General features: G+C 39.9%; 1 protein-coding gene across 3 annotated transcripts; it reads left to right on the top strand.

Annotated features, from left to right (window-relative positions):
* Positions 1–24518: 24518 nt before the first annotated feature.
* C1galt1 (core 1 synthase, glycoprotein-N-acetylgalactosamine 3-beta-galactosyltransferase 1) lies at positions 24519–64514 on the top strand. Of its 3 annotated transcripts, none has more exons than XM_027389898.2 (4): positions 24519–24709; positions 51722–51958; positions 55873–56540; positions 60392–64514. In XM_027389898.2, the coding sequence occupies exons 1-4, from the start codon at positions 24703–24705 to the stop codon at positions 60593–60595; spliced, it is 1116 nt and encodes a 371-aa protein (XP_027245699.1). In that variant the 5' UTR covers positions 24519–24702; the 3' UTR covers positions 60596–64514. The 3 variants fall into 3 exon arrangements, with proteins under 3 accessions (XP_027245699.1, XP_027245700.1, XP_035306432.1); XM_027389899.2 differs by lacking the exon at positions 24519–24709 and adding an exon at positions 24985–25131; XM_035450541.1 differs by lacking the exon at positions 24519–24709 and adding an exon at positions 51315–51336.
* The last annotated feature ends 7575 nt before the right edge of the window (positions 64515–72089 follow it).

Genomic DNA, 72089 nt, shown 5'->3' with positions numbered 1-72089 from the left:
GAGCATCTTCTTAAATTTACAGTGGCATTAAAGAAGAAATCATACTCTAGGTTTCAGAAGATTCGTTGAAGGTCACAGTGGCAAGAGTCTAGATCAGCATCGAGCATCATAAACCACCATGTCCCCATTTCTTTGGACCTAGAGATTTGCTGTTTGAGCAAGTGCTCTCCGACCTGCTTCTCCTGGGTCCATTGTCCCAGCACCTGCTATTCTGGGCAGCAGTTCACATACCAGCTGTAGTTCCCACGGGGCTCATAGAATCTCTACCACTGCTGAGCTGGGACGGCATACCATTTGCTCAATTAAAATTGTGAAGCTTTTCTCCTTTCCTCTAATCATACTCACCACTGGTTTTGCTTAGCTCCTTGGGCATTTGGATTTTCTATGACAAACACTTTCATGCCAGTATGATTCTCCCTGAGTGTCTCACATGAGAAATGTTCAAATTTCATTATGTATTTAGATTGAAGCAATATTGATATCAGATGGGTGTATTTCACTCATAGTCCTGATCTGGCCTGTAACATGTACATGGTTCAATGCCAAAGTAGGGGTTGAATGTCAGGGTCCTGAGGGTAAGAACTTTGTTCACCCAAATGCCATCTACTCAGTCTTTAGTAAGTCTCTACACTTATAACACAGGCTTCCACTGCAAACCCCCAATTTACAACTTCCACTATGTACCTACCAAATATCTTACACTGCATATTTAATAGACACCTCAACTTAACATACCATTAAAAAAATCCAATGTGTGATATTCCCCAGGGCATGTTTTTCCCTTAGTTCCACAATCTACTTGTAAATAAAACCTTATCTTCCCAGTCGCTTAGGTGGAAAGCCTTGGCATTACCTTTAACGCCCTCTGCTTCCACAACATCCAATCAGCAGCCAACATTGCTGCTTCTGGCTTCAAGATAGAGACGGAAGTTTTAGAAAGGAAAGGATTTTTTCAAAAGTCTAATTACAAGCCAAGAACTTCACATATGCTGACTACTCAATAAACCTGGGCCGTGTGACTGCTAAGTAATCCGTGGCTCCCGGCGAACCTGAGTCTCCAGGGGTGTTTGCTATTGAGCACACGAAGATGGTCACTCACTATTCTAGAGACCATGGATTCCAAGGAAAACACACACAGGCAGTTTAAGACTTCACAAAGATCCCTCATGCAGTGCGAGGGAGCCTGCCTTGTGGGACACCCTGACACTCACAGCACGGTCCCAGGAGTCCAGGCCTGGATGGGCCTCTCCCTCAGACCACCACATGGGTGTTAAAGCAATAGTCACAGGAGTTCTCCTAGATTCACACTGAGCGGACACTTCTGGTTTCACACTAGGCCCCCATTCCCATCTCCTTTCGACCTTAGGACACAAGAAGCTTCCTGTTTCTCTGAAAACAGAACTCAATACCTTTGAAAAAGGGCCCAGAATTTAGAAAAGCCAGTTTGTACTCCCCGGGGGATGAAAGGGCCCAGAATTTAGAAAGGACAAAGACCTTCTTTTACTCTTTCTCAGTGTGTGTGTGTGTGTGTGTGTGTGTGTGTGTGTGTGTGTGTACGAGAGCCACAGAGTCAGAAAGAGAATGATCACACTCACGTGTATGCCCCCTATACAATTCCTCTCCTAGAGTCATTTGCTCATCTTTTCTTCAATGGGCAATGACTTTATTAATCTTATATTGTTGTTTGAATATTGGGGGAGATTGAAAGATTTTTAGAAGTCAAAGTGATATGTATAGTAGAGCACATTTGAAAATATAAACCATATGAGAGATGTGAACCATATAAACCGTAATGAGAGATTGGGCATTTGGCCAAGAGCCTAAGGGGTTTAATTAATTGTAACCTATACAGCTCTGTGGTAGGAGTGGATGGAGCAGACAGAGGCTTGTAGCCACAAGTGAAGCATGGTAGTTTCTGACAACTATGGGGTGAATGAGCTCCTTATTCACTGAAAAATGTATTTTCCATTTTAAAGATATATATATATTTGTCATGATTGTAATGCTCATTCCAATGAAATAGTTTATAATTGGCATTTCTTCTAAGATGGCTATGAGAGCAGAGGTACCACATTTATTTGTAAAAGGCAAAACTAGCAGACTCAATTGTCACTATTAGCAAAGGAGAAACTTGGCCTACCAGGAAACAAGGGTATTTCCATGTTCAGGTGCCAATTCAACTTAATTAAAGGCAATCAAACAAGCTAATGGTTATGTTAAGTAATAAAATTAGAAAATAAGGCAAGGTCAAATACATAGAAACAAATTATTCCAAGGAAAGCAATTGCCTAAGGAGTAGTAAAAAAAAATGAGGTATAAGTGTGTTACCTACATAAGCCAGAGAGACACCTCTTCATTCAAAGGTGCCAGGAAAATGAATTTGTTCTGCACATCTTTTTTTTTTCTTTTCTTTTTTTATGCCATTTTTTTTATCGAGCTATACATTTTTCCCACTCCCTTTTCCTCTTCTCCCCTCCCCTTCCACCTTCCACCTTGCCCCCCCACTCCTAATTTACTCAGAAGATTTTGAATTTTTTCCCCTTCCTAGGTGGATCCATGTATGACTCTCTTAGTGTCTTCTTTGTTACTTAGGTTCTCTGAGATTATGGCCTGTAGGCTGGTTGTCCTTTGCTTTATGTCTAATATCCACTTATGAGTGAGTATATATTATGTTTGGCTTTCTGGGTCTGGGTTACCTAACTCAGGATTTTTTTTCTTGTTTCATCCATTTTCCTGCAAATTTCAAGATGTCATTGTTTTTTACCACTTAGTACTCCATTGTGTAAATGTACCACATTTTCCTTATCCATTCTTTGATTGAGGGGCATATAGGTTGATTCCAGGTTCTGGTTATTACGAATAATGCTGCAATGAACATAGTTGGACAGATGTCCTTGTTGCATGAATGTGCATCCTTTGGATATCTAAAAGTGGTACTGTTGGGACTTGAGGTAGATTGATTCCCAATTTTCTGAGAAACTGCCACACTGATTTTCCAGGTAGCTGTACAAGTTTGCACTCCACCATCAATAGAAGAGTGTTCCCCTGACTCCACATCCTCTCCAACACAAGCTGCTATCCGAATTCTGATCTTGGCCCTTCTGAGAGTTGTAAGATGGAATCTCAAAGTTGTTTTGATCTGCATTTCCCTGATGACTAAGAATGTTGATCATTTCCTTAAGTGTCTTTCGACCATTTGAGATTACTTCGTTGAGAATTCTCTTTTTAGATCTGTGCCCCATTTCTTTTATTGGATTATTTGGGTTTTTTGATGTTTAGTTTCTTGAGTTCTTTGTATATTTTGGAGATGAGTCCTCTGTTAGATGTGGGCGAAGATCTTTCCCCATTTTGTAGGCTGCCATTTTGTCTTGTTGACCATCTCCTTTGATTTATAGACGCTTCTCAGTTTCAGGAGGTCCCATTTATTCATTGTTGCTCTCAGTAAAAAAAAAAAAAAAGTTTGTTTGTTAGTTTTTTTTTTTTTTTTTTTTTTTTTTTGAGACAGAGTTTCTCTGTGTAGCTTTGGAGGCTGTCCTGGAACTCACTCTGTAGACCAGGCTGGCCTCAAACTCACAGAGACCCGCCTGCTTCTGACTCCTGAGTGCTAGGATTAAAGGCGTGTGCCACCACCTCTCAGCTGCTCTGTACATCTTAATGCAAGCCTGAAGCTAGAATAGTAAAAGAAAGAAAAGTAAAGGTATAAAGTAAGACCAATGCATATTTAAATATATAAAGTCTAAGTGAAAACGAACAACTTAAGGAATTTACTTTAGTCCAAGCATATCAACTGCCCTCTTTCACCCTTCTCAGATCCTCCTGAGATGGTATTGTCTTGTCCATCTAACTACTAATAAAAGCTCCTCACAAAGAGGTCATGCAAGAGATCTTAACCTCAAAACCAGCCACTAATACTAAGATTTGAACTCAAGTTGGCCTAAATCCCAAACTTTGTTTATTCTACTTGGTGATCTTCTTCTATAACTCAAATTTAATTGAGCATGGTTCTGAGAGTCTGGATGTGAGGTACGAAAGCAATGAGATCTTTGTTAAGATTGCAACAATATTATCAAGTAATAACAGCAACAATGAAGATTGTCACAAACCAGACACCACCAGAGCCAAGTGCCAAGGAGCAATCCAAGAATCTATCAATATGATGCTGACAAGTGTCCCAAGAGGAGACAGAATACTAGCTGGGCATTTTCCTATTCAAAACGATCCCTGCAAAAATAATTAGACTTTCCTACCCAGGAAATAAAGTAGAAGTGAAAGACCCCCGAAGAGGTACTTTCGTAGAAGGAGACCCGCACCCAGGAATCAGCGAGACCACAGACTTGGATGCAAAACCGCAAGAGGTTTTATTAGAGACGCGGGTACCCGGGGCGACTTAGCTTCTGTGTGGCTAAGCGCCCCGAGCCAAGGGAAAGGGGTCCTTATATAGGGAAAAAGGCGCAAGCTAGGAGCAGGGATTCTATTGGATAATTCTAATGAGGCATTGTACAGAGCTATTCCCATTGGTCAATGTATATGAGGCGCTATACAGGGTTATTCAAATGAGGCAAAGTACAGAGTTATTCAAATGAGGTGAAACATAGAGTCTTTCAAATGAGGCGAAATACAGAATCATTTCTATTGGATGGTTCAAATGAGACACAGAGCCATTCCAGATCAGCATATTCTCAAGGTCTGGTGTCTGGTACAACAGACTCAATTCCCCCTCCCTCCGTGTCCAGATGGCTGACCTTGGGGGCGGAGACCTTGGGACAGAGTGTTTCTCTTCGGGCGGGGGCTCAGGGGCAGGGCTCCAGGCCGGCTCACTTGGTGTTTGTTCTCCTGCCGGCCCACCCGGTGCTTGTTCTCGGGCCGGGGGTGAGGCGGGTGGCGGGGGAAGGCCACCGGGGGTGGGGATCGGGGAAGCCGCCGACAGGAGGAAGAGGAGACAAACTTGAGAAAGAAAGGGCTAAGGGGCAGGGGTCTTTCAGAAGAAAAGGAAAAGCCACCATCACATGTCTGAGTGACACTGGTGGAACCATTTACAATCACCCATAAGAAGGCAGAGTTGTGAGCAACTGTGACCTCTACATCTTCCACATAGGATCACAGTAATAGCAATAAAGACCTCAGCAGCAGTAACAGCATGTCAGCTCACCCTTGCTAAGATCTGTCGACACCTATACTAAGCACATTGCAGTATTGCATCATTTGATCACAATGTTCCTTTAAGGTCAATGCTCTTGATATTCTTGTTCTGTAAATAAGAAAATTAAGGCTGGGTATCAATATGGCTCCAGAAATTCAAATATTGGGCTATAGATCTTAATTTCCCCTGTAAATGTTCTCTTTAGTAGGCATATTTCTACTTTTGATGACTTTATTTCTCATCAAATAATATTCTAGTTACTATGCAATGATTTGTTGCCTTTAGATGTCTTTGATTCTGCTCCCAGCAATGATGCAAAATGTGATAACTAATTTTAAGCCTTCAAAATATGTTGATGTTCAAAAACTATCAACAAATCACTGGGACCATACGGCAAAGTTATTGAAACACACACACACACACACACACACACACACACACACACACACACACACACACCACCTAAAGGGACAATTGTGTTATATCACTTGGTTATTTAGAGCTAAACTTTCATTTGGTGAGATGAAATTGCTATTTTCTGTGAAAAATTATTGCCCTTTAATATTCTTGATATGATGTGGATTGGAGAAAGGAAGACTCTACAATTGCAGCTCCCAAATATGGAAATAGGCAGCTCCTTGTGGCTGCCCTAGTCCTCTGCAACCCTAGTCATGAAGGAGAAACCATTCTTTTCCAGAGGCAGACCCATTATTGCATCTCCATAAGAGGCTGGGCCTGCAAGAGAACACTATGTATACAAATGAACTCATGTCTAGCTTATCTGCTCATAGCTACATTCTTCTTAGCATGAAACCTTTTTCGCTCTCACTCCTGTTCTCTTCCTTTCCACTCAAGGGGAAAACCTACCTGTGGCCTATGAAGCTTGGAGAGATGCCACTGATCATCTTGGCAAGCCTAAAACTTATGCCAATATATCATCCAAATCCAAAGATCAATTATACACAGGCAAGAAAGGGTCACTTTAAAATACATTGATTGAACTGAAGGCAGGAAGCCTCAGGAAAGTAAAATACAAGGCAACATACGATTTCCATTTCTATTGATACAAAATCTGCTTTTGAGGTCTGTGATTTAGTACAGTATTAACTGATAATGAAAAATGATCATGATATAATGTTGTCTGCCAACCTATATGTCACATACTCTTAATTTTCTTCTAAACATGAATATAATGATGTTCAAAGACAGAAAAGCCCCAAAACATCATGTTTATAACTGATGAAATTTTTTTCTAGATCAATGAAATATGTGATAGGTTTATTTCTATTGTTTCTATACTAGTGATAAACAGCAGCAAACTTTTAAGTAAATGAATGCTTTTATTTTGTATTAGTTACAAGGAACAGGATATTTTGTTTATTTGGGGGATGAGTAATGATATTTAATATTATTGAATAAGCTCTTAAAACTAACTTCACCAAGCACCACAAAATCTGGAACAATTTCCTGGCTTAGCCATGGACCATCTGTATATCTTAGACACAACACTCATCACAACAGTTTAGTTATTTAAGAAATAGGGGCGCTAAATTATTGGATCTAAGTTTTTTTTTCTCTAAAAAAAACATTCTGGCCAGTGACAATAGTGCCCCATCCCTTTTTTAACCTGAATCTTGAAATGAATTAACCCCCTCCCACTTTTAAATGCATTCATCTATCATTTCTTCAAATATCATTTATCAGCAGGCTCTTATGTGTGTGCTGGTTGGTTGGAGCCTCATTCCTGGGTAGTTTTCTCAGGTAATTACAGGCTGTGTATGTTCATAACTGCTTTGATTTTTGAGTAACTTATGCTTCAAAGTAGTATAAGTATATACTACTATATATATATATATATATATATATATATATTATTTCATACTTTCTTTATCGTTGTAAGTATGCTGTTCCACCATTTTATGAGAAAACAAAGTCAGATGTAAGTATGATTTATTTATTTTTATAGTGACAGTCTTTAATGCTTAAATACATGGAGGGTTTTCTTTTAGTTGTTCAGTTTTGTTTAAATAGGGCTCAGCACTGAGTGTTCTGGATTCATCATTCCAAGATCAATAATGATCTTTCAATACAGGTATTCTTTTTTATTTCATGAGGCTTTCCAGGCACTATGAAGTTTGTATTTGCTTTGTTCGTGGCTTTCATTTTGCCCCTCCCACTGTAACTTGCACACAGGCTAGGCTTTCTTTTGTTGTCTTCTGTGTCACCTTTCCTCCTGAGATTTATTTATTTATTTTTCTCTTTAAAATGAATTCAAGTTTTACCTCTGGTGATTGTGGAGTAGGTTGCTTAAGAACAAATTGAAAGTGTTGAAAAACCACGCAGTGTAGATTTATGGGAACAGGAATCTGAAGAAAAAGGAACCCAGAGTTCATCACTTTTACTATGGTGGCATTTGCCCATTTGAGAACAATAAATGAGAGGATGAGAAATCGAAAAGCACTTTTGATGGGTTCATGAAGCTGAGTGAAAATTCGAGTTCAGCTCTACCCAGGGGAGAGGGGACCCTTAAAACACTCTGGGATTTCAACTGTCTGCATTGGGGAAACTGTAAATCCACAGAACACAGCCACTCAGTCCAGCTCTCATTATGGCAATCCCCAGTTGATGTTTACCCAGCATACATGCTGTTCTTTGATAGTCTCTACTGCTTTCTTCATTTTTAGATTACGTTGTTATGTTGGTTTTCACCTGATTTTTTAATTAATTATCTCCTGCCATCCTCTTAGTATCTGTATTTCATCGTTCTTTTGTGTGAGCATATGTCTTTGCCATTCTACATTTATGTTAGTTATGTTTTGTTTCTTGTTGCCGGGATCACATACCAGGCAAAATCAGCTTAGGAAGGGTTTATTTGGCCTCATGACATGATGCAGTTGTCATGTTACATCCACATTAAGGAAGCAGAGGAACATAAATGGTAGCATTCAGCTTGCTTTCTCCTGCTTATTCAGCCTGAGACTCCCCAGCCTGTAGGATGACACTGCCCTCATTCAGAGTAGGTCTTCCCTGCTCAGTGAAACATTTATAGAACTACCATCACAGATACATCCAGTGTGTGTCCATGGTGATTTTAACTGTCATTGGCAACGAAGGTTAGCAATCGTGAAAACCTTTTCTACTGTGAATAACCAAAAGCAGGTGCGCTGCACATTTAGAATGTGGTTCCTTATTAGGGACTGGGAGGTACAGGGAAGGCTTTTCCTTACTTGAAAGTTCCCACCTATGACTAACACCAAGCAGGTAGGTAGAGTGACCAGTAGACAGATTCATACAGCTGTAGATAGGCTTTTTGTGTAGTGATGGCCACTCTCAGAGATCTGCCCCTGCCACTGCCCCTGTGTTTAACAACTCTTTTCCTTCCCTTACACTTCTACCCTCACTTTGAGTTCTCTTCACGGGGTATTTTTCACAACAGAGAATGAAAGCAGTCTTTTCCACAGTAACGAGGTTTAGTTAGGTATTTCTGAGGGTTCTTTAGAGTATTTCAACCATCCCACTAATTACTGGTCACTCTTTAGTTCCTTAGAGTTTGGTTGAGAAATGGTCTGTTTCATTCACCTGCAAATCGGGGCTTGGTGCCATCTCCTTTCCAGGCAATAATCTCACAATAATTGCTGAGAACCTCCGAGTGAGGTCCTGTCTATTGTCCTTGGCGATTTCTGTAATGCAGTGTTCATGGAACCATCAGACTCTGCTCTTTCCCTCCACTGTCTCTGTCCAGCTGTTAATCCTACTGCACACCCTAGAGAGACTCCACTATTGCCTGTGGTTTGGGTGGGGACTCCACTATTGCCTGTGGTTTGGGTGGGGCACAATCCTCTGGCATTCTCACACTGGGATGCTTTTTCAGTTAGTTTTCTGGAGAATGTGGTGATTATTGTTTTTGCTATTCTTGTTATTCAGTATATTTTTAGGAGCATATTTGGGGCAATTCACGGTTTTGTCCTGACCTAAAGACAGACTTATTTTTAAGTGATGAGCCTGGCAATGCAGTCTCTCAGTGGTCTCTGATTCTGCACCACTTTGTAACTCTGACAGACTCCTGAGGTTGTGCTCACTTGTAATACAGTTTCTGGTTCTCTTAGCTGAGTGTTTATTGGCTTCTATAATGTAAAGATTTTTTAAGTATAATAAGCCTCTTTCTTGGAGTTGCCCATATTCTAACATTGCCCTCATTTTCTTCCCCAACCTTCTTCAAATTTTGTCTCCCTTCATTAGCTACTCCTAGTTAAAATATGGACAATTGCATTTTGAGCAATTTCTTCAATCAATGAGATTCTTCGTCCTTTAAAAGACTTCATTTGAGAATTGCCTTAACACTCAAAGTGCTCCTTATAGACACGATTCATATTGACCCCCCAGGCACAATGCCTCCTTTAATGTTCAGACGACTTGCTAAATCGAAAATGGTTTCTATGTGCTACTACTGAATTAACTTTATAGCACATTCCTTTTAGATGAAAATTGGAATAGTCAAGCCATTTACTCTCTCCCTGCTAGAGCTGAAGAGTAAAGTGAAATTACTATATTTCTCTGAAAATTTGTAAAGTTTTACTATTCCTTGGAATGTTAGAATGAGATCTTTTCTCTAATGACAAAAAATTTAAATGGGAGGCTAGTGTGGGGCTAGGAGAGGGGTCTTTGACCTGCAGTGATTTATTGCAGAGCACTGTACTTGACTCTGTCAGCATCCCAAACTCCATGAGTTTATGCTACATTTTGTGTGGTCTGATGGTAAATAAGAAATCATCCTCTAAGGTGCATTAGACATAGCTCTGAGCTTAAAAATATCTTTGTAATTAGAAAATTTGTGTGTGTGTGTGTGTGTGTGTGTGTGTGTGTGTGTGTGTGTGTGTGTGTGTGTTGGCATTCCTGAGCCAATGTTTGTCACATGTGTGTATGTGTCTATGGAGGCCAGAGAGGGTGTCAGATTCCCTGGAGCAACAGTTACAATCCATTGTGCAAAGCCTGATGAGGATGCTGGGAACCAAAGTCAGGTCCTCTAGAAGAGCAAAGGTAGACCTTTACTACTGAGAAATCTCTCCAGCCCTTTAACTCTACTGCTTAATAGCAGGTGGACCTAATCTGAGTCAGACATAATCTGTCTGTCTCAATGTCCATATTTGAGTGCAATAATTCCTGCATGACATAGCTGTGGTAAAGATGTTTTTCATAGTATATATACCCCATGTCATATACACATATAAATGTATATGCATATGAATGACCCGTCCCGCAGGTCCAGTCATTCAGGGTTCCGAAGGGGGGCTGCCTGAAAGAGTCATGGGCGAGAGAAAGAAAGGAGACCAAGCAGCACAAGAAAGGACAAGAGTCCGTCTGTGCAATGTCAAGGTCTTGATTTATTGGGGCTTAGAGTGGGCTTAAATAGCCCTGCAACAATAGAATTGGGGTGAATAATAGAAGGAACATCAGGTATTTGCTGGGACTGGAACATTCTTCTTGTCAGCAGGAACATCTAGTGGTCTTCCTTGGAACATCAAACAGAAAAGCCCCAGACCCTTTCTCGGAACAGAAGCAGTTAGCAGTTCCACTTGGCCAAACCGTGTCTAATTACAGGTTACAGGAGGCTCACAGAGCTGGCTTTAAGCCGCAAACTTAAAGGTCATTAAAAGGCTTACAAAGGTGGGCTTTAAGCTGCATAGTTTTGGGCCCACGGCCCCTTACATATGAATATATTTGTGTATAGTGATTCTTCTGTAACTGTGGGTTCTATATCCATGGGTTCAACTGACCATGGGTTTTTATTGACTAGCATGTATGTATGTATGTATGTATGTATGTATGTATGTATGTATGTATGTATGTATAATATGTGATTGAGTGCACAGCTCAGAAGATGTGTGGAGGTTAGAGGACAACTTTGGGCAGTTAGTTCTCTCATTCCACAGTGGATCCCAGGAATTGAACTCAACTTGTAAGGCATAGTAAGTGCCCCTTTCTGATATATTCTGATATATATTTTGGACCTTCAGAATATTTTTAAAATTCAAATGGGTGCTGAATATTTGCAGATTTTTGCTTATCATTATCCACTAAATAATTACAACTCTTTACATACTTTTAGATTGACTCTAGTATTAGAAGTCAGCTAGAGATTTTACATACATTAAATGATGTGCACAGGTCATAGGTTTAAGTGTACATGGATTTGATATATGGGTGCCTTGTAACCAGTTCTCATGGATACTGTGGCATGCACACACACATACACACACACACTCACGAGTGCATTACATACACATTACAACTGCATCATGTAGGAATCATACATATATAATTGTGTGCACTCAGATCAATAACTGTTCATTTTGTCTATTAAGGTTGTCAGACACAAATCAAAGCAAATTCTCAGGAACAATTGCTTCAATTTGAGGGGATAGTTACACTCTGGCTTCTCTTCAGACGGTATAAATCTTTCACTTTTACTATTTTTGGAGAGCCACTCTATTCTGTAGACTGTGGAGGTTGTAACACCTAAAAAGAGCTTAGAAATCACTTTGTCTAACTCATTTACCATAGAGATAATTGTTCCTTGGATTAAAAATCACACCATTTCCATATATGCAGCTTTGTAGAGAGTATCTCTATATTTGCTACTCAGTACTTTATGCAAAGGGACCAAAATGCATCAGAAAATTGACATGTTTGGTGAAAAAAGTATTGCCTCAGAATCATTGGTCAATCCCTTTGTCATCATTATAGTTGTTGACAAATTATTGTTTACAGTAATGTGCTACACTCTTTGCAAATATACTTCTGCTTAGCCCTTTAGTAGTTAAGACCATGGGACTCAGAACGTGGAGTAGCAGAGCCAGTATTGAAAGACATCTTCTCTCACCCCGTTATCTGTCAGGCTGAGTGAGTCATGGTGGAATTTTAAAAACCACTTCAGAAAACATGAGGACTTCCCATACTATATAGTATGTGCTATTTCAATCTGAAAAGGTATATACACGTGTAGATAATATTGGTAAAAATTGATATAAAAACAGGCCACAAAGAAGGCTGACACAGTTGGGGTAATTTTCACAGTTGCCCAAATTACTCTGATCAGCATGGCAACTGATTTAATAACTTCCACCTTGTATTTGGCATTGGTGCTAATGGACCTACTATTCACCAAGAGTCCATGCTGTGTAAGCAGAAGTAACTCAAAGCTGTTAACTAATGACTTTAGATACTTACAAGTTTGGATTGAAGAAGTTTGAGAAGCAGGTCTTCATCAGGTTTTGGTGTACTCGGGTTTCACAGATTCTGAAATGGAGACTAATGTGCTGACTATTTATTAGATAGTGCTTTTGAGGTCAGTCAATAGTTGAAAAAGGGAAGCAGGAGGGAAAGTTGGGCTGTGATATAGTCTTAACATGAGCTCCAAAGCTGGGATAACCCCAAGGAGTACCGTAGTTTTGGGGGGGGGGTGTTTTTTATACCTCTGTGTTGACCAGTCATCGAAACAGACTTTCTGAGAGGGGTATACCTGTGAGATGATGCCAGGTGCAGCTGAGACCGTTCCTGTTTCTAAGAGACTTCCATGTAGCCAATCCCATTTTTTGACATTAAGAAGAATGACATTTTTTTAGATTAACTGCCCTCTATGTATGCAACATTTGATTTAGTCCATAAATTAGTTGTTAAGAATGTTATATTGCAGCTTGGTATTGTACTACTAGCTACACAGCCATACACTGTCTCACATCAATAACAGCAACAAGAATATATTTTACTGCAAGTTACACAGACATTTAATGTTAAATTAAAGATAAACTTTTTAAGAATAAGATTATAAAAATTAATAATCTCATATGCTTATTCCTTAAAGAATGCTGCTAAGACTAATGAGCTTTAGCATCATAGCCAGTCAAGATGTCATCATAGAATTATGGAGGTTTGCAGTCCTCCTTTAAGGGAAATCACTGACAGGATCAGAGCAAGAAGCTCTTTCGAAACATCAGCGTCATTAGTATTGCTTGTCTTCATGGATGCATCCCTCTGGAACTTGGTTCCTGGCTGGCGGTGCAATTTTATTTTTTTAATGCTTTTTCATATAAAATTTTATTTAAATTAGAAACAATCTTATTTTACATATCAATCCCAGTTCCCTCTCCCTCCCATCCTCCCAATGCTCCCACAACCCCCCCCATCCCGTTCCCCATCCACTCCCCAGGGAGGGCGAAGCCTTCCATGGGGGATCATCAAAGTCTGTCACATCATTTAGGGCAGGGCCTAGGCCCTCCCCCTTGTGTCTAGGCTGAGAAAGTATCCCTCCATAGGGAATGGGCTCCCAAAGTCCATTCGTACACTAGGGATAAATACTGTTCCACTACCAGAGGCCCCATAGACTGCCCAGGCCTTCCAACTGACACCCACGTTCAGGGGGCCTGGTTTGGTCCTATGCTGGCTCCCCAGTTGTCAGACTGGTGCTATTTTAAAAGGATGCAAAAACTTCAGAACAGTGAATGTGTGTGTGCATGTCTGTGTGTGTGTGTGTGTGTGTGTGTGTGTGTGTGTGTGTGTGTGTGTGCGTGTGCATGCCACAGTATCCATGAGAACCGGTTTCATGGCCCTCATATATCAAATCCATGTACACTTAAACCTATGACCTGTGCACATCATTTAATGTATGTAAAATCTCTAGCTGACTTCTAATACTAGTGACAATCTAAAAGCTGTAAAGAGTAACAGATGTCGCAGCCAGATCGCCCTCACATCCCGGTTGCCACTGCTTTGAGACTGTCGTCGTCGCCCATGTTTGTAGCAGCCTTACGATGCTGCACCACTGTTACCTCAAGACTTGCTGCCACTGAGCTCTCTTGTGGAGGAGAGCGTGAGAGAGGGTAGCACAGTCAGGGGAGAACATCCCTCATGCTGTCAAGTACCTGCTCCTTGTATCGGTGCCTAGCTGGTTGCTGTAAAGTCTGGACCGCTTTCCAGGGCCTCACAAAATTGGCTTTACAGTCCTATTTTCTGACATTTCTATAGTAGAACAAGGACTTGGACCTCCCTCCTGTGCTGTTTGGCTGCCTTTAAGTTTCCGGGTTCTTCCTGAGCCTGTTCCTTAGATCAAACGCTTTCCACTTCTTGTCTTTCACAAAAACTACTTACACCTCTCCGAAATGAAGTGATCTGATACATTTTTCATCCTTATGAAAAATTTGCATAGTTTTTTTTTTTTTTTACTTATTTATATTTTTGAGATAGGACCTTCATACATAATCCAGGCTGGCTTCCAACTCTCTCAGTCTCCCTGCTTTCGCCTTCCAACTGCTGTGCCTACAGGTGTGAATCACTGTGCCTGGTAAAATACACGTGGAAGAGTGGAAAAACTATCTCCTCAAATTAATTTAACAGGAACAAACAAATTTCGAAACATATGCCTGCTAGGGAGATGCAAGTAGGTTGTGTCTTCTCTACAGACACAACCATGGGACTCAAATTGCATGTAAGACGTAGGGAAAAACAGCTGAGGGATGGGTTACTCTTTATTGGAGGTGGAGAAACCCTAAAGCTGCCTACTACAGGGCTCGATAAAAGGCTCTCCAGGTAACAGTGCTTCCTACCAAGCAGGATACATGGAGACAGGAGAGAAACAATTCTTGCAAGTTGTCCTCTGACCATCACATATGTAACATGATACATGCATGCCACCACACTAATATCCACACAAATATTGTAATTAAGTGAGATAATAAAGTTATCTACTACAGTCCCTCGTTTTATCTACAAATACAAAAGAAAAGAGTTTTCCTATGCTACGCATTACAATTTGTGAGGCTATGTTTCAATAACAAACAATATGAACATTTATAAATAACTAACTCCTTCTGGGTTTCAAACCACAGCAAGCTTCAACCATTCCGTTTGGAGCACATGTTCTCTGCTTTAGGTGAGCCACCAGAGGCATACTGCGATTCTCAAGCCAGGAAGTTAGAGAATACAGAGTAATGTCGGCGAACCTGAACTGATGAGCAGCAGACATTCCTGAGATGACACCAGTTCCTGGCACACACATGGCAGCCTTTGCTTTCAAGCTAATGTGTGAGTCCTCTTCCCTTGAGTTAAAAGTATTTCCTAGACTGTCTTACTCTATCTCCTGCCCTGCCCTGCCCTGCCCTGCCCTTCCACGTTAGCCCTTCCTCAGTCAGTCAATTCGTCAATTCAGAAAGTGCACTAGCCTTGCTTTCCTGGGGACTTCATAGATCTTCTGAAGGCATGTCTATGAAGAATAAAGACCATTTAGAATTTTCCAGAAGGGAAAAGATGCTCTGTTGGAAGGACTGTGTCACTGCCTCTTCGTTTCCCCCAGTTCATCTTTTATTATTGAATTTGATATTGCCAAGGGGTATGTGAGTTTCTGTTTGTTTCTTAAAATGCTTCTTCCTACTCAGAGATCACCTCCAACCACAAGCAATACAATGTTTAGTTAAGACAGTAGTTTAAACAGAGCTGGTGGCCATGGCTAAAAGGCAGAAAGCAAGAAAGAAAAACAAAATAGTCTTCTTTTACTCAGTTTCTTTTTTTCTGGGGGCATCAAATAGAAGGAATGTGCCATACGGTAAACTTTACAGCTGTCTCTCAAAAAACTCTATTTCTCTTTATTTCCTAGTCCCTATTCAATTAAACCAATGCTGGATTTAGAGGTGGATTTGGCTTTCCTCCTCTAAAATCCAAGCACATTATTTAACTAAGCTTTAGTGTTTCTGTGTTGTATCAAGAAGCCAATTGATGTAATACAGAATAAAAGAAGAATTTGGGGACTGTCTTTGTCTTTTCTTGGATCTTTCTCTCAAGGTGTATACCCTTTCATAATTGTTATGCTCTCATGGTTACATTCCCTAGCATGTGTACATACACAAGCAAACATTTCTCTGCTGTTTATGTTTGAGTCCCACACAGCCAATAAGGACCTGCCTGACAGCAATCCCTGGACACCCTGGAAAGAAAATGGGCCACAGCTCCTCGACTGCACTGGATCCAACTTGCTCCATTTCAACTGACTGACTTCAATCAAGTTGAGGATTTCAAGTGAGATCTTCAATCAAGTGAATCCCATCTAACATGGACTGGATACTAACATTTTCTTTCTACAGGACCCCACATGACTATCATCGTCCCATTTCAGCAGGAAGTAACTTGGAGAATGCTACGCCCCCTTTCCCCATTGTTGTCACTTAGGATAGTGTATATACCTTGTTAGGAATAGCTTCCTATTGTTTATGGTTCGGTTTGGAAGGAGGTGTTCAGGCTTGGACACCTCTTTCAGATGACTTTAGGGTTTAGTTAAAATAGATAGTTAGGAGGTGACATAAGCAGATTGTTGTATCTTCTTATATTTTACCTTTATACTGTTAAGTTTTAATCCTCTTTTAGACTAAAAGGGGAATTGTAGGGGAAGCTGTAGCCACGCCTTCTTAGGGGCTGGCTACAGGAGTACCTGAGCAGGCTTGTGAGGGCGTGGTCAGAGTGAGTAGGGGGACTGCGTTTCGTTTTCGGTTTCTCTTTGCTTCTTGCTGTACAGACTACCACCGGCTGGCTGGTTCGCTCTGTAAGTAAGGCTTTTCCCTATTAAATACCCTTATATTTCTACCTGACTCCGTATTGGTAATTTCCCACTATAGGGGGTCTTCTTTACCTCCTCTTAATTATGGTCCAAAATTATTAGTGCAAAGTCCCAGAAATAAGTTGTGAAAATGTCTTACTTTTTGCATAGCTCTAGTTAGCATGATGACTTCTTATGCCATCCTACTTCATTTGGGCAAGGATAATCCCTTGTCTAGCACATCAACACTGTGCATACCACACACTTATTATAAACTACAGCTATTTCTTCTGTCAGCTCACCATCATACACATTGCTCATGCTGAAGGAACCCTCTTTTTTTATTTAATAGTGGGCTCAAAGTGCAAGTATAATGATGCTGACACTATGGCTGCTGCAAAGAGATGCCAGAATGTACATCCTTTAAATGAAAGGTGAAAGTTCTTAATAAGAGAATTCTTTTTTATTTAAATTCTTTAATTACTACTCATATTTACATATCCATCCTCCCCATTCCCTCACCCACCCATCCTCCCATGTACCCCAGCAACAGCCCCCAACCCATCACCAAACTCCTCCCCAGGAATAGTGAGGCCCTCTACCAGGGACCTTCAAAGTCTGTCATATCATTTGGGGGAGGGCCTAGGCCCTCCTTGCTGTATCTAGGCTGCAATAGTATCCCTCCACAGGGAATGGGCTTCCAAAGTCCATTTGTGCTCTAGGAATAAAGACTGGCTCCACTGTTAGAGGCCCCATAGACTGTCTTGGCCTCCTAGCTGGCACCCACATTCAGAGGGCTTGGTTCGATCCAATGCTGTTTCCACAGTTTTATGACTAGGGTCTCCATTCTCTCACTAGGTCAGGTCAACTGTTTCTGTGGGTTTCTGCAGCATTGTCTTGGCTTCTTTGTTCATCCTTCCTCCCTCTCCATAATTGGATTCCAGGGGTATGGTTCAGTGCTTAGCTGTGGGTGCCTGTTTCTGCTTTGAACAGCTACTGGATGAAGGCTCTAGGAATGGTAACCAAGGTAGACACCAATCTCATTAAAGGGGAAGGGCATCAATGGCATTTTCTCCACCACTGCTTGGATTTTTAGTTGGGGTCATCCCTGTGGATCCCACATTTCCCCTGTGCCAGACCTCTCTCCACTGAGGTTTCTAAGGTACTGTAAGATTGTGGAACAGAGACCAACTTTTAATAGCATATTATTATAATTATTCTATTTTTATTAGCTATTATTAATCTTTTACAATGCCTACTTTATAAAGTAAAATTTACCATAGCTATTTATGTGGGGAAGAAACATATTATATAGAGGGCTTGGTACTGTGTGCCGCTCCTGTTAAGCACTGAAGGTTTAGAAACCTATTCCCTGTGGATAAGGGGAGACAACTATACGGACAAAGCCAGGGAGACTGGAGAATTGTAAGAGCAGTACTCATACTGTACATTAATGTCTAACTTATGCATTCTGACATAGTTACTACTTGCTCATGCTGATACCAGGCACTTAGGTCTGAAAGCCCACTACCTTAACATTTTGTATCTCAAAAGAAAACAGAAAATAAAACTTTGAGAAGGAAAACTGATTGAATTATGGTTTGGCCAGAACCAGGACAAGAAAGGTTTTCAAGTCTCTCCACGTTTCCTGTAACAGTTACAATTGCACAGAAATGAGAAACAGAAGCCGGGATGCTGGTGGCGTCTACGGATTCATCTGACCCATGCTGTCTGAGCTGAGTGAAACCCTTCTGGTGTCAGCAGGGCTTTAGCTTTCCCCTCTCCCAGCACGGGACTCCTGGGGAACTTTGAACTATTTGGGATCTGTTGTTTTCAGGTCCCTGGTATACACTGTTACAACATCACTGAACCAACCACTATCACTAACTGCACGAACTCTACCCCTGTGCGCCACAAATCCTCCTCTCTCAAAGAGAAAGAAATATATTCTACCACTTATTTTCTTGTTGTTGGCTGCAACCTCGGGCCATTATTGGTTAATGTTTGTTTATGATGAGGAATATTTAAGCAACACTGTGCTGCAAAGAAGGGGGCAGACACACAACCCAGTTACAAATTAATTCTTGAAAAGAAAAAGCAGCCAGTCATAATTATGTATTCTTTTAAAAGCACAATAAATTTTCAAAGGCTAATAAAATGAGGTCTGCCACATAATAAGCTACCATCCTGCCACACAATTAAATCCGATGTGCTTGCTACAGATAATGCTGATATTTTACAAATATATATGAATCAGTAAGCAAGATGTTTCCGCTTTAGGGGAAAATCTCCATGGTGTTCACACACATAATATTTAAAGATTACTTATGTTTTTAACAATGAAAGACACTTTATTTAGTTTTTAAAAATCTTCTCTGAACATTTCAACTCTGTAGAAATCAAATGCAAAATATGTGCGTTTTTAAATCAGCATTTACTCAACTATCCAGATGACAGCAATCTCCCAGTGAGACACACCTGGGAGGGGTGAGGCCATGCCAGTCTGTACACACAGTATTTCCCAGTGGAAAGCATACTGGACTATCTCAGGTAACCTGGTCTCCGTCTTGAGTCCCTGCAATTCTGGAGCAACGTGAAATGGAAAACTAGAGCTCTCAGGAGTGGGCCAGGCATTGACAGTTCTGAAGTGTGGAAGGAACATCAAAGGCTGCTGCCCAGGGAAGCTAGTCTCAGTAATAAAATTGCTCAAGTTTAGCTGTCTATACACCTGTCTACATGTGATCTAACAGCCAGAGATACAAAAGAGCCATGTAAGATCTGAAAACCTTAAAATCATTCCAGTAAGTAGGAAGGACACCAGCAAATTCACAGTGGCTCAGGGTTAAGATTACTTATTTTTTAAAAAGATAAACTTCATCAATCTAACTTTTAAAAAAGATTTGTTATTTACTTATTGTATGTGTTTGTTTGACTTTCTGCATGTGCAGCATATACACTTGGTGCCTGAGGAGGCAGGAAGAATGAGTTACTGACAGCTGTGAACTGCCAGATGTGGATGCTGGGAATGCAACTCAGGTCCTCTGGTAGAGTAGGATGTGAGTGCCTGCTCTTACGTGCTGAGCCATCCATCTCTTCAGTCCCTCATCTGTCTAACTTAATTAAAATGATGCTGATACTTTCCAGTCACGTAAAATTTCATTAGCTGGCTCTTGAGAGAGACTGAGATTATTGTCCCCAGTTAAAAGCTAGGGGTGTTGAGATTTAGAAGGGTTAGATTACTCAGGTAATCAGGCATAGACTCTTAAGTTTCAAGTATATTCTATTTGCCATGCTATATTCAAGACTGTCAATATCAGGTCTCACTGGAATTCACAACTGATTTCTGTGAGTTTACTTTTAGAACTTTATATAACGCAGATGTCAGGGATCAGCATTGTATAGTAGCTATACTCTACATCATCCAATGCTTTAGGTCATTCAAACAACAAGTGAATAAACACTTCCTTATATGCCAGGATTGCACTAGACTCACTTATGCCCAGATCTTATGTGCCTATTGCTGTGTAACAAGTCATCCCAATTTAGTGCTGTAAGACTGATTCAAACATGAATTATTCCATTTTCGGTGGGGCAGAAATTTGGGAGCAATTTATTTGAGTGATTCTTGCTCAAAGTCCCTCTGAGGGCTACAGTTAAGATGTTGGCTAGGAATGTGTGCAGTCATCTGAGGATTAACTGGGGCTGGTAGATCTGTTCTTGAAGAGTATCTTCATGCTTGTTGACTGAAAGACTTAATTACTTAATTACTTATTGAGTAAAGTTGCCACAGGAGTTTTGTAACTCTGATTCGACAGTTTCTTTCCCTAGCAAATGATTCAAGAAGCGATTAGAAGAAAGCTGCTGGCATAAACTCCTCTGAGTAGTCACTCCAGCCACTAAGTACAACTTTGAAAGGAGTATTATAGAATTTATGGATGTATTTTACAATTTCCATTTCAGTGGATATAAGCAACAAAGTCTTAACTCAAGTACTATGAAATCATGTGTTAATCTATGTGTGTGTGTGTGTGTGTGTGTGTGTGTTTTGGCTTTTAGAGAAGGTATTATTATCTAGACCAGGTTGGTCTCAAAATCACAGAGATCCACCTGCCTTTGCCTCCTGGGTACTGGGATTAAGTGTGTATGCCCTCATACCAGGCCAGGTTAGAGTATTTAATATTGGGATAGAATAAAAGCAAATGTGTAGAGAAGAGAACGTCTTACTATTGTTTGCCTACATTGTACATCTCTATTTTCATCTCACAACTCTGTGCTAAAGTTTTTATATAGTAATGAATGAATGACGGCCTATCTTAGTATATGAATTAGGAATTGAATTCAATGTTTATAACACAAACACAATTTTAAAAACCCGTAATAGGACAGACGTGCTTTTCTTTGTGTAACAACAGTGCACGAGGATGCAGGTCAGATCTGGAAAGGTGGTTCTCTAAAGCAAGCATGAACCCCATGCCTTCTTCCGCTTCCCACATTAATCACAGTGCATGTCACTTTTATTAATTACGGTGGAAAGATGGTTGACTTACTTTTCTTGTCACTGTGACATGATGCATGATATAAATAACACGAAGGCGGAAATACTACTTTGCTTTATGACTTTAGAGAGTTCAGTCCATGGCTGCCTGGCCCATGTGCTTTCCAGGAGTGTGTGTTAGGGAATGGTCTTCATTTTTGGACTATGAAAAGTAAAGAGCAGAGGGAAGGGTCAGGGAGAGTCCCATCCTCCAAAGACACCCCAGTGCCCAATTTCCTCCAAAGATCCTATTGCCTACTTTACACTTCCCCACCACGATGCCCTAATATTATGAATCCACCAAGGAACCAGAAATGTCAGTATCTAATTGCCTGAGGAAATTACTTCAAATATGCACTCGGGAGTGTGCTCCACTAATCTCCTAGGTGTTCCTTAATCCAATCATGTTAATCATCAAAATTACCATCACTACATCCCTGTTATGAGAAAGTGTAGGTCAAATTGTTGAAAGGACATTGCTTCCATAAAACTTTCCTGATGCTCTAGAGACAGAGGCTTTCACTGATGAACACATGGCCGCCATAATTTATAAGCATTCGAGGAAGTAAACAAATTCAGCTGGATACACTGGCACCCTGCAAACAATCATGCCTCTTCGAGAAAGATGAAAGGATATTGTTTAGACAATATCTCTCTTCTTATTCCAAGCAGCTTTGATGCAAGAGTCTGCTCCCAAGAGCTTTGATATACTTTTCTGAGACATTAAATACCAGACAGACAAACAATACTGGTTGGGATTTATCCATGTTTTAAATCAAGGTGTCCAGTCAGTTTTGAGCTCCAAATGTGAAGCATATTTTCAAAAGTAGTCATCTTTTCTAGTTAATAATACTGAAAAATTAGCTGCTGCCATCAGAGTTATTTCTAGGGATACTTGCAAGGAGATAAGGCATGGTTGCACAAAGGGAATCTCATCAAAAGTTGTGTACAACAGCAACAGCTTGGGATCTATCATTGCATGAGAAAAGCATTGTGGTCCCAGATGTACTTTCTGAGCTAGTATGTGCTTTTATCGGTTTTCTTTTCTTTTTAGTTTTAAAGAAATGCATAAAAGGATAGCAGACAGAATTGTAAACATTATCTCTAGATTATGAGATTTTTCACAGTTTATTTGCATTTTTATTTGAATTGGTTTACATGTTTCGAATATTCATGTATTGTTTTCATAAAACAATGGCTCTTTTAAAAAAAACTAAGGAAGGGAGTAGTCATTTGATCAATATTGTTTCTATTTACATTCATTTTTGCCTGTAATTTTGATATATATGACTATGATTGAACTTAGAGAATTTAACCTCTGGAGGGTTCTGATCGTTTCTAAAGTGATATCACTCTTTAATCATTAGAACTTTCGATAGAATTAGGGACACGTGAAATCCTGAGGTTTGTTTTCTATTTAGAACACTTTGACTTTTCAGGTGATTCTCTTTTCCATTTATGACTGGTAAAATGCTGTTGCGGAAAACTGTTAAGGGAATGTTAAGGCTGAGAAGGAGTAAGAGAAGAGAGTTAAGGATGTCTGGGAGAGAAGTTGGAGGGTCATGGACCAGAGAAAGGACACTTACCTGGGTAACAAGACACCTGCCCTCCCCTTATCTTCTGGCCTGGGCCTATCAGTCTATTACTTTGCCCTCAATTTTCTCATCTGAAAAAGAGACCTTTGGATTAAAACCATTTAACTTTGCTTCAAGTTTTAAACATACTTTGAAAGATATTGGGGGAGGGGGCGTTATTGGTGCTGTCTGTATCCTAGAAATGGCACTAAAGCTGAACCCAAGTAAACTAACAGCAATAGCCAATATACACTGTTTATTATTCCTTTCAAATGTACTGTTTAGTAACTTACTATAATTACACAATGAATGGGCCATTACCTAGATCCCAGCCTGCTGTGGTTTGAATGTGGCTTGTCCCTTCTGAGATTCAAGTTTAAATTCAATCTCCATTATTAAATATTAGAAGGTGAGGCTAAGTAAACGTGCTGATTAGGACTCTGCCCTTAGGAATGGCTCAATCCATTCATGTGACTAATGGGTCAATGGATAAATGGGTTATCCACTTTGGCTAGGTTTCTTTCAAGCTGTTTCTTGCCACGATATCCTACTGCTTCAGTTCAGGACTTGACAAACAAACATGTCACCGCACGAAACTCCTTGATCTTTCTCTACAATCAGCCAAAATATACCTGTTCACTACAACTTAGAATCGTTGGACTCAGATAAAGTTTGGTGACTTGTTTCAAAAATCCTCACTTTCATTAGCTATGTTGCGGGTATGCTCAGAACCGCCTAAATTGAGCATTTATCAAGCAGGGCACACACAGCTTTTCCATCCCGGACCCTGACCTTGTGGCTATTGGTGAAGGCCAGCAAAGTCTCTAGATCTTACTTCCACACCCTGCTGCCTCAACAGGTGGCAGCCCACTTCCTTTGTCCCAAAGACAGCTTCCTGGTTCACAGCACCTTTGTCAATGAAGGCCACGTGAGTTTTGTTTTGTTTTGTTTTGTTTTTTGCAAAGCTTTAGTAAGTACTTGCCCTTGGCAGGACAGATGCAAAGGACCACACATGCGTTCCGCCAAGAGACTCTCCGTTAGCATCACCTGGGGTCTCTGTCCTTTGGGGGCACACATCTGGTTACACGGCCGTCTTGTGCATACTTCATCGTGCCCCTTTCTTAAGGACAGGGAGACACTGTGGGAGGACAAGAGGAGAAGAAGAATGAAGGGGCTAAGATCGGATTAGAGGTCAGCACGGCGTTAGGGTCTGTTCCGCAGATGATGACAGCTCCTAATTGGGGGCCCCTCTACTTGCAGCCCCTGCTAAGCTCGCAGATGACGGCTGCTAATTAGGGGCCCCTCTACTCGCAGCCCCTGCTACGCTCGCTTTCCCTGCGAGGACAAGCCAGCGCCAGACCATCCCGCGCCTAGCCGCACCGGCTCCCGGGCTGAAACCAAACGCCGGCCTCTAGGAAGCCGGGACTTCCCAGCCCCCCTCTTCGCAGGAGGGCGGGGCGAACTCCGAACGGCCAATCCCCACGTCCTCACGTCGCCGCGTCCCCGCCCACGCCGCCCGGGCCCCGCCCTTCCCCGCGGCGGCTCGTGCGGCGGCCGCGACGTCAGCTCTCCTCCCAGACAGACAGACCCCTGGGTGGTGACTGCGCCGTGGGCGGGCCGCGCCGGGGAAGGGGGCGGGGCGGCGGGAGCGAGCGGCGGGAGCGAGCGGCGGGAGCGCGCGCCGGGCCCGCCTCGGCCGCCGCGCGCGCGCCGCCGCCGCCGGGAGATGATCTGGGCGGCCGCGGGCGGCCCTGGCTAGCGGCCCCTGCCCGTGCTGCTGCCGGCCAGGGCGGCGAAGGTCGAGGGTCGAGGGTCGTGGGTCGTCGTCGTCGTCGTCCTCCCCGCTTCCGGGAGGGGCGCGAGGGAACCGCGGCTGATGTCAGGTACGGCGGGCGGAGGCGCCCGAGGGCTGCGGGTCCCGGGGCTCGGCTGCCCGCGGCCGGGGGGACGGGAGCGCCGCCAAACAGGTGTCTGGGGCGGCGGGCGGGCGAGCGGCCGCCCTTGCGCTCTCCTCTGCCCGCGGGGCGGGCGGGCGGCGGGCGGACTGACGGGCGGGAGGCGTCCGGGGCGGGCCAGCGCCTAGCGGTCCTGCCCGCCGCCGCCCCGGCCTCCGCGCGCCCAGCGGCCGCCTGCGCTGCGCTCAGGTGCCGGCACCTTCCGGCCGCTCGGGTCCCGAGTGCCTGCCTCGGTCGGTCGGTCGGTCGATCGGTCGGTCCGTCTGCCGCCGGCTGGACCGTCAGCTTCGTCCGTCGCTGGTTTCTTACGGCTGGAAGTTTCCCTGCGGCTGACTGAGTAAACTAGCCAGGTGCGGTGTGGGCTTTGCTGCGCGCACGACGAGGATTTGAAATTTCCTCCCTCCCCTCTGGAGGAAAAGTGTGATGGGATTTCTAGATTCCGGCTACTGAAACCAACTGCTCTGAATTTGGATACTCTCAGAGGTTGACTGATTCAGGAATGAGAATGGGGCATTTTTATTTTATTTAATTAATTTTATCCCCCTTTCAGTGTTTAAAAACAAGCGGCGGGAATATTCTTTTAAGGTCCCCCCTTACTTACATTCTGGAAAAAATTATTTTCTAGTGTAGTTCTTTTTAATTCATTGTAGCTGCTACCGCGTTGCCTTTTAGTCCGTAACGACCAAAAACGTTTTCCGAATTAGAAAGTTACCAAGTTAGAACTTTTATGCCGCAGACTGAGTAATTAGGCAAAGTGTAAAGGACAGAAATATGGTGATTTACTGGAAGTTGAGCATAGACCGTAGATAGCTCTGCCTGGATATGCCAAGAAAAAGTGCTGTGCTCATTACAAGTTGTTTGATTCTGGTTTGGAAGTGCAACTCTTGAGTTTTTAGAAGGTTATTTAGATGCCAGTTTTCCAGTCTCTTAGCAGAGAAATGTCAGATGAGTGTTATGCACACGGTATTTGTGTATTCTCAGCATTGTCTATCATCAGTTTTATTTTCTGCCAGCCGTACTATATATTTTTGTACAGTTTAAATGAATATGAAGTTTCAAGTTACCAAACAGTTAACTCTTTTTCACCATATGTTAAGTAAAACAGTGATTTAGGAAGGCAAGTATGACTCACTTAGAATTCAGGACTAGGGGAGAGCTATTCAGTGTCTCAGATTTGCTTGAAATTTATGTTTTCCTATATCTTTTTACTGAGGACTCAGCATTTTATAAATACTTTGTGGTTACTGTCCAGTTAAAAGGGTTTTTTTTTCCAGTTTTTTTTAAATTATCCTAGCCTGTAATTGTAACTAAATTTAATGTTAAGAAAATTGTAGAATTTTATAAGCAGTTTATTAAAGAGTACATATAATGAGTTAATGTTTGGCTAATCATGTGCCAAAGTTCTCCACTGTGTATATGTTGCCTGTATAACTGCTTGAATGTTGATGTTGCTGAGATGAAAATTGTATTATGCAGCCTGACATTATAATCCATGGTAATATAAAGTCAATTCCTTTTGTGGTGACATTATTGGTTGGAATTTTCTTGTGACAGTGTATTTATAAATAAAATGTAAATAGAAATTGTTACCTTAATGCTGCTATGTAGGTTTATATTCAAAAGTGGTGGTTTTTCAGTACAATGTTTTAAAAGATTTTTTGTTGTTGTTGAGATTTTAGTAAAACAGCTAGTTGAAAATCTTAAAAGATACAAGTGTTTAATACCTTAATTCTGGTGGAATTAAGGTCTTTTTAAAAATTAAAAATTTAAATTAATATGCAAGATGAGATCAACATATGTTATTATACTTTGCTTTTATTTTTTTAAGTGAAGAAAGAAAAAAAATCAAGCTTGCTCCATAAAATGTGAAGTTAACATTGTTTCTATGAATCTGGTAAGAAACAAATATCAAAGTATACTTAAAGTTTTGCACCCAATTTAAATGTCCCTCTCCCCATCCCCCAGGAGGGGTAGGATACTCAGGTACATGCCAGTATCTGTTATGTGTGAAAACAGGAAGCTGTTCTTTATGAACCAGGAAATCCCATTAGAAGGTGGGAGAGAAACCAAGAAGAAATTTGAAACAAATTACCTTGCACCTGCAGTATGAAGTGTATTGAGGGCCTAGGGAGGCAATATTGGGAGATTGTTAATTTGGAAACCTGATTATTTTATAATGAAAGCTGAATGCTGAATCACATTTTAACTATAGCTTTGAAATTATATCCAGCTCCATGTAGTCATTTGCATTCTTGTTTGCTATGTTTGTTTTCTGAGGCTACCAAAACAAAGGTCTACAAACTGGGCCATTGAGAAGCCCTCCCAGGTTGTGCTGTAGTGTGCTAGAGAATCTGCTGTGTTTCTCTCAGCTTTTCTGTCTTAGGTTCCGTGGCTCTGCAACATTAGTTATAAAAATGGGGTCCCTAGGCTCATAGCATCAAGCTTATAGGCACTTGTTAGAAATGTGAATTTTCGAAGTTCACTGTAGATCTCTTGATTTGGAAACTTGTAACTAGCCTTCCAGACAGGCTAACTAAGAAGCCTTGTTTCTAGATAGTAAACAAGGTAAGTGAAAGACACTGAATGCTAAGGTGTGCCCAGGGAAGACCCTTGTGAAGTCAAGAGCTCAAGTAGCTGGAGAATAAAACACAGGAATGTCTGAGAGGATGGTTTGCAGCAAGTATAGCAAGCAGGAAGACCCTGTGTGTTTAAGGAACAAAGCAAGGAGTCCAAAGCCAAAACACACTGGGCAAACAGTGTGGGGCAGTATTGTATAAAGGTCACTTTAAGGTTTGGGCTTTTTAGAATAGGGTTAGGCAGGTGGTAGAGGCTTGTGAGAAAATGGGTGACAGGATCTGATTTCAGATGATAGGATCACTCTGGCATGCTAACCAAAAGAGACTGAAAGGCTGTTTCTATAATTGAAAGATGAAGTTCAGATAGGTGGAGCAGTAGAGCCAGAAGCTAACTCAAAGAGATACTAGACAAACAGTGAATATGAAGAGTGGGCCTTTCCCCTTCTCTGGTTACCTTAGTAACCCTATTCCGTAAAAATAATCAATATTGCACTTAGTCTTTATATATTCTTTCTGAGGTGTTGCATGTATGTATGTAAGTATGTATGTATGTATGTATGTATGTGAAACCGTGCTGCAACAGGTTAGCGCAGGAGCGTGTGTGCTTGTGTGTCTTGCCACCGTGGGTTAACATCAGAGGTCTTCCTCAGTTTCTCTCCACCATAATTTATTCTGCTTTTTTCAAGACAGAGTTTCTCTGTGTAGAATTGGAGCCTGTCCAGGAACTCACTTTGTAGACCAGGCTGGCCTTAAACTCACAGAGATCCGCCTGCCTCTGCCTCCTGAGTGCTGGGAGGAGAGTTGTGCACCACCACCGCCCAGCTTTGCACCTTGCTCTTCTACGTGGGTTCTGGTGGATTGAAGGCAAGTCCTCACTCAGCCCTTGCCTCTTCCTAGTGGTGTGTTTCTTGAATGAAGCTGATTTACTCCTCCAAGAGAACATTGGTTCTTGTCTAGATAGGTTTTTGGTTGTCACTACTGGTAGAAATGCTCCTGCCATCTAGTAAACAGAGAGGGGGAACTTGTAAATGTCTTATAAATGAATAGGATAACCCCACCTGCCACCCCTACAGTGCCACTAGCTTGCTCACACTGCCACCAGTGACAAGAGTAAGGAAATGTGACTTAAAATCTCTGAGGGGAAAACATAGGGAATGTAGGAAGAAGGCATTTTAGTCAGATAACTCAGGAGAAATTCTGGAGCCAGCCACATTGGGCTTGGCTAGTAGTCAAGTTATTTACATTTTTTTTTTTTCCTGAGACATGGTTTCTCTGTGAAAGAGTTCTGGCAAAATTCAAGATTATTGAATGGATTATGAAATGGTGAAGTTGGAAATATGGACAGAATACCAAGCAGAGGTTTATATGTCATGTTAATTACAGATGATTCATTTTACATATGTAGGCTGTAGAATTCTGTGAGGATTAGTGGCGTGGCATGGCCACTTTTTGAGTTAGAGGTCATTTTGGTAGAGTAGGGATGAGTTGAAGATGAGTGGGACATATGGAGGGAGACAGGTTCCATATCCCAGTAGCTTACAGTTAAGAGTGAAATAAGACAGTGGATAAGGGGAAGCGATGGGTTCCAAAAATTAGAAAATAAAATTGGCAACACTTGGTACTATGGATGAGGGTAAGTGGACTGTTAAGAATGTCTATGTGTCCGGGGTGTCTCTAGTACAGTGTTTGCTTGGCATGTGTACAGCTGAGGGTCTGATCCCCAGCAACCCCCTACATTCACATAAAATTTCATTTCCTAATTTCTAGTTTCAGTGATCTAAGTGAAAGAGAAATAGATTGCTGAGTAACTTGTAATTACCAGTATTTAAGGTAAGGTGAACAGATAAGGTGGGACCAAGTTATTGACCCACTTTTGGACTTGTTGAGTTTGGGCTTGTTGCCTGTGGTCAAGGTGGAAGTGTATTTGAGGTCATGTGATTTGGAATCTTAGAGAATTCTGAAAAGGATCAAGAGATGTAATGAGAGGATTGATAAATTTTCATTTTTTCTCTCTAGATAAGCTACTCTCTTAGTGAGGGTTTCTATTGCTGTAATGAAGCACCAAGACCAAAAGGCAAGTTGAGGAGGAAAGGTTTATTAGGCTTACACTTCAGCATTGCTGTTCATCACCAAAGGAAGTCAGGACAGGAACTGAACAGGACAGGATCCTGGAGGCAGTATCTGATGCAGAAGGGGTATTGCTTATGGCTTGCTTCCCCATGGCTTGCTCAACCTACCTCATAGAACCCAGGGATGGCACCACCCACCAGGGGCTGAGCCCTTGCCATTGATTACTAAATAACAAAATGCCTAGCAGCTGGATCTCAGGAAGCACTTCCTCAGCTGAGGCTCCTTCCTCTCTGATGACTCCAGCTTATATCAAGTTGACACACAAAACCACACAGTACGACTAACTTTATTTAATTTTTGTCTGGAAAGGAAAATCTGTTTTTTGTTTTACATATGTAGAAGTAAGTTTTGTGTGTGTGTGTGTGTGTGTGTGTGTGTGTGTGTGTGTGTGTGTGTGCGCGCGCGCATTAACTATTTTAAATAGTACAATGACATTGTGCTATGTTGGGTTCAGTACTTTAAAAAAATAAGTCTTTTATACAATTAAAACAAATGAGGTTGTTTTAGGGGGAAATACATGGTAATTTTAGAGTGGAGAGTAGCAGATCTTTTTCATGTAAATTTCAGTGTTGCTGTAGGATGAAGTTAAGTTAAGGATGAGTTACAGTCATTCCTCTGTGTTAGTTTTGTCTTTTCTGAAACCAGGCCTTGTAGGGCTGGAGAGCCTTGAGCTTCTGGTCCTTCTACCTCTACCTTTCAAATGCTGGGATTCCATGTATGAACCACCATGCTGCTGCTTTGTCGGGTGGGAGGGGCCCTAGGAGAGCAAGGTTTCACACAAACTTGAGGGGAGAGCCAGGTTAGTTGGTAATAAAACCTAATGCTCCTTTGTATATTTTCCTCCCTCTGTCCATTGACATTCCCCCTTCATTCTCTCTTTTGTTTGTTTTCACGCTCTACTTTTACAAAATATGCCTTATTAATAATTGCAAATATTAGCCATGGGTGCAAATATTTTCCTCATCATCACATGTGGGTCATTGTTTTTAATAGCTGCAGAGTGTAATGCTCTGTGTACCAATATCTGAGCCTGTCTCGAAAAGCTTCTATGAATTTATCCATAGTTAAATTTCTAATCATGAAATGATTGTTCAAAGTATATTCAGTAAAGCTTCTCAGATAATTGCCAGATATTCTTTAAAAGAACAGTGAAAGTATGTTGTAACAGTGTATAGTTCCAGTTAATAAATACTGTATGTTAATAAACTGTAGAAATTCCTGTCAGTATGCTAGCTTAGAAAGTCTCAGTCTCTCTCTCCCTCTCCCCCCTCTCTCTTCCTCTCCCTCTCTCTCACTCTCTTTAATCATTGGTGAAACTGAATAGCCTTTACTGCTTTGTTTTCCTGTCTGTGTTCATCATTTTTTTATGTTGTTAATCATTTGTCTTTATGTCACACACTTTTTAAAGGCATGCTATAAAGAAACAGTCCTATGAACCTCCTGCTTTGCCTCCAGGACTTGTCCATTGAGTAACCTGTTTTTCTATAGCCCAGCTTCTGAGTTAGGAAGCTCTCAGTGTATCATATAAATATGCAAAAAGATGATATGTCTTAGTCTGTTTTTAAATATTTAACTCTTAGAAGCATTTGGAATTGTTAATTATTAGAAAAGGCCCCAGCTGTTTGCCTTTGTCTTTTCCAAAGGATTAATTATTCTTAAGCTATGCCTTGCATAAGCCATCCCTTCCTTGTTGTCAAGTGCTTTGTGGATTATGTAACACATTTCCACATGTACTTGTTTTTTGTTTGTTTGTTTTTCCACAAACCATTTCGGTCTGTTGAAGTCCTTCTGGTAAAAAACTACCTCAGTGTCTGTCTGGGGTGATTAGTTTTCTGCAGTGCAGTGCAGTAGGCTATACAGCTGCAGAAAGGGCCGATTTCACTAGGGAAGGAACAGTACTATAGGGCTTTGGAGGAGGGCCGTGTTGAGGCAGAATTCTAGTGTTACAGTACTTAATAGTTTTAAAACTCATCTAGTCTGGGTGTCAAAAGGTTAAAAGAAAACATCTGGTCTGGTGTTTGGAGACCATGGAGGTTAGATAATTGTGGGATGTTATATCTGAACACCTTATCTGAAACTCTGAATTGGAAATTGAGGTTGTTTTGGATGCAGAATGATCAGTCATCCATGAAAGAAGTAGAGGCTCAATCTCCTTGATGGCATTTCAAATGCTGTGACTCCCGCTAGGCAAATCTGTTGTTAATTGACATGCTTTTACAGATATGGTGATTGGCCAGTCAGTCTCAGCATCAAATTGCTATATTATTTCAGCTCATCTCTGGGTTGATTGTTTTGTTTTTGTTTTGGGGTTTTTTTGTTTTGTTTTGTTTTGTTTTTTTTTTGTTTTGTTTTTTTGGTTTCGTTAATGAGAAAGAGAAAGTATGTGGATGTGTGTTTGAGACAGGTAGCCCAGGCTGGCCTAAGTCCAAGACCCTTTTGCCTTCCCCTCCCCAAGTGCTGAGACTATTTGCGTGTGCCACCATGCCTCAGTGATATTTTAAAACACAATATGCATTGTATGTTTCTCTCCAGGAATTCACCATTCAGGAGTTATCCATTCCTTAGCCAGACATGGTGGCACAGGTCTTTAATTTCAGCACTTGTGAGACAGAGACAAGCAGATCTCTGGGAGTTCCACGCTAGTTGGACTACATTTTGGATTCCAGGACAGCCAGGGCTACATAGTAATGTTATCTTAAAAATAAATAAATAAAAATTTGAACTCTGGTTTTCCCAAAGTTTTACAGTATTTTTAGAGTTATTTAATTTTCAAAACTCTGTGTTTTGGCTGGGATCCCATTCCATACACAGATTGATCTGTAGAAAACCGACATCTTTAACACTGATTTTTTTTTTTTAATTTTGATAAAATACACCTTAAGTGCTAATCCTTAAAAACTGTACATTTTTAATTGTACAGTTCAGTGGTGTTTGTATTGTGATGCACCCATCATCATTGTCCTGCTCCAGAGCTCTGCATCCTGTGAAACTGAAACTCAATACCAATTGAACACTGAGTCCCATTCTACCTCCCCACAGCCCGACAACCAAAGTTCTACCCTGTGACTGAGTTCTACTTAAAAGAATTAAGGGAAACCACACATTGTCTTCTTATGATTGCTTTGTTTCACCTAACAAATGTCCTCCTTTTATCTGTTTGTAACAGATTGGAATTCTCATTTTTAAAGATTGAACAATAATCCCTTGCATATTTACTAATTCATTTATCGGTCAGTAGATAATGTAGGGCACCCCCCCACACACACACACACCATTTTAGTCATTTTTAGTTACTGTGACTACTAGTGAGGAAAAATATCTCTTTGGGACTCTGCTTTCAAGTCCTTTGGGTATGTACCCCAAAGTGGAATTATTGGATCATGTGATAATTGCCCCCCATTGTGAAATAAGAGTCTTACTGTGTAACTGTGGCTAGCCTCGAACTCAATATGTAGACCAGACTGACCTTGAACTCTCATAGGTCTGCCTGCCTTTCCCTCCAAAGAGCAGAAATTAAAAGTCGGGCATCACCATACTCAGTGATAGTTAGTCTTAATTTTTTAGGACCTGCTGTACTGAACTGCTGTCCACAGCTGCAGTACTGTTTAACATTTCTCTATTTGCTTTCGACACTGTTATCTTCTGATTGTTGGTAGTAGCCATCGTCATGAGTATGAGCTGGCATTTCACTAATGATAGACATATGAAGAATTATTGGACTTGCTTACTGACTTGTGTAACTTCTGGAGAACTATTCACATCACATATCCATTTTGAGTTGGATTTATTTTGTGGTAGCTGATTTTTAGGAGTTCATCACATAACATAAGCCCTGTAAATCCCAGATTATAAATGTGTTTGTGTTTTGTTTATTCTGTGGCTTGATTTTTTAACTTAAGACTTTAGATGCAAAAAGTTTTATGTTTTGTTTATTTTGTTTTGCTGCTAAATTAAGTATTGTTTTGACTATTTAGGGCCTTGAGATTCTATATAAATTTTAGTTTTTCTTATTATAGAAAACATTATTGGAATTGTGCTACAAATTTCATTGACTCTGTAGGTCATTTTATTAATTATACTGACTGTACATCAACACTGTGTCTTAAAAGTCTTAAGTCTTACAGTCCATGATCATGAAATGCATTTGTGCTTATTTTTTGCTTCATGTGTTTTAGTGGTCTGTTATTAGACACATAATTGTCTTGTCTTCTGTCTTCTTGGTTTCCATCTGTATGCAGTGTGTCTTTTCTGTACTTTTACTTTCAACCTATCTTTGGATGGGTAGTCTCATAGATAAAACATAGTTGGAACATGTTTATCCATTCTTCCTGTCTCTGCCTCTTGGTTAGAGTTTAATCCATTTTTATTTAAAGTAGTTACAAACCAGGAGGGCTCCTCCAAGTTGTTTGTAGCCCCTCTTTACTGCATTACTATCTCATTTCCTTTTGAATATATTGTTCAGCTGTTTCCTTTGGTTATCAAAGGAATTCTACTTACTATCCTTAAGCCGCAGCACTCTAGTTAGAGTCCATACCCATTTAACTCAATAGCATACAGAAATGCCTTTCTTTTATAACTCTTCCAGTTCACTTGTTGATTCCACACAATGACATCTTTATGCGTTGCCTGTCAAGGCTATTCTAATGCCTGCCTGTTAAATTGGATGGAAATCAGTGTAGCATCAAAACCCAAAGTTATCATAGTATGAGGTTTTCGATTTACCTGTGGGCTTAATTTTTATTAACTTTTATTTACTTTTATTGTCTACTTTTACAGGATTCTGCATATCCTGCAGAGCAGGTCTGTAGTAATTTAACTGCTTTAGGTTTTGTTTACACAAGAATGCATTAAGCTCCTTTCACTTTTAGAGGAAAAATTTTGTCACATGTAGGATTCCTGGTTGACATATTTTTTTTTTTTTTTCCTTTTTAGCACTTTAACTATATCAGCCTGTCCTCCAAAGTTTCTGATGAGAAATATGTTAATCTTCTGACAGTCACTTATAGGCCATGAATCACTTCTTCATGCTTTCAAAATTGTCTCTTCGGCCTACAGATGGAGTAAAATGTATGTTGGCATAAATCTTTCAGTTCATACCCTCTGAAGTCTATTCGGCCCCTTGGTGTGAATATTGAAGTCTTGTATGGAATCTGGGGATTGCTAGTGGTTGTCTCTTTGGATAGCCTTTCCCTCCTGCGCAGGAATCCCACAGCATATCTGCTGGGCTCCTTCCTTCACGGTGCCCCATAGACCTAGTATGCTTTCACATTCATCTTTTTCCCTCAGCTCCTCAGACTCCCTCATTTCAAATGTTGTGTCTTCAGGCTTGCTATTTCTTTCTTTTTCCTGCTTGCTCAAATTTGGGTTTTTGTTTTTGTTTTTGTTCTAGTAGGTTTTAAGTTTAATTAACAATGCTGTTGAACTTTAGATTTTTCATTTGGTTTCTTGTTTAGATTTTGTTTCTTCAAAGTTGTCATTGTCAGGTCTGCCTTAGAGACTGTTAGGTTTTACTTCCTCATTGCTTTGAATGAATCATCGTTTCTCACTTGTGTGGCTTGTGTTATTTGGGGAAAACACACACACACACACACAAAACATGTTTCCAATTAATAATGTGATCACGAAATCAGATTGTCTCATTCCCTGGTGTTTGGTATTTTGTTTTTGATTGCTGGAGTCTGTCTCTCTGTCAAGGGTAAATATAACCAAGATATTTCTGAGGTGGTCCTTTATCTGGTCATGCATACTGGCTGTGTAATTGCCCTTGTGCATGTAGTTGTCTTTTTAGTTGTCTTAGCTCTTCTCTAGTTCCTAAAAAGTGGTGGCGGAGAAAAAATAAAGGGATGATGGAGGTATCAGCCTTTCAGATCCCAAAGAAGTCACTTTAGCCAGAGACGGAGGGGCTTACAAGGGTAGGTGAGGTGTGTCAGCTGTAACTGCCCGTCTGTCTGTCTAGTTCTGTGATCAGAAGCAGCTGTCAGCAGTTTATAGGATTCAAGAAGATAAGTTTTTATCACCCACCTTTGTTCCCATAACCTTCAACAACTGCCCCATCATGTGTGCTCCCCAAATAGCTATCTACCAGGCAGACCTGGTGGAGGGAAGGATGGGTAGTTACTTCTAAGAGATGAAATTGCTTACCATTTACCTTATTTCCCAAATCTTTCACAGGAAATTTGGAGCCTTTAATAGTCTTTTAGAGTTTTAAAATAGTTGACATCAGATTCTTCACATACAATGTCTGGATGGAAAAACTGATTCCTGTTACTATTCCACCATTTTCACAGAACCTATTGTCGATTGTTCATATGTCAAAAGTGTGTCGTTTTGCCTTTCCATTTATTCCATGTTTATTCTTGACCCTTCAGTGGGATTATATTTCCCTTTATGTAGTCCTTGTACTTTTAAAATGATAGCTATTCTCTGATACTTACAGGTTTTTTGCTTTCTATTACAGTTATTTTCTATGTAATTACTTAGTATCTGTATATAAAATGTGATACACTTCACAAATAACCACCTTTAAAGTGATTTCTTTTTAATGTTTCCAACTCTTCACAATTACTTAGTGTTTTTTGATATATATATATATTATATATATATATATATATAATATATCAAAAATATATACTTTTTTGTATAGTTGCACAGGTGTGTGCTTCTGGTGTGATACTATGGCATCAGTGATGGTGGCAATAACTTATACCTTTATCTTGCACTAATATTTAATTTAGTAGGAGAAGATCTAAGGATGCATCCACCATAATTGGTAAAGTTAACCTAGGCTCCACAAGTTTAGTGTCTCAGTAGATACTGTGAATGTAGAAAGGGAAGAAGTATCTGTAGATATGGTAATTTATTAGGCTCAGAAGGTAGACATCTTGGTAAATACTGCCAATAAAGGGTTTTTTTGTTCTCATAAAGATAGAAATAGGTAAAAAAGAGAAACCTTTCCTAAATCTTCATGGCTGTGTCCTGGATTGGGTTTCAGCCTACTGGTGATTACAGAGCTGATGGGGTTTAGAGGAATGTTAGCTATTCCTGGGAGGCTTCCAGTATGCTAAATTACAGGGAGTGCTTCCTGTTGAATGAAATAAAAGAACCTGCTTTGCCCAGTGTTCTTACTGATGTGATGTTTTGCCCAAGTACAGTGGAGCAAGCAACTATGGACTGAATCTGTTGAAACTGTTAATCAAAATAGGCTGTTTATGTGAAACATTTTGTCACAGTGACCATAAGAATAACAAATACAGGAAGCTCATAGTTTAATGGTAGAGAGAGGTGCACAGCCTTGATAATGTATGAGTGTCATAGAGGTATAAGTGGAGGAACAAGGAAGGGCTTTGTGGAAGAGTGGTTAATTTAGTTTTGATGGGTGGGCCATGGCTGTTGTGTGATATTTTGTTTGTGTTCTAACAAAGTTTGCCTGGTTATCAGAGAGCAGACAGAGCTAGCCACTAATTAACCATAGAAGCTGGGTGGTAGTAGCTAACTTCTTTAATCCCAGGACTGGGGAGGTGGAGACAGGAAGTGATAAGGTCGGGGGTGGAGACAGGATCTCACCCTTTTGGTCAGAGGATCTGGAGAGCTCACAGCTACACACTAGCAACTGCAGCTGTCCTCTGCCAGCTGTCTGTTGCCTGTGTGCCCAGATGCTACACAGTGCACACAGCTCATGCTCCACCATCATTGTCAGCTGAATTGGTGAGACAATTAGGATTTATTTATTTATTTATTTGTTTATTTATTTATTTTGGTTTTTCCAGACAGGGCTTCTCAGTGTAGCTTTGGAGCCTATCCTGGCACTCGCTCTGGAGACCAGGCTGGCCTAGAACTTAGAGAGATCCGCCTGCCTCTGCCTCCCGAGTGCTGGGATTAAAGGCGTGTGCCACCAATGCCCGGCCTAATTTATTTATTTTTATTATTTTATGTGCATCAGTGTTTTGGCTGCATGTATGTCTGTGTGAGGGTGTCAGATCTTGAAGTTATAGATAGTTGTGAGCTGCCATGTGGGTGCTGGGATTTGAACCCGGGTTCCCTTAAACCACTGAGCCATTTCTCCATCCCCCCAGTTAGGAATTCTTAAAGGGGGGGAATTAGGAGAGGGGAGAATTAGGAGAAAGAGAGAGAGAGAGAGAGAGAGAGAGAGAGAGAGAGAGAGAGAGAGAGAGAGAGAGAATGAGCTTGAGAGCTTTTTCCTATGTTAAATGGGAAACTGTATTACAATGGAGGGAGTTAGGACTCTGATTATTCAGTGGATACTTTAAAAATGAAACAATTAAATGAGGGGATAATTAACTTAGATGGGATTTACGTAATGTCAGTTATAAACATTGGCTTGAGAGTTCTTGTTTTACCTCTAAAAAAGTTGGTTGATATGAGTGCCACGTTGGTTGATGTGTTGAGATACAAGCCTTAGAAAAAGTTACTAGAGAAAGTAATGCCATTTTGACTGATAAGTTACAAGTCTTAAGAGATATTCAGACAAAGACAGAGGAATTTAAAGGAAAACCAACCTCAACATTACATTATAAAGTTAGAGAGGAACAGCTCAAGGTTATCAAGCAACAGACCTTAATTTATCCAGTCAACATACAGGAACAACTGCCAAATGACAGATACCCTCAAAGCTGTGTAAGAGCTGATTGGATTCTTGTAGAAATGTTAGATTTGAGGAGATTTAAGGAAGCAAGTCTCATATGGAATGCATTCACCTTTGGTGAAGCAGATGTTAAATTCATGGTCAACTAATAACAGAATCACCCCCACAAGATAGGAATGACTTGGTTACAGTAGTATTGGAGTCTGGGCCTCAATTGCACTGGAGGACGTGGTGGAAAGATGAGGCTAGGACAATTGAACAACGAAGTAGGGCTAGAGGTATTGAAATTTCCCAATACCAATACCAACCTCACAGGCCCCGATGTCAAATTTGACTTAGTCATTCCTGTCACCCTGGGGGAAACTTTCCCAGAGCAATTAAAGAACCTAATACCTATTGTAAAAAACCATACCATACTGCTCTGGGTGATAGAACAGCTTTAGAAGATAAAAAAAAAAAAATTTAGGAGAAACCATAAAGCAAATATTATAAGTATTAGATTCCAATAAGTGAGACCTCTTGATTAAAAGAGGTGATAATTCATCAAAGAGCATGACCATTCAGTCTAAACTAATTTATCCAACTAACCGATGCTTTTCATTTGATCAGATATAACTTGTCAAAAGGGAACCTCCCTAAAGTTACAATTCTACCAGGACTATGATAATGCCAATGCTGATAAACACCACCCAAAGGTAGTTTAGGATTATAAACTGCTCAGGACAATTTCAAGGTGGCTAGCTGAGATGGTCCAGCCTCAGAGATTACTCTAGTCAGGGCTTGAGATAAGCCCTGTACTTTTCCATTGCACAGAGACTGGACAACAAATGATGCAGCCAGCTCTTCCAGGACTTGATAATTATCCCAATTTTTTTCAGGGTCCCCTAAAGATGCCATTGCCCCAGACAATAGGAAGTAATTTTAAGAACATGACATCTACATTCCAGTGAGGTGGGGCAGGCAGTTTTTGGTTGTTCAGTGGGTTATGCATAGTTGTCATTGTTTAGGGGGATTGGTTACAAGCTGTTATTCGTTACGGTCAGGAAAAAAGGTGAACAAAGGAGATTAGATTCAGGGATCTTGTTCTGAAAAGAAAAAGGGGGATATAGAAATGGTAGGATAAAAGGGTAGATTATTAAATCTACTTTTAAACCAAAAAAACAACTACTAGTCTTAAGTATTTTATATTGGTTTGGATTTTTGTATATTGATACAAAATTGAGGTTGTCTTTGTTATATTGGATATATGTTTCTACTCTTGCTTAAGATATTTTTGTATATTGATACAAATTTGAGGTTATTTTTGTTAGAACATACTATACATACATTTCTACTCTTGTTCAAGGTATTGTATCTGTACAGTTCATTTAACAATGTAATGCAGATTTCTAGTCCTTCAGAGTTATTATTACAAACTATTGAGGATAATAAAGAAATGCAGGTTAGTAATTAGTCACCTATTATAGTCAAACTTATTAAATTAGACATGTTTTCAAGATCAAACTGAGATATTTCAGATAGACAGGTGGTCTTCAGACACTTCAGAGATCTATAGAACATGGTGTTAATATGTTTTAATAACATATGGTTCCTTTTTTCATGACATTGAGGCATGTCTGCTGGCAGTACCAATCTACTTCAGAGAGGATGATGGGCATCCAAGAAACTCCATATGGCATTTACTTTCTTTGTGACAAAAGTTAGCCACTGGGCAGGAAACTGCCCTTGCCTCAACTGCTGACAGTATGCTGTCCAAATTGGACAAGCAAGACACAAATGAAAGTGATTGTGGAACTTTGCCAAGACAAGATAGGACAGCCCTTCAGAATATCCTGGTACACAGAAAAGCCTGTCAGATATTCTAGGCCTGTAGGCCGAAGATGGATGACCCAGTGTTGCAGAGGAACCTTGGGTGACTGTCAGGCAACCAGCTGTTTCTATCATTTCTCACATTTTTGGAAGTCACTTGCACTTCCTGTTTACTCAGGTAATATTATTTCCTTCTTGGGTCTCTGATGGAGTTGAACACTAGATAGTTTTCCTTGCTAACAAATTCAGGAAAGAAACTCACTAAAGAGGTATAAAGTGTATAAGGTTGAGAGATATAAAAATGTATTTTGGGGTTGTATTACACATTAAGATAGAAAGTGAATTAATACAACACTTTGGACTCACCAAGATAGGATAGTTAATGGCATATTTTCTCTGAATTTGTCAAATGCATATGGATTAGACATTGTTAATGTAATTATTGCCTGTATATACTTGTATGTAGTTATTGTACTTATTGTATATAGTCTTACTATGTTAGTTAAAATCTTCACTTTTTATTTAAACAAAAAGGGGGAAATATTGTATGATATTTTGTGTTCTAACAAGTAAAGCTTGCCTGGTGACCAGGGCAGAGCTAGCCACTAGTTAACCATAGAAACTGGGCATTGGTGGCTCAAGCCTTTAATGCCAGCACTTGGGAGGTGGAGAGAGGAAGTGATTAGGTGGTGTGGAGATAGGATTTGGCCCTTTTGGTAAGAGGGTCCCTTTCAGGTTATTGCCCTAGTATCTTACTCTGGGGTTTTGTTTTGTTTGTGGGGGAGTTGTTTTGTTTTGTATCTTTGGTTTTTCGAGACAGGGTTTCTCGGTAGCTTTGGGCCTGTCTTGGAACTCACTCTGTAGACCAGGCTGGTCTTGAACTCACAGAGGTCCGCCTGCCTCTGCTTCCTGAGTGCTGGGATCAGAGGCGTGCACTACCATAACCCCGCTCTGGCTCTGGGTTTTTACAGATAAGATTAATTAGATGTATGTTTCTCATGGGTGTCATAATACTGAAGCTGAAACTGCATATCTGTCCAGAAGATAAAATGGAAAGGTTACTCAGCGTAGAAAAAAGTGCAAGTGTTAGAGCCATCCATATAAAAGTTCATTGCACACTTTAAGAATGGGTTTAACATGTTCAGGTTGATATCCCTGGGAGGCCTGATCTTTCCTGAAGGGACATGGAGGAGCAGTGGATCTGGGGGAGGGGGAGGAGCTGGGAGGAGTAGAGGGAGGGCAAACTGCAGCCGAGGTATGATATATGGGAGAGAGAGAAAAAGAATGAGCTTTAAAAACAGTCCAAATAAGCCGGAAGGCAGATACACTAGAGTTATCTTGTCTGCCAGGTTTAGCAGTTGGACTTAGTCCTGTGGCATTGGAAAGGCTCAGCAGTCAGGGTGTTCATGCTACACATGCTGCTGTTGGTCTCTCCATGGCTGTCTTGCTTATCAGCTCCACTGTCATAGTCTTCAGTACTTGTGTTCAAGCAAGCTTTGTTTTTACCAAATAATGGTCCCAAACTGTTAAGAGTGGGAACAGGGGCAATGTGACCATGACAAAGAGAAGCCTCAGTATGCTCATTAAAATCGAAAAAGGTTAAAGTTTTTAACTTTGAGAAATGGAGTGGGAAAATTGTCATGATGACAAGGTACAGCAGAGGTATGAAGTCATGGCTAGATGGAAGGTGTGGAGCATGAATAGGTGTGCTTACAGTCACCCATGCCAGGTAGTGTTTCAGTACATTGAAGCCTGTAGTTGGCTTCCTTTTGGCTGAAATTGGACAACAGACTGCACTGCTGTCCTGAGAAAAGGAGCATCAACAGCTGTGGCAGACAAGGTGCTATCTGGGAGTATTTACTGTAGAACACATGGCCTCTAACTATTTGTCTTTATGATGTTCTTATCATTCCTTGGGGAGTCAGTGCGTATCAGGATTTTGTTTAATAATAATACAGAGATTTAAGAAATTACTGTTATATGTGATGCATGAGTATGGGTCTGTACTTTCTGCGGTACATGTGTAGAGGTCCAGAGGACATATTTAGAAGTCAGTTCTCTCTTCCATTGTGAATTTTAGGGATCGATCTTGGGTGCTCTGGCTTGTACAGCAAGCACTTACCACTGAGTTATCCCAGCATCAGGATTTTAAATGGTCCAGTGGGTTTTTAAACTTTTTATGGTGTGTTTATTTATCAGGGTGTTAAATAAATTTTCTCCTTACTCAAATAGTTTCAACTTATAGTGGGTTTATTGGACTATAACTCTATCATAAGTTGAGCATCAGTCTTAGAGTTTCTATCGATGTGACAAAACATGACTAAAGCAATTTGGGGAGGAAAGGGTTTATTTCACTTTATTGCATGTCACAGTTTATTGTTGAAGGCAGTGGGGACATGGACATGGAGGCAGGGGCTAATGCAGAGGCCATGGAAGGGAGCTGCTTACTGCCTAGCTCCTACTGTGAACTGTGGACTTGGGGTGATTCTTAGGTTCATTAGTTACATAGAGCTTTCCCTAAAATATCGTAATTCTTAGCTGATTTCGTAACTTACAGTGGTGCTAAAAATTAATTGTAATCTCTGGACATGTTCTTGGGCCTGATCACCAGTGAGCCTCAATTGTAAGATGATCTAATGTGTCATTGGTCAACCCTATGGGAATTCCACAGTATTAATGCAAACTAGTTTTTAACTTTCCCTACCTCAAAGTCATGGTAGCAGATGAAGCAGGGCTGTCTGTCCGAAGGCCACTTAACGTCTTACGTTGTCCTGCTACTGGTGCTCATTCCCAACATCTAGTTCCTTCCTCCTGTTCTCTGTGGAATGTGGCTGCCCTAAGTCTGATGCTGTATTGCCAGTATCCATGGGGTAGAAGTTGCTAGAACATTTTCTTCCTAAGGCTGATTTCAAGCAGTGATCAGCCAGTTTTGACTTGAGTGAGGGGCTGAGTTAAATGGCCCTCCACCTGACCTTTTGTTTAACTTCCTTCCTTGTCTTACTTCCTTCAGAGTTTTTCCAGAGAATATTTTGGTTGGCTCTTAGGAGAAAGCAGGGTACAAACTGGTAAAGAGATAGTTTATTTAGACTGCTCCCATAAGGTGACACCGACTGAAATGTGCTCTTAAGGCATAGAAATTCTAAACCAGTTTTAAGGACAAAATCCCAGGTAGGTAGAGGAATTACATCAGCTGCTTGCCACAAGTTTCATGCTGGTAGAGAAGCAATGTCCTGTAAGAAAAGGGATTGGATAATTTAAAGAAAATAAATACCACAGTTCTCACTGAAAGAGGAAAGAAGAAAAAGAAAGTCCTGGGGTAATCTCAGCACTTGGGAAGTGGAGACAGGATTCCTCCTCAGCTACACTACATAGCAAGTTTGAGGCCTTCCTGCCCTATGCCAGACTCTGTTCTAAACAAACAGAAATTAGGACAGGAAAAGAAATAGATGTAAGATGACCCTGGTGGGTCTCTGTAAAAGAGTGGTGGGTTTCACTCAGATGCAACCGTAGATGTCACCAGGTGAACTGCAGAAAGGAGCATACTGGATAAATAACACCCAGGTTTATTTCAGGAAAATGGTTTTTGGGGGATTTCTTAAAGTTTATTTAGAGGTAGGGTGATTAAAACCTGGTCTCTTACATCCTCTTGACCTAGTATTTTGAGACACCTCAGTAAGATGAAGTCCTATCTCTCTAATTCTAAATTTTCCATTCTTTTCAATAAATCACTGGCTCAAGTGCCTCATCTTAGAGTTTGCTTTTAGGCAACATAACTTAAGATAACTAGTGTGTGTGCTATACTCTCTTTGCTACTATAGTATTTTGGAGATTGTAAAAAATATTTTAGTTATTTTTCCCCTTGCCAATAAATAATGATGTCAAGCTTTTAAAGAAAAGAATTTGCTATATGATTTTCTGGAATGAATACTTAAAATGGTATAAAAGATTTTTTTAAAAAATGAAATATTTTATTCAGAAATTGGTCCTTTTGCCAACTGACTCTCTGACAAAGTATTTTATTACTTTATGATATTTAGGTTTTATATCCTGAGTCAGTTGTGGTAATTGCCTTTTTAGATAAATGCATATTTCACTTTGGTTTCATATTTAATATTGTCTTAATTAGGGATTTCTATTATTGTGAAAAGATACCATGGCCACAGCAACTCTTATAAGGACAACATAACACATTTCTTCTATCCTTAACTCTAAAGCCAGAGTTTTCTAGCCAAAGCTTCCAAGTTCTGCAGCTTACTGAGGCTGGAACCTGCCCCCCTTGTTCAATCACATCTTCATCAGTTTTCTTCAGTTTGTCTGTTCTGAAACTTGCTCTGTAGACCAGGTTGGTCTCAAACTCAGAAATCTGCCAGCTTCTGCTTCCCAGTGTTGGAATTAAAGGTACGCAGCACCACACCAGGCTCTTAAGTTTTTCTTTCATTCTTTTTCACAAGTTGAAAACTTAGCAGTGTGGTATCTTGCACTGAGGCCATTACTCCCTTTATTAATCTGTTTATCTCCTTGAACGTAGGTTTAGCTTCATTCTATTTCCTAACGCTCTTTTTCTCCTCAAAATTTTACTTTTTGTAATTTATGCTGTTCAGTTTGTTCCTTCTCATTATAAATCTTAGAGTTACCACTAACGTCCACAAAACAGAGTCTATACTAGGCCATTTGGAGATTTCTTCTGCCAATGGAATTAATCCAAAATTTTTCATTTTAGCCTCAGGTAGACTCTTCCATCAAGGACAAAAGGCAGCCACCTTCTTCAACAAAATGTCACAAGAATGATCTCTAGACAACATACTAAAATTCTTTTCCTCTGAAACCTCTTGAGTGAGCGCCCAACAGTTCAAATAACTCCTAGCACCTCTGTCTTTGAAGCTCCTACTCCTATGACCCATTAAGCAGTGATTAGTGCATTCCACCGCTTTCATAACCCAAAGTACAAAACTCTAGATTCTTCTATTAAGAGTTAAAAGGAACTTGGGATAAAGATATCCTTTATTAGAAAAACACCAGCCAAACGCAAGCCAGAGCGTGTCAGGGGCAGCAAGGTAGGCAGGCCAGAGAGAAGGGGCTCCCATGTGCCTTGCAGCCCATTAAAACCTTATCACGAGTCATACTGACCTCATCTTGACCACACCCTGACAGGCATGGTCAGGCACACCTGTAGCCAGCTTCTAGCAGGAATGGCTTACATTGTCCCCTACAATTCCCTCCATCTTGCAGGGAACAGGAAGTCAACTGACTCACTGGATGGTATCCTGAGCATAGAAAACTTCAAAGCCTACCTGCACAGTGACACACTCTTCCCTTAAGGCCATACCTACTCTAACAAATAGTTCCACTCCGTATGAGATTATGGGAAGGGGGGCAGTTACATTCAAACTACCACAAATATTGTTGTATAAAATAACCTATTTTTAAAAAATTTTGTCCGTGAGTACCAGTTGAACAAACCCGTGGTAAAAAGACATTAATGAAGGGCTAGGGAGATGGCTTAGTTGATAAAGTGCTTGCCACAGCAGTTTGGATCCCAAGCATTGAGGTAGAAAGCCAGGCATAATGTTGTGCACCTGTAATCCTAGCACTGGGAGGCAGAATTGGATTCCCTAGGGCTCAGTGCTCAGCTAATCTTGTTGAATCAGTAACCTCTAGGTTCAGTGAGAAATCATGACTCAAAAAATAAGGTAGAAACAGCAGGCAGCAATCTCTGAAGTCAACACACGTAAGTGTGTACATAGATTCCACTTGAACACACACACATGAATGCAGCCTATAACATTAGAGCTAGTTCAGAAACCTTGATCATAGAAGACAGTAAGGTGAATTTTATTGCTGACTAACCGTTAGATAATTCAGAGTATTGTCAGCCTTGATGGACATTTGATAATGGCATTGTGTCTTACAAGAAAATGTCTATTTCCAGAGAATTTATTATGCTGGATTTACATTAACACTGAAATTCATAAATGATTTTAATTATAATGCTATCTGGTAGGAGGAAGGATTTAGTTTAGCTCACAGTTTCATGGTGGGGAAAGCTTGGTAGCTTGGCACCCATGACAGAGGTAGCTTGTGACATCTCCCAAGGTTAGGAAGCAGAGACACCTGAGTGTTCTCAACTGTAACTCTAGCTGTGTCCCAAAAGGGATATTTTGAGTTCCATTTCAGACCTATGCAGTAAAGCAGATATCACCAATAAAATGAATCAAAACAGTTTGGTTCTGTCAGGATGTTACATTTACATAGTACTGCAATTGAGCAATGACGTTGTCTTTTAAAAGTATGTGCAGGGATTAAACACTATTGCTAGAAAATATCAGTCTTCTAAGCCCTCAATTAGTCAGACTTTTAGTGAAAGGAGGACTCATTGACTGCTCACTGGTTGGGGTGGGTTGCTGAAGGTTAGGGAAGGGGTAATATGACCATTTGTAAAAGAAAAGTGACGACTGCCACACCAATTGATGCTTCCTTTTGTGAAATCTCGTTTTGTCATATGGAAGCTGTGGGATTGGTGCTTATAGGACTTCCCTTAAAATTGTACCAAGCCCTCTCAAAGCACTGCCATGCTGTCTCAGCTGCGTTTATGGATGATCTGAATCCGATGTTGTCATCTGAGCAGTGTTCACTATCCTCATTGGGATTGATTCCCATCTCTAGAAACAAACCTCTCCATGCCCTTCTGTCAGAATTAACTGTTCCGTTTTTAAAGTTTTATGATGAAATTCTACTCAGTCATTTATTTGGACTTCATTTCCAGTTCTAACATGAAATTTCAGCAACCTCTGTGCACACTTTAGTTCCCTGGCTAGCCCTTCCATACCTACAGTTGCTGCCTCCTGGTCTTGAATTCCCTGGAATTACCAGAGGGTTCAGATCAGCTTCTTATAGGATGCCTCCCACAATCACAGATGCTCAGATTCACATCGAGAACGTCGAATCCCTAATCTTTTCCAGGTGGTTTTTAGTTTCCTTTGGCCAGATCCATCCATGGCCTAAAGCAGATACACTCTTAAAAACAATTTCTTAAATAAGATTTGAAGCTCCTCATTGACTCACAGGCTTCAGAATGGATGCTGTGTAAGCAGGTGTGACCCCAGCATTAAGCATGTTACACAGCTCCACCAGGTCCTGGGAGGCTGCGTGCAGTGGCAATGAAAAGAAGCCTTCTTCCTGAGAAGCTGGTCTCAGTAACCTGTGCGGAAGGAAGTATCAAGCCTTGTTACTTCAGTTATGCAACACAGGGAGAGGAAATTTGGTAGAATTCTAAAGGGAAATTGGGGGAATATACTTTTAGGAATGATAAAATATCACTAGCTTCAATTTCGGGTCTTCAGCTGCATTCACAGTGCATATTCTGTGACGCTTTAAAGCCAGGATAGTCATCTCTTCTTTATTTATGAAAGTCTTATATGACATCTTTTTTCTAGTATGAGGCTGTTTGGTCTGCATTTTCGTCTGAAAATGTTATGTAACGTAGCCACCTTCGGCAGTATCTGTAGCTACATCATCTGGATAACCTGCTGCAGTTTCTACAGCAGTATTTTCTGCTCACTTTGCACTAATATCTCTAGACCTCATAAACCAACCTCTGCTAGCTTTATAGTTTTCTTCACCTCTGGCCTTTGTAGAATTAAGGTAAGGCCTTGCTCTCAAGTAGACTTTGACTTGGGGACACTAGTTAATCTTCCATCCAGTTCACCAACATATTTCATATCATCAGTGGAGCTGTTAAACCCTTGTGTCATTCAAGTGTGCACAGCAGTAGCAATGTCAGTTTGCTTCCAGAACTTTTCCTGTGCTTTACTACTTAGGTAGTTTGCATAAGTAACATGGTTTGTCATACCTTTCTTACTAATTATTTCCAGCTCTTGATTTAAGCTGGTAATCATCTAGAATGTTTGTTTCACTTGAACACCTAAGATTATTATGTGAGTATGTTCACACATACATGTGTGCCTTGGCATATTTGTGGGTGTCAGAGGACAGCTTGTCAGTTCTCCTTCCATCATGCAGGTCTCAGGAGTTGAACATAGTTGCAAGGCTTGGCAGCAAATACCTATTACTAAGCCATTGTTCCTTTCCTCCATATGAAGTTACTACTATATATTTCTGATGTGTTAGCCATAGTTTCCTATTTTCTTATCTCCTGATATTCATAGATATAGATCTGTAACTATTTTTTTAAGATTTTATTTATTTATTATGTATACAACATTCTGCTTCCATGTATATCTGCACACCAGAAGAGGGCACCAGATCTCATAACTGATGGTTGTGAGCCACCATGTGGTTGCTGGGAATTGAACTCAGGAGCCCTGGAAGAGCAGTCAGTGCTCTTAACCTCTGAGCCATCTCTCCAGCCCATCTGTAACTATTCTTAACCATGTGTTAGTTGTGTTATTTCTGAGTGGTGAGCTTTGGGTTGTTTTTTTTTCCTCCTTTATACAGATCTATATTGGTTGAATTTTTTCTTCAGAACAAATAATAATAAAGCTCTCTCTTTGAAATCAAGAAGAATTTTAGTTTTCTTTGCATCTGAGGTCACAGTTGACAGGCCTAGAGGTGTGTGCTTTTAAAATGTTCCTGACATGACTCTGATGAAGCCATTTGGCATAGACTGCTCCCTCCCACCCAAGCAAAGCCCCATGGTGTGCAACATGGCTTTGCACTGTCTGCTTACAGTCTAGTCTACTGGAGTACCACTGTGAAGATGCCAAGGGTGGAGGACGTGATTTTATCAGAAACTGAACTGGACTTGGGGATGCATTGCACCTTCACGAGGTAGCTGCTGTATTTCAGGACAGAACAGAAAATAGTTCACAAATAGTTATAAAGGGGAGTCCTTGAAATTGGAAGGGGGATAACAAGGAGGATCCAGCATCTGCTGACTGATTATGCTCTGAGAAGAGTAAGTGTGGGTGGCAGGCATCAGAGAACGTCCCAAAATATTTTTAGATTGGAAACAAAAAAAAAAAATCAAATATTTCTCTGCACCTCTTCTAGAAAGACATCAACTTTGAATTGTGCTTAGCTTTATAGCTGCCTCAACTGTTTACTTTCTGAATCAGTATAGTCAGCCTTCTATATTCATGCATTCCACATCCATAAATTGAGCCAACCATAGATTAAAGCTATTGGAGAAGTGCATATGTAGCAAACATAAGATGTTTTTTCTTGTCCTTATTTCCTAAGCAATATAATTTTAAAAACTATAAAAGCATATCATTTATGTTGTATCCAACATTATAGGTTCTTTAAATATGCTGAAAGTATATAGGAGGATTTGTTATATGCAAGTAAATTCTTTTTCAATTTGTTTTTTTGTTTTGTCTTTTTAAGACAGGGTTTCTCTGTGTAGCTTTGGAGCCTGTCCTGGAACTACCTTTTTAGACCAGGCTAGCCTCAAACTCACAGAGATCCACCTGCCTCTGCCTCCTGAGTGCTGGGATTAAAGGCGTGTGCCACCAATGCCCAGCTCCATTTTCTATAAAGGACTTAACCATCTGTAGATTTGGGTAATCCTGAAGAGTCCTGGAACCAGTTTCCCCACTGAGAACAAAGACCAACTGTAATTGTCCAGCAGAGCAGTGCAAATACTGACTTACCTATCCCTATCTTTACTATTTTTTTCTTCTTGCTTTCCTAGTTATCACTGTCTCACTATTTTACAGTATCTTCAGACAGTCTGCTGTACTCTGTTCAGTTTTTCTCATTTGCACTGATTAATGTAGGTGAACCTCGTAAAGCATTCTGTAAATACAGTGGTGAAACTTTTTTTAGTTTTGTGCTTATGATATGGTAATTATTGGCTTTTGCATTTTGTTGACTTAACTTAAAGGAACACTGATTTTAGGTTCATCTCCCTACTCCCTGTATGCCTGTTATCCTTTCAGTTAGTGGTGATTGTTTGAAAACTGAGGAATGTGATGGACAAAACATTGACTCTTCTGAAGCAGGTAGATCAGGGTGCAAATCTCTGTTTTGTAACTGTGCTGACCTTTTACATGCACAAAGACATCAGATCCCTCAGAGTCAAATTACAGGTGCTTGCAGGCTACCCAGCGTGTTATGTGGGTGCTAGTATCCGTACTCTGATCTTCCTGGTGATGAAGCAAGGGTGCTGAACGTTGAACTGTTCCCAAGCTTGACTTCTTACATTTTCTGTTTTCTTGTCTGTAAAATAGACATTGTGAGAATGGAAACAAATTATGTGTAGATAGTACCTCTCATATGATAGATGCTTAGCATCTGAAGTTTTATTTTTTTTTTAGAGAATGTGAAATTATATACTTAAGGCCACCCTCATTAGCTGTTAGCAAACCCTTAGAAAGTAACTTGGTTGTGAAGTAGTGCAGTGGGTGTTCTTTGAGCCCCTGTTGTTCTAGGCATCATACTGCATCTGATGGCATTCAGATGCCATGCAGGACTTGTGAGCCGGTATGTTAACAGTGAGAGACCTGAGCAGCCAGAGTCGACATCCAGCAATTCTGTGAAACAGGTATTTGGTGTAGGAGCCAGCAAACTTCTGTTAAGGGCTATGAAAGCTTTGCTGGGCATGTAACTTCTGTTGCAGCTATTCAACTCTGATTTGGGACCAACCACAGTCATCATACATGGGAATTTAGGAATGGACATGGAGGCATTTAGATAAAGCTTCATTTGCAAAAACAAGAACCTATGTCCCAGAACATTGCTGACTCTTCTAACTCTAGCCATTCCCTATCCACCCCAGGCTGGATGGCTTTTAAGGCTTTTTTTTTTTTCTTTAACTGTTGATAATTTATTATCTGTTAGTAGCACACAGACCAAATATTAATTACTCAGAATTAATGTGTCTTATATATAAGTGGGTAATGATGCAGGCCATTCTGGGGGGGAGGGGACCACATGCACTTAATTACCTAATGTTTTAGATGTTTCGTCTCATGCTGCTCAGTTTGTTTCTGCAGATGCTCAGTCTCTGTTTCCTGGTGCTCAGTCTCATTTCCGTGGTGTTTCTTCAAGACAGCAGTTATTCTCTAGTCTTCTCTCAGAAGTGCTGGTCTTCTTCAGCCTTCTCTCCAAAGCCCTCTTCCCCTTCCCCTCAGCTTCTCAGATGGAGCTGGCATTCCTGTTCGGGCTCACCAACTTAGAGAGAGACCTGGCTTTTTACATTTTTAAAGAACAAGATGAAACAGAGACAATATGTAGCTCACAAAGCACAAAGAATTTTATTTCTAGTTCTTCAGAGAGTTTGCTAACTCCACATTGAAGACTAGAGTAAGTGATGATTGCTACAGAAGTGAAGGCACTAGAGTTGACAGCCAAGAATGAAAGTGATCCTGGCAAACAAGCATGGTTTATGGTGAGAGGACGATCTCAGGCTCTGCCAGCAGTTGCGAGTCCACCTATTACTTGCCTATGATTGTTCGCCACAGAAAGAGTAGTCATAGGTGAGGAGAAGGTCAGTACTATTGGAAATATTTTCTTGAGTTGGAGAGATGGCTCTTCAGTTAAGAGCTCTGGGTGCTCTTCCAGAGGACCTAGGTTCAGTTCCCAGCACCTACATGGCAGCTCACAACTGCCTGTAAACTCCAGTTCCAGGGGAATCTGACACCTTACACAGACGCACGTACAGGCAAAACACAAATGCACACAAAAGTTAAATAAATAGATAAAAAAATTTAAGTATTTTCTTACAGAAGAAAATACTAGTTTTCCCATGAAAACTAAACCTCAGAATTTTTCTTCTTGATAATGTAGATCACTTTATAATTTTATAAAAGGACGCTAATTTTTAAATTATTATTTATTGTTATTATTGTTTTTGTTTTTCAGAAATGCACTCTCGGGAAATGGCCTCTAAATCTTGGCTGAATTTTTTAACTTTCCTCTGTGGATCAGCAATAGGATTTTTTTTATGTTCTCAACTATTCAGTATTTTGTTGGGAGAACAGGGTGACACCCAGCCGAATATGCTTCATAATGACCCTCATGCTAGACATTTAGATGATAACGAACCCAGTCACCTCCAGGGACAAGTGAACTTCAATGCAGACTCTAGCCAACATAAAGGTAAGGTGTGTGCTGTAAGAAATATTTACCTGTTGAATGTGATGGGAAGTTACATAAATCTCATTTATTGCTGTCTACACCTGTTGATTGAAATGAGCACTATGTGACAGATATTAAGGTGATTTTTTATTTATTTGCCTTGGGAGAAAACCCAAGATTTATTTAAGAAGTTAATAATTTTCAGTTAGTTTTAAGTGGAAATTGTTCATAAGCCATAATAAACAGAATGATGTGAGTTTGGGGAAATTATGATTTATATAAACTTTTTTGTTACCCTGGAGAAACACATAAAATGCATATATCTTAATTTGCATTTTTATCAGTGGCTAACTAATCATTTTTCTTTTTGAGGGTCAAAGAGGTCTAAAAGTAGCAAGAGTAAGTGTATGTTACAGTGACTTCATTTTCTCCTGGTTCTTATCACTGAAACCAGACACTTTCTCAGTGGAGTCTTCTGTATGTCCCTTAAAGTGTTGGTTTCTCGATGCTTCTGTCCTGTAGCTCTCTGTTTGACGTCACCAATTCTTGAAACTTTCATTTCTGCCTTTCCCTTACTGAGTTTATCTTCAGCCTATCTCCAGGCATTGAGAGAAGACATTATTAACACAATACAAACATCTCTACAACTGGTTTATTTGGCAGAACAGAATACAAGTAGGAATAATTGGAATTGCAAAAGGGGAAAGCTCCTTCTGGTTGAGAGTTGGTTCTTTTATCTTCCCAGTAGTAAACTGTATCTTTCTTACCTCAAGGGTTAGGGTATCAAAACCTGGTTGTGTGTTATCAACTAATACTGCACATTTGTACTATAGTAAGTTATCATGTTGCATAAATTTCAGTGGTGCTCTATGTTGTTACAGAACAGTTTGCTTGCTGTGTACTTACTCTGTTGCATAGCTCTGAGTCTTTAGATGATTAGTTGGAACCAAAATTAGGAATTACAGGGAGGCTGTCCTGGACCTCACCTATGTTTGATAAATTTTGTTACCTTTATAGGTCACAAAATGTGGGTAATGCCAAAAACTTACTGACCCGACTCTCAAAGTGTATAAATTGAGCATCTTTTCCTCTCCACCCCCAGCATAGTATTTCCATGTTTCTCCTTATTTTATCTAACAACTGTGTAAGCTGAGAACTATGAAACTGTGGGACACTTATTTTCTCATCTCACTTAAAAGGCTCCGGTTGTTATTGAATTCTAACAATTCAGCATTGCCATTTTCCAGGACCTCTTGCTCTTAGTCCAAGTATGTTTTCCCCAAGTCAGCTTCTGTAGGAGAAACTGGCCAGCCTACCCAAGCCTCAGTCACCCTGCCACTGGTGCCCAGGCCAGCCCATACCAGCATGTGTGTGCTTGGCAGGCACTTCCTCCCTGAGCTAAGCCTGCCTCATGCCCAGAGACTCCAATGAGGAAAAGACAAGGAACACAGCAGAGGCAGCTGCCTGAGCCAGTAGGACCTTGGGAGGTGGGTGGGGGTATATAAAAGCAGGTCTAACACCTTAATAAGCCAGTCTGCAGCATGCTCTGCTGCTCACTGACTCAAAATGCCTGAGTCTTTGGTGCTGCACCCCCTCCCCCAAGGGGTGTCCAAGCAGGGTCACCTGCAGCAAGCTTCAGCTCCCTGCACATATCTACATTCAATTAAACTTGCCCATTGCTTCTTTTGTTCTTTGTTTTAGTGAGCTTTCCTGGAAGACCCGTGTCCTGCCTCATGGGTTCTAGTGGCACTTGATTTCTCCCTTCTCTGTTCAGGTCACGGCTCTCATACCCGTGCACTTTCAGGAAATACGTTAAAAAATCCTTCTGTCACTGCCTTTCTTTTTTTTTAATTTATTTATATTTTATTTGCATTGGTGTTTTAACTGTATGTATGGCCATATGAGGGTGTCAGATCTTAGATTTACAGACAGTTGTGAGCTGCCATGTGGGTACTGGGAATTGAACCCGGGTCCTCTGGAAGAGCAGTCAGTGCTCTTAACTGCTGAGCCATCTCTCCAGCCCACCGCATTTCTAACTGCAACAATTTCTAGTTTACTTGTGAAGGCCCCTGCAAAACTGTGAATTCTGTTCTGGTAAGAAATGGTTTCTGTCCCTGTTTTCACTTCTGTGCTAGCACATAGCTGCACAACAGAGCAGAGCTGTTGTTTTGGTGTGTCCGTGTGACTAAGATTGATTTCTTAATTCCATGAACAGTGCATGCTTCCTAACTGCAGGTTGCTGAGTCGCCTGCTCTTCTTGAGTTCTGGGTATTCCATGGCATGATAATTCCTTCATGCCCACCTCACCTTTTCTTCTGTTCTCTTCCAGTCACCATTTAACTGTAGCACATTGTTAATCTTTTACAGGACCAAGACTTCAACAATTAATTGACCTTTACCCTTAAAAGTGTTGGACCTTCTTAGGATTACTTAGAGCTTTCTTACCACATGTGGCTTATAGATTCATACTGGTCTGTAAATAAGTATCAAAATCAGGAGTAAAACAATGATTTGCAAATTAATTTTGCCTCGATCTAAAAATAGAGATTCAGGGCTTGTATTTTACATATTCCAAAGTTGAGGGTTTTCTAATGATTAATTTTTATCATTATAAAAGTATAGGCCTCTAGCAATTGGAAGTAAACATTGCTGCTTGTCACATATCATTTAAAAGCCCTGGTCTATGCCCACACACTTAGGTACATATGCATGGTACTATATAAACTTGAGTTATTAATAACAGTTAAAACACAAAGAGGACATGAATTTGGGGAAAGAAGGAGTGGGACTTGAAAGGACATAGTGGTAGATGACCAATATACACTGTATAAAGGTATACAGCTTTCAAAGAAAACAGGTATGTTTTTAAAAAGACTAGTCTAGATCTAATTAAACCCTTCCTCTTGACTGTTGATGCTCACAGTGTGGGCTGACAGCTTGAGAATTGTTCACACCAGGTAATAGGTCACTTTAAGTTCTCAAGCTAACTACTGTGTGATAGGCATTTTCATCAAACGGTGGTATTCTGCTGTATATTCTGACAGGAGCCTCCTGTGTCTTTGCAAATTGGTAGCTTACAGAGACCCTGCTCTAGATAATTTCAGAAATCCATTGCTCTGTCTGTATCTAATGGTTGCATTTTGGAATGAGGTACATAGTATTATCTGGGCAATCTCAATCCTACATTAACTCCTATTTTTTGAACTGATGTTACCATGAAAGTCTTCAAGAACACCATAGGGTACTTGCAAAATTCATGACAATTGCCTCATGACCTTTAAAAATGAACCGACTTCAGCAGCATAGTTTTTTGTTTTTTTTTTTGGTTTTTTTTGGTTTATTTTTTGTTTGTTTGTTTGTTTGTTTTAGTTTTTCGAGACAGGGTTTCTCTGTGTAGCTTTGGAGCCTATCCTGGCACTCGCTCTGGAGATCAGGCTGGCCTCCAACTCACAGAGATCCGCCTGCATCTGCCTCCTGAGTGCTGGGATTAAAGGTGTGCACCACGAACACCCGGCCCTGTTTGTTTTTTATTCCACTGTCTTTTAGAAACTCAAGCACAGCTGTGAGAAATTCCCAGGTATGTTCTGCTCCCATTTTTTAGTAATAAGTAACAAGAGGAGATTGTGGGAGGCGGTCTTTGAGTGTGGATTACTGGGTCTGGGGTGGAAACTGCTACACTACTGCACTTCCAGCCAACTCCCAGAGCATGGTGTTTTGGTCAGTTTGGGTAATAAGTGCTTAAAAGCTGGTGACACTTAAGAGATCTTGTGGATGAAACTAACAGTAAATTAGAATGTTAAGCCATGTTTTTCTCAAAGTCATTAATAACAAATGAGTAAATAGAGCCTTGAAAATAATTTATGAAGTTTCTTTGTATGATTTATTAGGATTTTACATCTGTGTAAATGTAACTTTTAAAAATGTTTGTTTGATAGATGAGAACACGGACATTGCCGAGAACCTCTATCAGAAAGTTAAAATTCTTTGTTGGGTTATGACAAGTCCTCAAAATCTAGAGAAAAAGGCCAAACATGTCAAAGCTACATGGGCCCAGCGTTGTAATAAAGTGTTATTTATGAGTTCAGAAGAAAATCAAGACTTCCCTACTGTGGGATTGAAAACCAAAGAAGGCAGAGAGCAACTATACTGGAAAACAATCAAAGCCTTTCAGTATGTGCATGACCATTATTTGGAAGATGCTGATTGGTTTATGAAAGCAGATGATGACACATACGTCATAGTGGACAATCTGAGATGGCTTCTATCGAGGTATAACCCTGAACAGCCCATTTACTTTGGGAGGAGATTTAAGCCCTATGTGAAGCAGGGCTACATGAGTGGAGGGGCAGGGTATGTACTCAGCAAAGAAGCCTTGAGAAGATTCGTTGATGCATTTAAAACAGAGAAATGTACGCATAGCTCCTCCATCGAAGACTTAGCACTGGGAAGGTGCATGGAAATTATAAATGTAGAAGCTGGAGACTCCAGAGATACCACTGGGAAAGAAACTTTCCACCCATTTGTCCCAGAGCACCACTTAATCAAAGGTTATCTGCCGAAAACATTTTGGTACTGGAATTACAACTATTATCCTCCTGTAGAGGTAAGTCTAGAAATTATAATTACTATATAAAAAACTTGGATCTGACTTTTGTTTACCTGAAAATGCAAACAACAGACTAGTTAATGTGTATGTGTTTCATTTGGATCAACAACTAGAATGTTTTAATGTATAGACTGGCAGATGAGAATAGAGGCCACAGCAGTAGTTTAGTAGACATCTGTTGATATCACTGCACGTCACCTGTTGGCACATAGAAAATGCATCAAGTTCTTCACTGTGACTGTGACCCCTTTGACAAACCTCTATCTCCAAAAATATTTACAATTCATAATGTAGCAAAATTACAGTTAATGAAGTAGCAATGATATTAATTTTTGTGGTTGGGGGTCACCACAACATGAAGAGCTGTATTAAAGGGTTGCAGCATCAGGAATGTTGAGAACCACTGCCATAAAGAAAATCGGGGAGACAGTGTGACCTGAAATGGGGTGGGCTACTGTACAGAGGTGACCCTGAACCATACTTTGGGTAAGACTAGCAGGCTGTGTGAAAACATAAATAATGAGCCTTATAGTTATCTGGGGGGAAAATAAGGTTCAGAAAGAGTAGGTTCATATCCTCCTCTTCCAACTTCGTAGTTGGATCATCTTGATGTACAAGATTTGGCTAATCTTTTAGCCTCAGTTTCTTCATTTGAAAAATGGGTGTGATCTGTCTGTCATTGTAATTACAGTGTATTATAGCCTATGACAGTATTTAATGATAATCATGACTCTAGTTTGTATCTTAATGTATGTTTCTCAGAGTTGTACCTTTGAGAACTATCTCATATGTACAAATCTAACTTTACCAAGTATAAATCTATTGCCACATTGTCTCAGATACTTTCAGAACAATAGCCTTGCAGACCATTGAGGCCTTTGTACCCATCCAGTCTAGTTCTCTTATCTCTTTCCCCTAAACTAAGCACTGCCAGGAATAAATGTTATTCATTATCATGTGAACTTCTATATTTTCCCTACATGTTGATCCATGTGTAAATGAGTCAGCATTGTTTTGTAGATTTTAAAATTAAGTTGTAACACGTATATCTTCTTACAAATTGCCATTTTTTCACAATGAGATATATTAACATTAAAATATCACTCTGCTTCATCTGAGTTCTTTGTGATAATTTAATTTATGGATATGCTATAGTTAATTAATTTTGCTTCAGATAAAAGAAAACCTGTATGCCTATTATAAGCACCACTACAGTGAATTACTCAATGAGGCTAAGATTATAAAACCTTGATTCTCAGACTCTGTTATTGATTAGTAATGCCTTTAGGTAAGTCAATAGTTCTTTATGCTGATTTTTTTCTGACCCTAACATATTAATAGTACACTTCAGGGTACCACTCCAAGCCAATATTTTGAAATGGTGTACAACACTTTCTGTCTATTATAAGAAGACTTGATGTTTTTGTCTTAAGTTCTGAACCCCTTCCCATATTAAAAATATATTCAAATTCACCATTACAATCATGTAACAGATATACCCAGATATAGTATTTCATAGAGTGTCAGATATTCCATACATGTACAACAATAGCAAAAGGACACAATGCTTGCCATTTTGTAAGCAGTAGAATATCCTTCCTTTCTTTTAAGAGTACTTTACAAAAAGAACATGTTTAACAGTGTGCTTTATAGGAACAAAATAAAATGTCTTCTACTTGAATCATAGTGGCTCTTAAATGTCAAATTTTGTTGTCCTTATAAAAATGCATTCCAAACACATGCTTGTCTGACCTTGCCTTAGTCACTAGGAGGTCAAATGCCTGCCTCGTGGCAAGGAACCAATCAGAAGTTAGCTGGTGATGCTATGCTTTATAGCTTTGGGTGTGCTTTACGGAAAGTGCACAGCAATGACGCACAGAGCATAGCAACCACCCTGGGACCAGTTGACCAATCAACACAGGGCAAGCCCTCCAAGCCTGGAGGCACACCAATCCTGAGCCTGTGCGTACCCCTAGATGCTCCCCTTACGCTGCCCTATAAGATCTCTACGCAGACTCTTCGAGCTGTCTTTTCTAGCCATCCGCCATGGCGGGTGATGAAAGATCCAGGCTAACATGGGTTAGCTCGTTAAACAACTATAATAAAGCCTTGTGCAGTTTGCATCAAAAAAAACCGTATTCCAATAGTTTGAAGATGCAAGTATTGAAATTGTATAAATCTTCTAAAATTTATCAGAAGGTTCTAAAACACCAAGCATGAAACCAAAATACCATTATTCATTTATCTTTCAATAATTTTTCTCTTTGCAGTGTGAATTACTGTTTTCAAAGAGTTTCTTAATGTACATATTTTCTCTGTAATAATCACTAAGATTATAAATTTTGTTGTTTTGGAGTTTTGGTTTAATTGTTTTGTTTTGGTCTTTATCCTTTTTTGTGAGAAAGAGGCTGACCTTGAACTTCGATTGATTGTCCAGCTTCTGAGTGCTGTGATTTCAGAGTTGTGCCCCTACACCTGCTTACAAAATTGTTTAAGTAGCAAGTTAAGATGTAAGATAGGTTAATCAATTTATGTAGTTCAGAAATGACAAAATCTCATTTACTCTTAGTTCAGGTATTTTTTATTTTACATTAACTACAGTCTGTCTGAAACAACACATAGTTGATATGGAGAGCTCCTGATTTTTCCATTGTTATAGTACATTTCTTAGACTCTTTATAGTGCAACTTTGTAGTATACCATAGCATCACCTAAAGGAGAGTCGGGGCCTGGGATTTTAGTCCTGTGTGCTTCTTTTGAGATTGTTTTGAACCTTTTACCATAAGATGTTTTAAACCATTAAGTATGTATTATTTTCCTCTTTTATTTTCTCAAAGTGTTTTGCAAATTGTCATGTCCCTTTCTTTGCATATAACGTATTAATTTAATGAAAATGATATTCAGGGTCCTTGGTGAAATTTATAGTTTCCCACAGATTCTTGTATCTTGTGTTTGTTTGTTTGTTTTAGATTTATTTTGTGTGTAACTGTTTTGCCTGTGTGTATGTGTGGTGCTACTGGAGGTCAGAAGAGGATTTTGGATCCCCAAGCTGAAGTTCTGGCTGATAGTGAACCACTGTGTGTGTGGGTGCTGGGAACTTAACCTGGGTCCTTTGCAAGAGCAACAAGTGCTCTTAATACTGAGCCATCTCTCCATCTCCAGGTGGCTGTGTCTTAAATATTCCCCTACATATTTAGTATATTGGAACTGTCTTACTTGGGCTTTTTTACCGAAGTGGAATACATGAGCATATAGACGGTTTGTTTTCAGGACTGAAGGTAAAGCTTCACACATGCTAGGCACTGCTCTACCACCGTGCTGTATCCTTAGCCCTTTGGGAACCTGAAAAGTATCTTTGAATCCATGGTTGTAACATTGTTTATAGCTGGTGATTTTTTTTTTTTCACTTGAAACTCTTGCCATCTTCCAGTAACTTGTAGTCAACCTATAAGGGGCCACTTTTTTTTTCCAATAATTATATTTCTCTTTTACTTACTGTATTTTGTTTATGATGCTTAAGAATAATATTTTAGCCATCCACTAAAAACATCAGACAAATAAAGCTTATTCTTTGTATAGCTTCCCCTTTAACTTGAAGAAATAAAGAATTTTAAATGGACAAGCACTAAATAATGTTAAGAAAACACAGATTTAGTTGAAAGTGCTTTGGCAGTTCCAGGTTGGGTTTTAAATTCTTGGGAACTAAGAGAACTGTTCGCGTCTTACACCATCTGATGGCTTCTACCTTCTCGCTCAAGCTTTGATGCTTCAGGATTGTAGGTAGTGTGACTGTGGAATGTGAACTACTGTGCCCCTTATTAACAATTTCCACTTCTGTTATTTTTTAGGGTCCTGGTTGCTGTTCTGATATAGCAGTTTCTTTTCACTATGTTGATTCCACAACTATGTATGAATTAGAATACCTCGTTTATCATCTTCGTCCATATGGTTATTTATATAGATATCAACCTGCCTTACCTGAGGATATACTAAAAGAAATTAATCAAGCAAACAAAAATGAAGATACAAAAGTAAAATTAGGCAACCCTTGAAAGCAGAACGGGAGTGGACTGAGGTTGAATGGTCTACATTGCACTGAAGGACTCCTGCCTTTCTGACAGAACCCTGAAACCCCAGGGAGGAACTCATCTGCAGTGAACATTCCATAAAGAAATTTTTCCAGTGGATGACCATAATCTGAAGCATTTAAAGAGCTGTGAAGTCTGTTGTTAAAATGTGTTTTGATACAGTAATATATAGCTATATATATATGTGTGTGTATGTATGAAGAATTTGTGTTTTTAAAATGGTGAAAGATAGAAGAGCTAGAAAGACTCTGTCCCCTCTTCCTGACAGTGTGTGTTGTTGTCACTAAAGCTGGAGTGGTTCAGTTTGTAATCACCTACTGCACTGCACTGCACTGTTAGAACACAATGCTGAACAAATCTGCCTTAAAACTAGAAAGAAATACTGTTGCTCAATATACACTCTGCTCATGTGTATATGATACAAACCAGCCTCCCAGTTGCCGAATGAAAACTTTTCTGTGATTATATTACTTACAATTGGCAGTGTTTCCTCAAGAAGTAGAATAAGAATGACACCCTGAAGATCACTAATAAACCACATTTTCCAATTATTGTGGGCCTTGACTACATTATATGCTTAGTTCTATATATAATCAACCCTGTACCAAGTCCACATTGCCTTCTTCTAAATGTTTAACTCTTGAATATCATTCTCACTATTAATGCTTATTTACTCAAAGCATTGTCAGCATTCTATAAAACATGCATTTAAAGTTATTCTGTTTCCAAATTCACCCGTTGTTGACTGTGGGTAACTTAAACTAAATTTAATGCTATTTGGACAAGCTTTTCTTGTATTGGTACCAACTCTCGAGAATTATTAATGACATTGCAAGTCAATTATTTCGAAGTCTTTCCAACTACATGATTATTGTTCCTTTTATTTTCATCCTGTGGAGATGAAATTTGTTGTGCCTTTCATAACTTGCTTAAAGCACTTTTAAAATTAATTTTTATGTCTGATGTGCCTGTTAACACTGGCAAAAATTTTTGAATGTGGCTTTTGGCCAGAATTAGTTAAAAATACTAGCAAGTAAAGACCACTTAGACAAGCTAAAGTATCATATACTTTATTTATAAATACCAATATTTCATGCTGAATTCTTATTTGGAGATAATTGTCTTGCCAGTGTAAGTCTAAGAACAGAGTCCCATTCAAAACTGCCATCAGAATAGTCTGTATCATTCCAACTCCAGTGGCTGCTAAGTTTCTGAGAGGATAGAAAAACTTCTGAGTGTAGACTTTCCATAAAATTATTTTTAATTGTGAATAATTTACATTTTTGTTATGCTAATTTTGCATGGTTATTACACCATTGACTGTAGTTGAGCTAAATAATAAATATAAATAGTTTATATTTATTGTGCCAAAACCATAACTTCTATAGATGATATATTTGAATGGGTGTTTATTTCATTTTGTACTTATGGATCACTCTGTCCTAATTTGGTTTGGGTTGTTCTCGTGGTAGTCTTCTGATACACTAGGCTTTCTAGTCTGTTCTTTCAACAGCTCTTTACCATGATTTGGACATGAATTCATCTGTGTTCCACATATGGTACTCTTCTTTACTAGCAGAGAATAAATGATTTCTCCAAAAATCATAACGTTCATTCGTAAGAAACAAATGCTGCAGTGCGTCCTGGACTACAAAGTCCTGGACTACAAAGTCAAGCAGCCAGGCTTTTAAGTTCCTCCTCCATCACTATGTAACCTTGAGCAATTTACTTAATCTTTCTGTGCCTCAGTTTCCGCATCTAAAAATTAGGGAGAATTATACTACCTACCTCACATGAGATTACCGAGGATTATATAAATGACTGGACATAAGGTTATGAGAACATTGTCTGGCCCAGAATAGGACATGGTCTTAAGCATAAGGTTTTATTCTGTCACCTTGGAGTATAAATAATTGATTCAGATAAATGAAATGATCAAGTCATATCTGAAGGAAATACTTTGCATATTTCTTACAATAAGTAATATGTAGTATTCATCTAGTGCCTGCTGTATGTCAGGTGCTGATCTTATTCTGTACATTTGTGTCAATCTTCACAAATTGGGTATTATTCCTATATTGTAGATGGGGAAACTGAGGCTTCAAAGAATTCAAATAACATTTCCATTGTCACAGTGTGAGAAGGCTTGGATTTATAATCCAAACCTGCGTGTTGTTTGTATCATGTCAGCTCTAGATACATGATACATATACATACATGTATGTATATATGTATGGAATAATGAGGTGTGTATACACACACATAGACATGTATGAGTACTACATAACATCTGGTATTTTTCACCAGTAATAGCCCAAGTGGTCAAACAGCTAAATTGGTATGGTAATTCTTAAATTGTGATCCTCACATCCTTACCTGGAGTTTGAGATGGAGATCTCAGGTGTTGATTTTTAGCGTTAGACCCTGGAGTATTCATAACCAGATACCTTCTAGGAAGAGTTACTAAATGAGCACTGCTGGCATCTTGGTGGAGCGTGTACCCCCACTTCACCCCACCCAGATCACCTAAGTCAGAAATTCCAAGATAGAGGCTAGCAGTTTGATTTAAAGAGACCCTGAAGGTTGGTCTTACTAATCCTATGTTGAGAACCATTGCCTGTTTACCTATGTGAATTTGGTGCAAATAGTCTTTGGAACAAACTCAGGATTTCTGCCCAGGAGAGAGGCATTTTTTCAAAGACTAAAACATGTTTTAAATCAGTATAATCCAGGATCATAATATATTAAAAGTAAAATGCTATGGAGACTAAAGGGTCAGTGTATCATTGGTTTGGGCAAAATTCTTTGACTTCCCTATCGTGACTATTATCAGGACCCTCAAAATCTATAATTCTCCAAGTTTAGTCATTTCACACGGAGCAGAAAGGGTTCAGTAAGTGTTAATATGTCCATATGGATTCATTAAAATATATAAATTAATATCATGAAAAATGTCCACTAGTTGCTAAAATTTGCCACTAGAAATAGAAAAAATGCTACTTCATAATGTGCCAAGTATTTTCTGCTAATTTATACCATCAGCTTAAGTTTTGTCACTTTCAAACATCATTTGCCTATCCTATAATCTAATGAAGCAGGATTTTTCTCCTAAGTATATGGTAAAGCACATTAAACAAGAGTTTATGCTGATAATGATTTATTTGCCATCTTTTAGATTAAGATCTGTTATGTGAATTAATTGGTTATAGTGTGGTTTCAAGGCATAAGATTTAGTAAAATCTTATGTTCTCTATTAATATGCTTATGTTTTTCTAGAGGGAAATTCATAGGTACAAAGCAGGTTTTTGTCCCAGAGTTTGACTATTTGAACATATCTAAATTTCAGAGATCAGTTTGTTGCTATAAAGAATGACAAAATAAATCACTGACTATACTATGTTTTGAATGTGGTAATTGGGTTTGAACATTAAGTGTGCTAACTGGATATTTTCATAGTTATTTCTTGAGTTTGAACTCTTTTGCCCTCTTAGCCTGTCAAACTGTATTGCTAGATGGAGGCCCTGTTATACTTGAAAGACACCCTCAATTGATTTGCCAGCTTCTACCTAGCTACGTTCTTGCTCTTTCAGTTTATGAGGTCATTATTCTGTCTTGGTATTTCCTTTTATGCTCAACCTCTACTTTCTAGCTCCTTATAGTGCTGTCCCCTTGCAGTGGATTTGGGTGATCAAAGTGTCTATCATTTGTGATGGTTTTATGCCTACTGCATTTAGCTTTCCCATGAGACTAAAAGTACAGCAATAGTATTTGCTGGCTTTCAGGCTATTTACCCTAACTGAACAAGTACAACCTACAACATTGAGAATTAAAGGAAGTGAAGTTATTTAACCTCCTCTTGAAAGAAAAGAAAAAAAAAAAAAAACTGACTTCATTTCTCATTTTGTATTAGGCCTAAGAGAAACATATGTGGGAAATCTGGTAGACAAGCTGTGGTATATTTTACACTAATGTAACCTCTATGACTTACAGTTATATATCAGAGCTGTATTGAAATCTTAACACCGATTGAAATGAGAACTTCGTACAGATCCTCTTTCAGAGAAGCAACTTAAAAGCAACATTGGAGTTGAGTGGATTTTGATTCATTCCTCACCTCCTAAGTTTTCAGTTACAGTAGTTAAGTCTGAGTGACTTTTTGCAGGGCGCTATAAATGAATGAACTACGTGAAGTGTATTGGAGGGGAACTGACCTTACTGCTAAGCAGTGTGTTGTATTATACAGTGAATGTTTGTGTTTGGGAATTTAAAAATTATTTAAAGTAATAGTGTCAATGAAGGGTTTTAAAAATGTTTGGTGACTTGCTTATTTTAAGTGATCACCATTAAGTCAGAAAAATGTATTTTTAAATGTTTTTTAAAGTGCCTTTTGAAAATTTTTAAACAATGGATTCAAACAACTGCATAAAATAAATGACAATGTTCAAAATCGCTTCGTCTGTGTATTTTTAACTGATGTAAGGGGGTAGATACCTTTTATAAATAGTTTTGGGGATTTTTCTATCAAAGCTTTTCTGCTTGTATAAGCTTTCATAATTGTTCTAGAATATATATTATGTAAGGCAACAAAGTATTCCATATGTGACTTAGAATAACGAATCTTCCTCACCAGTCCTAGAAAGAAGGAAGAAAAGTGGTGAAATAGGAGGAGGAGAGGTACTGAGAGACCACAAGAAAGGAGAGAAAGATCGCTTTCCCGTTACTTATTTTTATCTTTCATGTAAACTGAGGAATCTGTTTATTCAATAACGCCAAGCATCAGCTAGAAATACAGTGGCAAGGAGAACACGAAGGCTCCCTGTTCTCCAGTTGTCATTCTCAAGCCAGGAAATAGAGGGAGTGGTGCTGGGGAAACAAAAACCCATAAAAAAAAAAAAAAAGCAGTTTTCTGAATGGTATCTCAAAGAACTCTGAGAAAGTATCTCCAACATGAATGACAGACATTCTGTGAGTTTCCGAAGTTGTGTATACCTTGGAAATTCTTTGTTCTTGGTATATAAAAATAGGGTGCCATCGTTGCTTGAGCATGCTTTGGACACGCGTGCAAGCTCACTGAGATGTGATGATGGCCCAGAATACTTAGGTTTATGGTCTGAATTCATCTGGTGCTCAGCTCTACTAATTTTAAACTGGTCTGAGATATTTAGGATATAAATCAAAACTGACTTGCTAGGCAAACATATTCTTGCTAGGCAAACAATGCAAATGTTCATAGGGCCCTTGAGTCCCCCCAGTGTAGCTCATTTATAACCACTGCCCATAGGCTCATTGTTGCCTTACATACCTTCGTGTGTGGCAGCAGCTTTGGAAAGGTTGCCATATGTACTGGCTCATACTGCTTTAGTAACAGTGTGGTGATTTGGTTGGAATGATTTACTCAGACGCCAAAATGTTTCAATTAATAAATTTGTGATGCTATCTTAAGTCATTTTAAGTATTTACATAAATACATACAGGTTTACTCGGTTAAATTTCCCAGAAGTAGAACCTTATAGTAGTACAATAATACAAATTCAAAACTAATACAAATACTACTGAGTATATCATGTCTCTAAAAGGAAGAGTCTTACCTTAAATGCATACTACATACAATACATAGTTAATATATCAGACAGTATAGACTATGCAGTAGAAATTCTTTTAAGCCCAAATGGACAATTAACAACTGAAGTTAAGTTCAGCCACTTCCACGTTCTCCAGATAATTCTGTACTAGTAACATGGAAGTACTTTGCCTGAAGTTTGATTTGTTTTTACTAATGAGTGAATTGTGTGCTACTGATTAGAACTTTGGTCTTAAAACTATTTCCCTTGCATTCTGTTACTGATGGGGTTTGGGGTTTTTATTGTTTTGTTTTCTGCTTTTTTTCCATGACTGAAAATTTGCCTTTGTTTGGTACAACTGAACATACCTTCCATTGTAACAAAATCTCCCCCACATTTTTAAATGAAATTGAGCCCTAGATCGTTAGTTGTATGAGTTTTCTAATGAATCCCCAGTTAGAGTCACAGTACTTTGTCATTCATAAATGAAATGCCAGCAATTTGAGCAAAAGGCCCTAGTTTGGATCTTTGTAAGCCTCACCTTACTGTCATAGACACATTTTACATTGCCCTTCCCATTCCTTGTAGTTACAGAACCACACTCAGGATTGGATTTCACTTTCCACTGATTCTGTCATTGTTACAATGTGGGAATGTGGTGATAAAATCCAGAAGTAGGGAGCGTATATTTCAACATTTCCATCTGTTCTATAAAAAGGTGTCTGTTTTTGCGGTTGTTTAGTAAGATGTGTGGATGAGACAGTATTGTCTCAGTTACTTTTCTATGCTGTGACAAAGCATCACGACCTAGGCAGCTCATAAAGAAAGCATGTAATTGGGCTTGTAGCTTCGGAGGGTTACAGTCCAGGATGGAACAAAGGCGTGGTAGTAGGAAGTAGAGAGAACACGGGAATGGTATCCATCTTTTGAAACCTAAAAGCCCACCCCCACTGACGCATTTCTTCCAACAAGAACACACCTCCTAGTCCTTCCCAAACAGTTCCACTAACGGGGGACCAAATATTGATACATGAGCCAATGGGGGCCGTTCTCATCAAACTACTACAGCTAGTTTAGAGTCCTGTGATGGCAGACTAAAAGCATGGTGACAGGAAGAGCTAAGAGCTCACATCTTAATCTACAATGATGAGGCACAGAGAGAGCGCTAGGAATCTTGAAATCTCAGAACCCACCCCTAGTGACATACATTCTCCAACAAACCTTCCCTAATCCTTCCCTAACAATTCCACCAACTGGGGACCGAGCATTCAAGCATAAGAGCTATGGGGGGAGAGGCATTCTCATTCAAACCACTACAAATATGGTTATGGTTGTTTAAATAATTCCATTTCTCTTAGAATATTAAAACTCTTGTCCTTTTTGTCCCTGAATTTAACCAGCTTGCTCAATGAGGTGAAAGTATGTGTTTAGAATAATTGGCCAGAGATGACTTACCAAGTAACTTTTAGAAGCCTCATTGCCCAGCTGAATTTCCGTACCCTTTGCCTTTTGATTTCCGATTCTTCAAACTTCACCCCCTCCCTGGTTTTGAATTTAATATCTTATTAGGTAGTTGAAAGAGAATTGCAGCTTCCCTGTGTCACTAAAAGATGGCTGAGTATACCTGCTAACAGGATCTGAAGGTTTTTCTTCCCAGCAGAAATGTTTCTAAAACCCACCTAGTGAACATGTGTATACTTAAATTCATACTACCCAGTAAGATAAACTTAATTTAAAACTACAGTTGATATCATCTTCTTTGGCAAAAAAAAAAGGAAAATCAAAACCAAAACGGGCCCTTGAGATTTTGACTGGCACCGTGTTTAAAGGGAGCTCTCAGTAACACCAACAGACATGCTCTCCCACTTGTTGGAAACAATGAGGCTGACTGTTCTCTGGTTTGCTGGAGGTGACGTTCACACCTCAGTGGAAAATAATGATTGGCATTCTATAACAGGTGTCTCAGGAGGGTGGCATCCCTGTCCCTGCCAGCAGTCTTTGGCATCCAAAACTCCCAAGACCTGTTAGTTTGAGAAGCAGTTGTTTCCCCGCTGAAAGGAAGCATGACTGGCTCCTTCAGACAGAGGGTGGGAAGGTTGTCTCCTGGCTATTACAGAGGGCCTTGTACCTGATTTAAGCCCAGGTGGGCTGAGGAATCTAGAGGCAAGGCAACAGGGAGGAATGTGTGCAACCAGTCAAGTTTGAAATCTAATTAGCCTTCTGGTCTGTCTACTCTCAAGGAGCTGTGTATTGGTTTCATTGTTTCAGATACACTTTTTTCTTAATTAGCACATTGTCATTTTTCTGAAATGCCTGGACCTCTATCTAACATCATGGAGGAGGTTTGGTTTGATCTTAAAGATTGGGAAAAATTGGCAAACAACAACCAGAAAAGGAGAATATCTATTTCCTAGAGTGGAACATCTCTTGGTATAAAGGATAAAAATACGCATGTATTGTAATCTACCTTCGTTGGGAGAGAAACACCCTTGTGGACAATCGAGACTAAAGTCTTCAGTACTAAAATAATCCTCCCAAAATTTCATTGCTGCATGACCTCATTTTTTTTTTCACTAGAGATTGAGCCTAGTACACCTATAGTTCTGCCGTTGAACTGTATCCCCAAAGCCTTACAGTTTGAGATGGGGGTCTCCCTAAGTTGACCAGGATAATATGTATGTATGTATGTATGTATGTATGTATGTATGTATGTATGTCTTTCCTATGCAGCATCTGGTTCTTTCAGTTCCTCCTTCTTCAGTGCTTCCTGGTTAGTAAACAAAATACCCAGTTCTGGTCCCTGAGATTTTTCACTAAGCATTATTTCCAACTGCAGTGTCCGATAGAGAAAAAAACCTGCCACTGGAAACCTTGGTCTCTCAATGTGTTTTCAAGATGTTCCACTATTAGTGGATGAAGAATTCTAAGATTCTGACTAATCACCTTCCTGCTCACTCTTAGGTTACTTAAGCTTGTGGGTGTCTGCTCAGTTGTTTGTGATGCTTGTACAAACTTTCTCTTCTTCATTCTCTGGTCATCTAGAAAGGACCTTAGTTTAGGTGTGTCAGGATGTGAAATCTGGGTTAAAGAGACTACCCTAGGAGGAGTTACAAACTATTCTGTAAGAGGGACAGAATATTTGTGAGGGACAAAAACTGATGGCATAACTAACTTCACAAAACTGAGTGAATTTCTTTTATTTTTAAAGGGTTGGAATACGATTCAGTAGGTACCAATTCTCTAATGTGATTTAAAAACAAAACAAAACAAAACAAAACAAAAAGACAAGTGAGAAAATGGAAGATGGGAAGTAAGGCCTTAATTCCTTTGAGCTTTCAAAAGTTAGAAATTTTGTGAAATATATTCATCAAGAAAGAGGAACAGAATATGCCAAATATGGTCATAAAATTACCAAAATAACTAAAAATCCAAGCCTGTTAGCTATTAAATGCCAATGTGAAGATAACACAGGCCATGAAGCAAAAGATAAAGAATTTAAGATGGAAAGTGTAACACGATGAAAGAAGTAAGACTCATGCAAATGTGCAGGGTACCCTCCCCCATACATAGGATGCTGTTAGAATCTTCGAGTTGTGTTTTGGAAGTTTTTCACAATCTTTGTTTATGTTTTTGATAGTAGAGATTGTCTAAGGGAGGAAAGGACCCCTGGCCCTCAGTCATGGGTGCTGTAGCTGCCTGTGGTGAAGAACAGCCACAGTCACCCTCAAACAGCATCTCGGGTGCTCATATGAAGAGGGGGGGATCTCAGAGCTGTCATAGAGGATACAAAGGTGACTGCTTGGTTAATGTCAGTGGGGAGGGCAGAGAAGTGTCACCATGAAGATAGCACGAGACAAGTCATCCAATGACCAGAAGCCTTCTCTTAACATTCCTCCTTCCACCCACTTTGAGGACGAAACTACTTGGTAGCTACTCTTTATTCTCTAAGCCTTGGAGTTACGAATTATTTCCATACCTGAAATCTCATCTATTCTGACTTAGGCCTTCTTTTGTCTTTCACTGAGATGCAAGACAATGAGTAAGCTCTTCTCCATATTAAAAACAAACAAAACCCTGCCGTTATCTAGAGATTAAAGGTGTACGAACGACTTCTTTTGAAGATCCAGAAACAGGCCCAGAGACACTAAGCTTATTGAGATGGCAATGAATGCCACATGTGGAACAGATTATTATTATTGTATTTCGTCTGTATTTTCCTGCCATTTGCAAACATGCTGCAGGTACCATTAATCGTTTCCAAGCTCTGTTATGGGTATTTAAATTGCTTTTCCTTGTAATCATCAAAGTGTATAGTGCAGGTATTGATCCATCCATTTGGTTAGTAACGAAATAGAAGCTGGAGGCGGCCGGGTGTTAATTCCTGTGGTGTGTTCACTAGCGGCCTTATTGGGAAATATTTTCACTGAGGTAATTAGCCTAGGATCTTGAAATGAGCTAATTCTGATGTCCTTCAAGAGACAGGAGAAGGGCAGCTGTCACAAAGGGAGAAGCAGAGAAGGTCATATGAGTAGAGAGTCAAGATTGAAGATAAGATCCCACAAATCAAGGAATGCTAGGAGCCACTAGATGCCAGAGGAGACAGGAACTCTACTAGAGCTTTTGGAGACAATGTGATCATGCCAGCACATTAATTCCATGTCTTCAAATTCCAGAACTGTGAGCAAATAACTTTCTGTTGTTTTAAGTCTCTAGAGTTTGCAGTAATTTTTTTACAGCAGCCCAAAATAAACAGTGCTTATTGCAAAAGGGCTGGAAAGCAGCCCTTGAGGGTTCAGTTTGAGGCATCTGACTCCCAGGCCCTCGGGAATTATAAAGAACATGTTGTGCAGTGGCTGCCCTTCCTGGCTGACTCTGCTCAGCCCAGAAGCCTCACTTGCTGACTCTTAGGCAAAAATGTCCTTTCAGAACCAGTTTTTATTCAAAAGTTCCTTTCAACCGCCATTCAGCACACTGCACTGTGTCTACTGCAGACTTCCCACCTCTCAGCACACTGCACTGTGTCTACTGCAGACTCTCAGCACACTGCACTGTGTCTACTGTGGACTTCCCTAGTCTCAGCACACTGCACTGTGTCTACTGCGGACTCCCCACCTCTCAGCACACTGCACTGTGTCTACTGCGGACTCCCCACCTCTCAGCACACTGCACTGTGTCTACTGCAGACTTCCCACCATTCAGCACACTGCACTGTGTCTACTGCGGACTTCCCACCATTCAGCACACTGCACTGTGTCTACTGTGGACTTCCCTTCACAGCACTGGGATGAGGGGGGGTTAAGTGACTGGTTTTTAAATTATAGAGGGGGTTTGTTGTGCCCAATGTGAACAGGGGTTGGGTGTCTTATTTCCCAGTTTGTAAATAAATACTATGAATTATGTGCATTTCTTGAACATAGATGGTGAGAAGCCCCATCACTCTAAGAAAAGTTTTGAGGCTGGTAAAAAGTGCCTAATTTATTCTCTCATATTTATGAAAGGGTGTTGTCTAGAACAAACACCTTTCTTACAGATTCAATGACTCCTCAATAGGTTTCTGCTCCAGAAAATGTGGTTTTGAACTTCCACATACCATACAACCAGGCAAAATGTCTTGCATTTATATTAAGAGAATGCAGGCCAGAAAGGGGAAAGAAGGTGAGACCCTGTATCTGAGGCCACCACACTCTAGACACGGGGCTTGGAGGAATCCAGCTGGTACTAACCTGGAAGCCTCCTTCCTGAGGACTAACTCCCATGGCACCAGAAGGTGCTTTTCAAGCTGCCAAAGGAAAAAAAAAAAACAAACCGAGCAATAGTCCTACCCAGCTTTTAAGCCTGAGGTCTACAGCAATGACCAGCCATGCAAGATATTCCCAGTGGTGCTTATTTCTTGAGAG

This window comes from Cricetulus griseus (assembly GCF_003668045.3).
Source record: "Cricetulus griseus strain 17A/GY chromosome 1 unlocalized genomic scaffold, alternate assembly CriGri-PICRH-1.0 chr1_0, whole genome shotgun sequence".
NCBI classification, from domain to species: domain Eukaryota; kingdom Metazoa; phylum Chordata; class Mammalia; order Rodentia; family Cricetidae; genus Cricetulus; species Cricetulus griseus.
This window is presented reverse-complemented; position numbering and strand designations above follow the sequence as displayed.

Coding starts and splice junctions, on each gene's coding strand:
- C1galt1 (XM_027389898.2), top strand. Junction 51,959..55,872: donor AGACTCTAGCCAACATAAAG/GTAAGGTGTGTG, acceptor TTTGTTTGATAG/ATGAGAACACGGACATTGCC. Junction 56,541..60,391: donor ACTATTATCCTCCTGTAGAG/GTAAGTCTAGAA, acceptor GTTATTTTTTAG/GGTCCTGGTTGCTGTTCTGA.